General features: G+C 42.9%; 1 protein-coding gene and 1 pseudogene across 3 annotated transcripts in view; both read right to left on the reverse strand.

Annotated features, from left to right (window-relative positions):
* Positions 1-17280: 17280 nt before the first annotated feature.
* On the reverse strand, positions 17281-43757 carry LOC147336696 (protein NLRC3-like). 2 transcript variants are annotated; one of them, XM_086285544.1, is made up of 11 exons: positions 43698-43757; positions 41522-41651; positions 41165-41266; positions 40088-40166; positions 39740-39926; positions 37812-39612; positions 32636-32809; positions 27860-28036; positions 23334-23531; positions 19196-19369; positions 17281-18530 (listed from the first exon to the last, which is right to left on the reverse strand). In XM_086285544.1, the coding sequence occupies exons 2-11, from the start codon at positions 41638-41640 to the stop codon at positions 18521-18523; spliced, it is 3021 nt and encodes a 1006-aa protein (XP_086141670.1). In that variant the 5' UTR covers positions 41641-41651; positions 43698-43757; the 3' UTR covers positions 17281-18520. The 2 variants fall into 2 exon arrangements, with proteins under 2 accessions (XP_086141670.1, XP_086141671.1); XM_086285545.1 differs by lacking the exons at positions 17281-18530; positions 19196-19369; positions 23334-23531; positions 27860-28036; positions 32636-32809 and having other exon boundaries at positions 37808-39612.
* Positions 43758-66225: 22468 nt separating this feature from the next.
* The window catches only part of LOC147336697 (protein NLRC3-like), an 18932-nt pseudogene continuing 13068 nt past the window's right edge, over positions 66226-72089 (reverse strand). The window contains exons 6-7 of the transcript XR_015128368.1: positions 70890-71066; positions 66226-66403 (exon numbers count right to left, since the gene is read on the reverse strand). The product of XR_015128368.1 is annotated as a protein NLRC3-like (transcript). The remainder of the gene's footprint in view (positions 66404-70889; positions 71067-72089) is intronic.

The raw sequence follows: 72089 nt of genomic DNA on the forward strand, positions 1-72089 counted from the left end.
ACACAGCATACGGATCAATAAATGTGCTGGCGAATTGGGTGTGCTGCTCGCTTTTATAGTGAGATTTGCTGTGGAGGTCAGTGTAGCTTCATGACCTGAGCGACGTTGTGCAGTCATAGGTTGTGTAGTTATGTTTGCTAGAATGGTCGTGACCTGGTGATTGGTGTGTAGAATAGTGTCATGTGAGAGTGTGAGCTTCTCGCAGTCCCTTATCATGATAGAGCAAGCTGCTACTGCCCTCAGGCAGGCCGGCATCCCCTGAAAAACCACAGGCAGCACCTTTGAATAGAAGGCTACTGGACGGTAGCCACTGCCATGCTCTTGGCCCAGTACACCTGTACAGGTTGTGCCGTTCTCTGTGACGTACAGATGGAATGGTAAGTGGTAGTCAGGCAGACCTAAACAAGGGGCGGAAGTCAGCGCTCCCTTTAATGCATTGAAAGAGGCAGTCATTTCTGTGGACCACAGTATTTGAGGAGGCTTGCCTTTTTTACAACAGTCACGCAAAATGTGGTCATGAAAAGAACAGTCTGGTATCCACTGTCTGCAATAGTTCACCATGCCTAGGAAGGACAGCATTTCCTTCTGTGTAGTGGGCCGAGGGACGGAGGTCACAGCTTTGACCCTGTCTGCAGTCATGGAACGTTTTCCGTGAGACAGTGTGAATCCCAAATATTGAACAGAAGTCTGACAGTACTGCATTTTCTTTGCCGATGCTTTGTGGCCAGTCTGTTGGAGGTGCTGGAGAAGCATGTGTGTAGCAGTTTGACATAGTTCCTCACTCGGAGCACAGAGGAGGAGGTCATCCACGTACTGTATCAGGGTACAGCCCTCCGGAGGAGTGAAGCTGTCCAGGGTAGCACGGACCACCATTGAGAAAGCAGCAGGGCTATCTACCATGCCTTGGGGCAGACGAGTCCAAGTGTACTGCTTATTTCTATGTGTGAATGCAAATATCGGCTGTGTCTCTTCATGCACAGGCACTGAGAAAAAAAGCGGAACACAAGTCCACCACAGTAAAATGTGTAGCTGTGGATGGAATGGATGTCAATATGCTGGGAACATCTGGGACGAGAGGTGGCAGAGGCATAATGACTGCATTAATTTGCCTTAAGTCTTGTGTGAAACGCCATACGCCAGGTTTGTTAGGCTTTGGCACAGGATTGACAGGAGTGTTATATGGAGATACTGTGGGCTTTATTACTCCTGTAGTCAATAAATCTCCTATGATGACATCTAGAGCTGCGGCTTTTTCGGCGGAAATGGGATATTGCTTGACATATACTGGCTTGTTGTGTTTCAGCTGTGCGTGATAAGGTGTACAGTCAATAAATCCCACATCATTCTCACCTTTTGACCATAATGTCATATTCTGGTATCCAGCTGGCAACGTAACTGCAGAAATAGTACAGTGGATAGGGTAGGTTAGATCTATGTGTCGACATGGTGTAGTTATGTCATAACCTATGTCTGAGTTATGTGACAAAACCACTGTTTGACCTTCACTGGTGTGAGCAGTTATCATGTTGTTGAACAGTGTGAGAGAGACAAAAGTGTGGCTCCCAGGTGTGGGGTTACCTGGTAGTGGTGTCTGTACACGTTTTTGGCACAGTGTGTGACATGGAGTACCGGACAAAAAGATGTTGAGTTCATTCTCTGCTGAGGCGTCCAGCTGACACAGAGGCTGTTCCTTCTCCATGATGTCGGTGCATAGGGCAGAGAAAACATAGTTGTTATCAATGTCAGCAAACATTTCACCCTTTGTGTTAAATGAAATACACAAATTCATCTTTGCCATTAAATCTCTGCCTAATAGATTCACAGGCGAGTTTGGAATAATTACAAATGGATGATATGTGATTTCATCTGGTTTTGGGCCCCAGCGTGTCTTTAGAGAATGAGTTTTAGGGCATCGCACTACAGTTCCGTTAATTCCCATAGTGTTGATACACACAGAGGAAACAGGCCCATTATAGAATTTTCCAGACAGTGAACTTTTAGTGGCTCCACTATCCACTAAAAATGGGTATTTCTTACTATCTATTTCTACCTCTAGTATGGGCAAGTGCTCTGTGTTAGGGGACAGTTGCAAATGCAGCATCGTGTGTAGTGCTTCACACTGGTGTCCCTCATCCTCACCTGGGCCTCCCTATTGGCGGTCCAGCTGGGAATTATCAGATGATGGGAAGAGATCATGGTGGGAATTGTAACGCACCCTTTCCCATTCTGATTCATGCTCTGGGTGTCTGCGGCTGCTGGAAAACTGAGCTAAATTTGTACCTCTAGCTTGTCTACCTTGTAGGTTAAAATGCGGATTATAAGGCTGCTGCCTAGATGTGGGGCCATTATTGCGTGCTTCCTGTTGTTGCCAGTTACCTTGACTGGAAGAGCTCTGCTGACGCCTATTGGCAGGAGGCTGCAAATTTGCATTCCCTAAACCAATGTCCAATCTTTCCACAGCAAAAACACACATCTCTACTCTTATCTTTCCGCCCTCTGAAACCTCCCTGCTGTACTCCTGCATACATTAGTTTCTCACTTTCTTCTGGATCTGCAACATCAAAATTCAGCATCATTTTAACACTTTTAGCTTTCGTGGTAGTAGGGAAAAGTTCTGCACTGGCCTTCAGTTTTACAAGCTTTAAAAAAGCATCTTTACTCAGTTCATAGAGATTATTAGTAGCTGTCACTTTTAGCAACTGAGAGCATTCAGGGTGGATATTGTTCAAAAAGGTAGTAATGAAAATCTGATCATTTCCATCCTCAGGCATGCATGCCTCATTGGTCCAACAGTGCACAAAGCGTTTTATGAATACTAGGATAGATTCATCAGGCTTCTGTTTACACATAGTTACTGCATTTAAGTCAATTTTGTCTCTGGACATTGTTAGCAGGAATTTCTTTAGATTCCTAAAGAAATTGGTGATTTTGTCATCCTTTACCCACAAGAACTCTGCAGTTGTGGATGCTTTATCATACTTTGGATCTAATTCATCTATCTCTTCTATGAGTTGTGACTCGGTTACTCCAGGAATGCATTGACACAATATGTACCTGTAATCCGGACCACCCAAGTGGTGATATCTGGTACTTCTCTGTAATGCAAAGACAAAGGCTGTAGGATTTTTAAGAGGATCAGGAAGCTCTTTAATAGTTACCACTAATTCTGAGATTTTAGGGGGCTGAATACAACATTGATCTCCTATTATCATAAAGGGGTAAGTGTCATTGACGTCACTAGATTTTGATTCTGTTTGTTTACTACCGCGAGTGTTGGTGTAAGGACCTTCGTCATTCTGGCTTTGTTTTTCCTTTTTCCTTTTTAAATAAGTCTTTATTAGAGTTCTGGTAATAGGTATTTCTTTAGCTACCTCTAAACCTCTAGCCACGATATCGTGGCGTTTCATATGGGTGTCTATGGTGGACACCGCCTGATGCAAAAGTTTTTCTTCACAGTCGTCTAAATTGTTTTTCATAAGTTCCTCACATTCTTCTTTCAAAAGTTTTTCTCTTTTTCTATGTTCTGCTAATTCTTCCTCGTGGTGTATATATTGTTTTTCCTGATTTTGTTCAAAGAGGTGGCTAAGATCCGTTGCATATGATTCAGGTTTTTCGTCACTTTCTTTTAAGCTGGTTAGATCAGAATGCTGACGTTGTGTGCGTGCAGCTGCTACAGCGACTATTAATTCGGTCTCATCTTCGTAAGGGGGTGGGGCCGTAGGCTGAACGGCTGGGCATGCAAGACTAGCTTTTCCTGCGGTAGATTTATGTTCTATGCTAAAGCCTGCACTAGCTTTATTTAATGTTAAAGCATCTACACCTGGTTCCGGTCCCTTTTTCCATAGTGGTAACATTCGATGTATCACGTCACGGCATTCTATCATATATTTTCTACAGGATTTTTTAAGCAGACTACTTTTCTTATCGCAAATGGTATTCAACATTTCTACTGACCTGTTTTCTGGCGATAATCGTTCGGGATAGGGCTCCGGAAATAAATTAGAATGCATTGTACTTACAGTTCTTAAGTTGTAGAAAAAATCAGTCACGTAAGCACTTCCACATGTTCTGGATACGTAATCATGGAAGTCTTCACCAATTCGCGGACGTGGGTTACACGTAACCGGAAGTGGGAGTCGTACTGAGCCGTTATTTGTGACTTTATATTTTATTTTTTTTGGTTTTACAGTTAATTTCGATTTTTCATCGGACCTGTCTGAGGTCTTTGAATTATTCTGACCCATGTTCAGTGATTTCCAGAGGGGTTTACACTCTTGAAGGATTTATGTTAGTATTTTTGCTGTGGCACAGCTGAGGTTACTTTCAATCTATTGCTAGCGATTTTATCTTTTCTTCTTTTTTTTGGGTGAGCAACTTCTCACTTAACGAGCAACTTCTCGCTTTTTTAGCATGCGTTTTCAAAACAACAGGCAACTTCCTGTGTCTTTCTATTTTAATTTACTTAGTAAGTGGATCACTGAGAAAGGTATAACACAGTCTTATAAATAAAAAAAGACACGTATTTACCTTCGTCAGCGGATCCCACTTCTGACACCAAAGTTGAAAGAAACTCCGTCCCGGGTCTGGTCCGTGGACCGGGTTTCTCTGAGGCGTGGGCTTAGCTTTGTCTTTACCCTATAAGATTCAAAATTATTCTTAAATAACACTCAGCAATATATTCTCAAGTAACACTCAGATATGCCGTCAGCGGGTTACTACTACTGCACATTCACCCAGTGTATATACTATATATATATATATATATATATATATATATATAAATAATGTTCTTCCCCTACACCCCCCCCAAATTTTTGCACTTGTCGAGGAGCGTGTCAGGCCACATTTCACTGTGTGTTATACTTGTATAACTATGCATGTGACAAATAAAGAACCTTGAACCTTGAACCTAGTTACGACGTCGGGAGCAGTTAGGAGAACAAAATGATACAGAGACTGTTCAGATTGCTTTCCCAAGATCAACTCAAAGTTTTATTCTTTTGTGCAGCGGTATTTATAGGCAGAAAGGTTCGTGTGTCAACAAGTTTCAAGTCACAACCATATAAGGAAGTTCCCCCCCGCTCTGAAAGGGGCCTTCTACAATCGTATCTCAACATACCTTTGACAGGTCCGTTAAACACTAGACAGTTAGAATCCTTTGTTCTACAATTGCAGTAAGATGCACTCTCAAGGCCTATAAATCTTATACAGAGGTCTCCTACATCCGTGAGTTCTGACACAACCCAGATGGTCTTCACATAAACATCTTCTGCAAGGGAGTGATAAGTAAAAGAGTGATTTGTTGGTGTTTTCCTTCCAACCTTAATATCTACTTTCACACCATAAAATCTTGAGTTGACAAAGCAAGAGAAAATGACCGTTAACATAAAGAGCCTTGTTAAGTCACAAAATCTTCTGTCTAATATCATCAAAAAAGAAGTACCCAGTACATGCTCCCATAATACTAAAATATCTAACAGAGGAGATGGATGTTTCTCTGTTATTGTGCCACACAGAGGAATAATGATCAGAACAGAAAAGACTCCAGGACTGATCATTTCCACCAAACACACACTCATCACTCCTTCCTTTCCTTTTGATTCCTCTGTAACTCACTGATATCCAAGCCCTCCTCGTCCACTCGACCTCCCAGTAACAGCGACCAGTCAGACCATCTCTACACAGCAGCTGTTCACAAACATCAAATCTGTCTGGATGATCAGGATATGACTGAACCTCCTCCACATGTGTCACCTTCCTGTTGTTGTCAGACAGTTGGAGCTTTGTGTTCAGTGTTTGTGTCGATTGTGAGTTGACAGGAATCTGATGGAGAGAACAAACACAATCCAGCTGCAGTTATTGATCCATCATCTGTTCATTGATTGACCCTTTGATGATGACTCCTGACATCAGAATGATGAAGATGGTTGAATGTGTGCTGCTTTGTTTTCATGAATCCCGTTAAAAACACACTTACACTTCCTCAGACCTGGTCTCAACCACCGGACTCCAGCAGGCTCCACCCTGAAAGGAGGAGGGGGGTCAGAGCAGCACAGTCAGCATGCACACATGGACATTACATGGCTCTCACACACACACACTGTTACACACTGATAAAGGAACAGTCCAACATTTTGACACATAAATGTTTAAACTTCAAAAGAGCAAAACTCATAATCACATCACATTTAATCTCCTTTATTAAGCACGATGTCCAGGGAGCATTGACATGTGCCACAGTCAAGGTTCAACACACTGTGACATTCATGCTGTCAGGGAGTGGATGCATATTAAATGTAAAGACTGGGACTGGCCACAAAAACTGATTCAGTACAGGTAGAGTGCAGCAGCCAGTGCATCACATATTTGGAGCTAATGCAGCGGTCATCACACCACATACTGCTTTCTATGTAAAGGAGCCTTCATTCTCAGATTAGGGCTGTTTGTGACCATAAAGTCTGTCTCACAAGGGCAGCCACTGGTCCAGGCGAGGATACCTCCACAGTGGGATGTCTGAGGGTGCAGACATGGGTGAAGTTAGGACCAGGTGCCAGTGGACCTGTGGACCTCAGGAGATAGGAGTTATTGTTTCACTCCACCAAAAGCAGGAGAGAAAGATGTTTATTAATAATCCGTCTAATTAATAAATGCTCTGTAGAGCAAATTTGTTCGAGGTAAACAAACATAAATGATGGAAACAGCATCAACCAATCACAATGCTGCACTGCAGGAGGAGGTTGTGATTTGATGCATGTGATGAATATATTTATTTCTTGTTCTCGTAACAGGAAAATTATCTTTTATTTTTGCATATTTATACTAACATAAGTGCATTTAAAGGCTCGTCATCTTGATTTATTTATTCAGAAATGATATCAAACAATAATACAGGGAAACCTTGAATTAAATGACACAATTCTTGGTCATTGATGGTGTTACGTTTCGGTGTGTCAGTGTTTTGTTTTTGCATGACTTATGTATTTCCTGCTTTACTTTGAAAGTCTGTGTTATCTTAGTGTGTTCAGTTTACGTTTCCCTGTCTCGTCAGTTCTAATTTGCCCCAGCTGTGCTTCCCTCCTGTTGTCCATTTTCCTGATTGCTCCCTCTATGTATTTAAACCCTGTGTTTCAGTGTGTCATGGTCGCGATCTCCCCCGTGTTGTAAATAGTTTGGTGTTTTGTTGTAAATAAATAGTCTGTTGTAAATAGTTGTGACTGGGTTTGTTAATACTTTCGTCATGGGATATTTTCGTTTTGGGATTTTGGTGGAGAGCCTTCGTGGTTTTATTTTCCTTATCTTTGTTTTTCTACGTTGCACCCCGGTTGCCTAGGCCGGGGTGTAACAGATGGTTACAGCTAACAGTGTCTCTGGGACCACTTTTGACAGCATTTGACTGAAGTGCTGGTTGGCTGCAGGGCCACCATGAAGGCTCTTTCTGGAGCTCTCAGTGCTGCAACACATATCAGCCCTGCAGACTGCAGGGTAACAGCACCAGTGGTTGTTAATGCTACATCCACTTCACAGTCAAAAACACGCAACCAGTGACCCGGTTTCCTCCACCAGCTCCATCCCTTTGTTTATTAATCTCTTCTTTCTGTTGGAATGATTATTTCTTATTATAATTTGAATTTCAAGGTTCATCAACCAAAGTTAATTCACTTTGACTGCATTCTATTTTTCTGTTGTTTTCTACTAACTATTATCACAAAGTCCAGAAGATCAGTTTGATATTTTAGCACAAACAAGTTTCAGTAGTAAACGCTCAGAAGCAGCAAACTAGCAGTGCAAAATAGCCCATTTTAGTAGGCGGCCAGTTAAGTTGAGTGACCTAGTAATCCATTTACTTTTACTAATATTTGTTTTCTAAGCTGGGGAAACAACTTCCCCCTAATTCTAGTTTATGCTGGGCCAGGCTAAACATGTCCTGGACATGGTCTCTGCACACAGATAAAACTTAAAATAAATAAAGAGAGTGAAAATGTCAGTTCCTTTCCAGAGATCAGTTTGAACAGGGTGCACCGTTGTTGCTGACACAGATTTTGTCCTTTGAGACCCCATACAGACATCTACTGTTTAAGTTAGACCAGAATGGGAAAAATGTTCCTATATGTGTGATTGTTCAAATAACACTGGTTTCCAGCATTAAGTAATCAGACAGAGCCAGTTTCCTCATCTATCAGACACTGTTTGTGGCTGTAACGGCCATCTACATACCTCATAGTGTCCAGTCTTAGCTGCTCAAGCATCTTCACTCCTGCCTCTCCTGGGTTATTGTAGCTCAGGTCCAGCTCTTTCAGATGGGAAGAACTGGAGCTAAAAGCTGAGACCAGAGACTTGTAACCGTCCTCTGTGATCAGGCAGCCTGACAGCCTGCAGACATGACAAATACTCTTAGAGAAGAGAGAAATGGCTAAATGCAAACAGGAAATTGCAGCCAAAGATGAAACAGGAGTTAAAAATAGCCATTAGTCAATCTAAACCTTAGATTGTAAACCTCTAAACCTCATCTACTGAACATTTCAAGAACGCTGACCTGAGTGTTTCCAGTTCACAATATGGACTTTTCAGTCCAGAATAGGGATGGGTATTGATAAGATTTTAACGATTCCGATTCCATTTTCGATTCTGTTTAACGATTCGATTCTTTATCGATTCTCTTATCGATTCTTTTTTTTTTTTTTTTTTTAAAAGAGAACACTAAGGTCGATTAGCTTAGAACTTTGTTTTATATCTTCTCTTTGAACAAGATAGAAATTTAGGAGTAACATGGCCTTACAAACCCAACAGTGAGATCTTAAGAGATCCAGCCTACGGCTCTTCAATGGGGTGTCACAGGGTCCCCAGGAAAAAAAATTGTAAATGTAAAATAATAAAATAAATATTCTTCTGTAGCAATAACAAAGTATAACATAAATTGTTCTGTGGCAATTACACAAGAATATCCAGTAATGTCCCTGCCTACAATTAAACACATTCACTTACCAAAAATCGGGGGCATCTGCTGTGGCAAATGGGTGCAAGCCTTTGACCACAAACTTAGACACTGCTCGGTGACATTCGTCTATCCTGGCCTGAAAGGAGACGCTACCGGTAGACTGCAGCAAGAACTGCCTGCGAGTGCCAGCCAGACTCTGTCTGTCTCTCTCATCATGGTCACCTACATGTACAGTAATGGCAGGTCTTGTAATAAGGCAGATTGCGCTAACATAATATGCACTGTTAGTTGATTATTTACCTGCCGCATTAACGGGAGAGGACGTGCAAACGTTACCGCTGCTGCTGGGTTGAGAGTCACGAGTCCGGAGCGGAATTAAAAACACGTGTCATCGCGTGTTTTGTGAGCAAATGCTTTTGCATATTCGTAGTGTTTCCTCCCTTAAATGAAATATCTACTTTGCAAGTTGCCCTGTTGTCATCGGTTCTCATAAAGTATAATCAAACTTTTGAGCGTTTGAGCCGCTTAGGCGCCGTGTTTCCTGCCAGGTAAATGACGCTCCGCAACGTGGTGACGTCATTCGGGGCGACTGGAATCGATAAGGGAATCGTTTGCAAAAATGGCAAACGATTCCAAGGAATTGAAACAGTGGGAACCGGTTCTCAACAAGAACCGGTTTTCGATACCCATCCCTAGTCCAGAAGACAAAACTTTCACTCCAGAGTCATTCAGGTCTTTGTTACTCAGGTCAAGCTGTCTCAAACTAGAGGGCTGGGAGCTGAGTAGTGAAGACAGAGTTTCACAGCTTCCCTCTGAGAGATTACAGACACTCAATCTGAACAGACAATAATGAGAAAAATAATAATGTTAAACTTTGTGGTCTGAACGTTTGACAAAACATGATCTAGATAAAATATCATCTCTATAGAGGTTAAATCATGTGGAGGGTTAATTAATCATCAATAATCAATCAATTAGTCATCATTAAATAATTAATTAAATGTCATTAATGAATTAAGTTCAAAATACTTAATAAATTAAATATATACATAATTGATTTAATGCCATGTAATTTCCAATAAATTAATTAATTTTTTTAATGATGTTTAAATAAATGTAATTAATCAATTAATAACACATATAATAAATTATTTAAGAATCTATTTATTTAATTCATTTTCGCCCTTCTAGCCCTGCAGCTGTGCATGTGCTTACATATCCACTGGTATGTATCCTACAGGTATTCTAACAGCAGTGCTCTGAACATTAAATGACCAGATGATGTCAGTTCTTCATAATAAGAAGTTAAACGAGGCTTTGTGTGATCTGCCTTTGGGTGAAGCAACAAAGCTGGAAAAATTGGACACATTCACAGAGCTTTACCACACCATCACTAGACAACAATTGAATTGTTTTAACTAAAAACAAATAATCAGAAAGTCTTCTGCCTGGTCTCGTACCTCTGTGTTTCTGTAACATGAATAATGAGCTGAAATTCTCCTCACGACACCACCGATCAGCTCGAAGGGCCCTCGAGTTTACCTGCATGCGTCCTGTTCACCTGTCAGCTGTTTACCACCTGCTGCTTATTCAGGAAACACGCCCACATTACCTGGTGACAGTCACAGTTTAATGCGGGCCGCTGTTTGTCAATATAAAAGAATTTAGTTCCAATATTGTGCACACAATTTGCAAATGTACCGTATTTTACAGACCATAAGGCTCACTGGATTATAAGGCGCATTAACCGAAACAAAAATGTCGCATAAGCCAAACTTTACTCAGCTCATTCTTCTTGCTTCCTCCAGTTCCGTACCATTGATTCATTAATGTTTAATTCTCTCAAAGCTGCTTTATTTCCATGTTGGGAAGGGCGATGGACACTAAGATAACTACAGAATACTTTATAAGTGAACCTGATGCTTTAATAAGGATTTGGGCTATTTGCATTTAAATTAAATAGATTTATTGACAGACATCAATTAAATAAGTAAACTTGTACCTCAGTAATATAGTTCTGCCACTTATCTGCTCTAATGACTGGAAATCTTACAGTCACTTACTTCACTGTTTTTGCTCCTGAGCAAATCAGTTTGTTTTAGATTAAAGTTGTTTCATAACTGCATCATTTTACTGAAGTTCAATGTGTCAGCGGAGCACATGTGGAACTGAACCATTCGCTTGTCTTAATTATCTGATGTTTATATGTGTTACACTTTTTTAATCTTTAATTTTAAATTGAAACTAACATTTAAAAACATTTGGTACAATGTGGAAAGAGGAAGAGTATTTCCACCAGGAGCAGAAACGTCTGACTCAGCATGACGATGCTGTTGGTGGATACTGAAGAGCTCAGCCTGTCAAGACAGGATTAGGTTATCGTTTTTAAACATGTTTATTCAATTATATTCTGAGGCCAGTTATCTGGTATAATCTTTGGAAGTCTATTAAAATAAAAATAAAATCAGATGTGTGGACTTTTGGTTGTTTTTGTTTTGTTCAATAAGCAGATGTTGGTGTTTCAGCAATGCAGTAACTTAAGTTTAAAAGGCTTGTTAGAAACTATGAAACACATCATACAGACTTGTGGACATTAGAAGACATTATGTCTAACAGGCCTTGTACAATTAATTGAAACAGCAACATTATCTCTTTTATTAAAACATGCATATACACTAGTCACACTGCTTATTGAAAACCCCCCAACAAAGATCAGATCTTAATCAAACTTTATTTTAGAATACAGTTTAATAACATTTTTTTAAGGCAGTTTAATAATTTTTGGAGCAGGCTGATCAGCAGTCTTCACTATCTACAAACAGCATGAACATGCTGTGGTGAAAATTCTCTCTTTCCTCCTTAAACATCTTTTTAATGTTAGTTTTAATTTAATGCTTGTTTCAGGAGCATAGTCTTAACTTAAAGTAACCATGGTCGGACTTGAAGTAACTCAGGTCAGCCTTTCATGAACCGAAAACTCAGAGCTGCCAACTCTAGTTTATGGCAAAAACATAGCTGTACAGCTTGTGTCATCAATTTGATGGCCCCAGCCTTGATCTTTTGACCCTACCGGAAGTACTCCGGAAGTGTCTAATCGATTCCAGATGTGTGACATCCGGTGGGAAAAAAAATTTATGTTTTCTCCCTTAGAGGGAGGGGGTCTGTGGAGGGAGGAGAATAAAAACAGAGGGGCCGGCGCACACTTTTCTATGCACAGACAAGCTGGAGCCTTTCACTCTGCAGCCCTGCCAGGGAAGAGATCTGCTCTCCCGACGCCGGACGCATGGGAGGCAGTGGCGACTGGTCCTCATCGGTGATCAGCGACACCCCCGTCACTGTCTACAGAAACAGATGCGATGCAGCTGATGCTCCGCGGAGAGTAGAGAAAAATAAGAGCATCTTCATGTTCCGCAGCCAGATACCGGCACCGAGGAGCTTGCGGGGAGAATGGCCTCTACCTTTTGAGGGGTGTGGAAAGTGGGGCTATGTCTTCATATACGAGCTAATAAAGTACAATTGGATAAAGGATTTTGAAATGCACTTTAATAAATTGTTTTTTGAAATGCAGAATTTATTCTATAATTCATTATTTAAGCACAGAATTCCTTATTTCGATCCACGTGGCTCTTGTGGTCCTCCATACAGGAGTAGCAACGTGAATTAAATAAATACATCATTAAATAATTCATTAAATGTGTCAGTAAAATAATTAAAATAGAAAACAAACCAATAATTGATCAAATATGTAATTAACAGACTTGAATTGTTTATAAACAAATATTGAAACATCCATCCATTCGCTTCTCCTTTTCAGGGTCGTGGGGGGCGCTGGAGCCAATCCCAGCTGTCATAGGGCGAGAGGCGGGGTACACCCTGGACAGGTCGCCAGTCTGTCGCAGGGCTAACACATAGGGACAGACAACCATTCACACTCACATTCACTCGCACATTCACACCTAGTGGCAATTTGGATTATCCAATTAACCTATCCCCACAAGCTGCATGTCTTTGGACAGTGGGAGGAAGCCGGAGTACCCGGAGAGAACCCACGCAAACACGGGGAGAACATGCAAACTCCACACAGAAAGACCCCGGCCTGATGGTGGAATTGAACTCAGGACCTTCTTGCTGTGCGGCAACAGTGCTAACCACCGTGCCACCGTGCTACCCCGTATTGAAACATTCTAAATGAAATTAATGGATAATTCATTAATATATTTATTTAATTGATTATGTACTGTTGCGGCTCAACCAACCAATGGCCGCGGCAGGCTAAACATGAGGACAGACATGACGCACAACAATAAACGCATAAAATACACTTCTGTACCATTTGCTCCTTTTATTCCACATGCAACTGTCCAATATATAAATCAGCACATGGTATTAACTATTAAACAAATGTACAGACTGCACAAACAAATAACTGCAACTCTCCAATAACTGCACGAACTACTATGTCAAATTACAACCTGGTCTATGGCATCAATTAGTGCACAAATATACAAAAACCATTAAGTTCCAGTTAAAATACATCAAAATCGCTCAAGCTGCGGTCAACAGAAAGTTTTGCCTGATGCTCACCCTACCTTTCTGCTCATCAACATCAAGTGTTGTGAACAGGTGAGTGCAACCACATTTATCATCTACCACACCCATGAGACACGCCCCACACCCGTGCACCAATACTGTGAGTCCATTTAAACCAACCCACTTAGTCAGAAGGAACAACTCATATGGCTCCTACATGTACATTTTTAAATTAACTAATGAAATAATTAATTCATTAGTGATGTCTTTATTTAATACAACCATAAAATTATTGATAGTTTATGTAAAATAAATTTAAGACATCAATATTAAAGGTTAAATTATGATAATGAATACATGCAACTATAACTAATGACATAAAAATGAGGATTTCTTAAGCTGAAGCCAAAGTGCTGACTCATTTTTCATGTTACTCTCAAATGTTTTCCCTCATAACAATAACATAATTACACTTTAGCCACAAGAGGGCAGCAGCGTTAATATAAGTCACATGTATATAAAGGTACAGTGATTATATTACAGTGATTTTGACAAAAACAAAACAGAAGTTGATGGCAGTGTGTTTTTCCATGACAGAATAATTACGCACACCCCACTTTGCAGTTATTTATTTGTAAAAATTTTTTGGAATAATGTATGATTTTCGTTCCACTTCTCACGTGTTCACCACTTTGTGTTGGTCTTTCACGTGGAATTCCAATAACATTGAATCATGTTTGTGGCTGAAATGTGACAAAATGTGGGAAAGTTCAAGGGGCCGAATACTTTTGCAAGCCACTGTAAAGTTCACTATCAGTAACATCATAGCACCACCCAGCTGTATAGAAACTTCGTCATGCTAGCTAGTAGCAGTACGAGTTATTGTAACTGACTGAAAAAAGTCAGCACAAGGAAAATAAACTCCACCTAAACGTGGTTTATATCTGACCCAGATAGACTGCAGGGCCCAGTTTCAGGAAGCCGGTTTGGAAAACTCAGAGTGAAAAACGACACTCACGGTTGAGTAACCCCGAACTGTCCAACTCGGAATATTCGGTTTCAGAAAGGCTGATAACAATTAGTTCAGTCAACGCAGAGTTGCTTTAACCCCAAGTGAAGCGCGCGGACGAGGATACATAAAGCCCTGATAAGCGGAGCACAGATTAAGCGAGTCACCATGGAGACGGAGGGAAAGAAGGCGCGGTCAATGTATTTCACAGCGCTTGAGGCCGAAATTCTGATGGCAGTATATGCCGATAACATGCAAATTCCGCGGAAAAAAGTAACACAGCCTCAGCTGCAAAAGAAAGGGAGCATGCATGGCAAAACATAGCCGACAGAGTCAATGCGTGAGTGTTAATATAAACATTGATCGAGGGATTTCCACCCATTTAACACGTTATTTTATCATATGTTATTTTATTTGTTATTTTATACATTTTATTTTGTGATGTGATGTGAGCGCAGGTGCAACCCAACAGGCCCCAAACGTTCCTGGCAGCAAGTAAAAATGAAATATAAAAATATAGTCCAAACAGGTAAGGTGTAATTGTATTATGAGCCATAGTGCTTGGTCTGTTTGTCCCATGTAAATCAATTGCAGTTAGAGGCTACATTAATTTTCTTTCTGTAAGCACTTATTGAAATTATCTGAGCACATTACAAGTACATATTTGCTTACTCTGTATGCTCAAATGTGGCCCGTTATAGCCAACAGAAAAAAAGCGGAGGCCCGAAAAACAGGTGGGGGTCCTCCACCACCACCACTCACAGAGGCTGAGCAGTTGGCCCTCAGCCAAAACAGTGGGCGCCCTGTGGCTGAAGGCATCTCTGCGGGGACATCCTCTGAGTCAATAACCCCGCAAGACACAAGTGCCTACATAGGGGGTAAATTCAAAATAATACATGATGTGCATACATCCTTTCTTCACAGTCACCTTTGCAGTGCTACTCATTCATTTGATAAACTCTTTACCATAATGGATTATTTTGTAGTGAAGTTATTTTCCTACTGATTTTGCCTTCCCTCAGTCTTGGTTGTCTTTGAGAGCATAATGACAATGAAGTGTAAGGTGATTGGTATGTTTGTTAATTGCCATTTGGTCCCTTGTAAGTTATAAGTGACCTGTATAAACCTCATATTCTATCAGTTGATGGTGGTGGTGTACTGCATCTGGTGCAGCCTCCTGTTGAGCCAGACCAACATGCAGTTGTGAGTAATACTCCACAGATTATATGAGTTTACAGTAGAACAGCAATGTTGTTTATTTCTTTACTACAGGAAAATAATGAAGAAACATTGACAGCTGTTACAGAGGAGGAAGCAACAGAGACACTTTATGAGGTTTACATCTTTTAATACTTTGTGTACAGGAAATACAGGCGACCAATAAAGCCAGTTGAACAAAAAATCTGTTTATTCTTCTTTCAACATGTTGAGGTGATGGGTCAAAGGAAATGATTGTGACATATGGTGTCTCTGACTGCGCTTCCATCTTGTATGTCCGTGGGAGGGTCAGGATGTTCATGGTTTGGATCACTGCTGATGTTTGGTTCAGAAGGACAGTGTTCTCCTCTAATTGTGGCAATGTTGTGAAGAATCACACATGCCACAATAATGTCACATGCCCTTTCTGGGGTGACCCTGAGTCTTTGCAGGCACTGGAACCGGGCCTTAAGCATTCCGATAGTCATTTCAATTCTGGCTCTTGTCCTGCAATTAGCCAGATTATATCGCTGCTGTGGGCCCGGTTCAGGGTCAGGGTAAGGGGTAAGCAAATAGGGTAAACATGGATACCCCCTATCACCAAGCAAGTAGCCAGTGAACTCTCCTAAGACAGAAGGGTACACTTCAGTTCAAATGTCCCTGAAGCAATTGGTCTTTATATATTTTAAAGTATTCTCAACTCACCATGTCCAAATTTTGTGCTCAGTGTACATTCACGGAATATTTGTGAGTCATGGACAGAGCCTGGCCACTTGGCTTCCACATTTGTGATAATGTTGGCAGCATCACATATGATCTTCACAGTGCAGAGAACACAAATTAGCATCCATTACTATGATGAAATAATTTGTTAGTTTGAAATGCTACAGGGAACTATGTACCTGTACATTAATGCTGTGGAAAGACTTCCTGTTCACATAGTCTCCTTCATTTACTGAAGGAGCAATGATTGGAATGTGAGTGCCATCTGTACAGCCAATCACGCCTGGGAACCCTGAAAATAAATGTACAATTTAAGTAGTAGTCCAAGTATCACCACATCATACATTAAGTTTTGGTCATCCTGATACCTGCAATTTTGTGGCATCCCTCTTTGATAAATCTTGTGGGTCTATGACCGGGGAACACCACAGACGAGTACAGGAGACGTTTCAGTGCAACTGTAACATTCCTGACTGCCCGACAGACGGTAGCCTTGGAAACGTGCTCAGCGTCACCAATATTATACAGAAAGCTCCCGTTTGCAAGAAACCGAAGTGCAATACAAATAATATGCAATGAACTGAGAGCATGTCCGCGATGTGTCACATGCGTAATATATGGCCTGAGGATGTTATCCAAATAAATTATAGATTGTGCTGAAAAACGGTAACGTTCGCACAGACAATCATCAGGAAATGATAAAATGTCCAAACGCGCTCTGATCACTCTCTACCGGCGGAGAGCTCTGCGGAGAATTTGGGCTTCAACATCTACTGGCTCTTCAAGGAAGTGGCACGCCATGTCCGACACTTCCTACTGTCAGGTTTCCGACAAAGGGGCGGAGACAGTCAGGGTTAGTTGTAGTAAACCTGCTAGGGGGCAGGTTAGCTTCACGGAGTGTGTCGTCATAGTGACTCACTCAGGCTGCAGCTGAACTCGCTTTGTGAAACCGAAAACCCAGAGTTTTCGTTAACTCAGGGTATACTTACTCAGTTTTTCCACTAAACCGGCTTCCTGAAACAGGGCCCAGGTCATAACTTCTTACCTGAAGTTCAGTTCACCTGACACTCGGACCAGCGGCTGCCTCAGGTCTCTCCTCCTACAGGGTTGCCGACCCCTGCTCTAAAGCATCTGATTTGGATTCCTGAGATCAAATATATTTTCCTTTGGGTTTGTTTTCTTCCCATTTGTGGCTTTAATGTAGTGTTACATCCTGTTTGTTTGCTTCCATCTGTATACATGTCCAGATTCACTGTTATGTTTCTATTCTTACATTGCTGTGTGATCACTGTTCCCTCTGCTGACTGATGTGACCTTTTGTATCTCACACTGATACTTGTCATATTTGTATCTGCACCTAAAAGATAAAAATAAAAAAGTTTTCCATGCTAAAAACCAGCTCCACCTCCTGCAGTTCTCCCCCTGAACCACTAGGTGTCTCTGTTATTTAATGAAGACGTGCAGCACAGCAACCACAGCAGCGCTCAGATCACACGTGTCCTGTTATTATGTATAAAAGCATGAAACAGGTGAGACAGGTGGGATCAATATTAATGTTGTGGAAATATATGAAAAAGCAACAGAAGAGTGAAAACATTTCGTGTTTCTAGAAAGATCTTTCAGCTCACAGCTGCTCACAGACTGTATTTACAAGTGACAAACTGCAACTCCACAGTACATCTACAGTATATATCAAATATATTCTGTATTCAAATCTATTGAGTGATGTTTGAAAGTCTTTCCAGGTGAGTTTGATCCAGGAGGGTCTGAAGCCAGAGTCAGACAGAGACTGTGCAGAGACTGTAGAAGGACAGAGCAGAGCAGTCCAGATACACTGATGATCCTCTGTCAGATCCAGAGGGACACACAGGGATGATGCTGGACTCTACATTGTGTCTGACAATGGAGCTGTTCTCAGAGCAGTTCACTCTGCAGCACTGACAGTCATCTGCACTTCTTCTCATTCCTCTGTCAGTCACTGCTGGATGAAGCTCTCCTCTCCACCTCCCAGTAACATGGCCCAGTCAGAGCGTCTCTACACACAAGCTGCTGCTGCTTCAACCTCTCTGGATCATCAGGACACAGCTCCTCCTCTCTCAGCACACACACCGTCCTGTTTACCATCATCACCTCCACCTGCAGAGAGAAGAAGGAAGAGCAGAGGAGATAAACGAGTGTTTCCAGAGACTCTTCATCAGCTGTCAGTCAGTGATGCAGCACATCCAGTATAAAGAGCAGCAGGGACTTCAGTGCTGGGACTGTACTAGGACTCATTGTTGTTGCTTCACTTTTTCTATCTTTGGATTTTTATTGAAGTTGATTAAAATGTTTTTCCCTCCTAGTTTGAGTTTGGACTTTCATTCATTAGAAGAACCTTGGTGTGTCCACTCTGAGCTCTGTAGGAACCCCAACAACAAGCCCAACAATCCAGATGGACGGTTCCAGCTGTTAATTGGAGGAATTCCATCCAAACATCTGCTCTCACTAAATTCTTCCTCACCTACAGACTGTGTTCTTCACTGCTTTAAACTTGGAAATGAATGCAGTCATTGGTCTGCGTGCTGCTTTGTTCAGAGAGCTGATTGGCTGTTGACAGCGTTTTATCAGAGCGTATCAGCCGTTACTATGGTGACCATAAAGGTCAGAAACAGGAAGTGTTTGTATCCAATCCTGAAGCCTGTCACCATTCTCCTCTCACAGCTTCACTGAGAAGCTGCAGCTTTACAGGAAACACTGGATCTTTGTTTCATACTGACAATACTGCTGACAGCACCACCCACTCACTCCATCACTCTACTTACACCAGAGTCTTCAGTCTGTAGTCTGGACTCTGCTGAAGATCAGACAGCTGCTTCACATCTGGATCCTTCAGGTTGTTTCCCCACAGCTCCAGCTCTCTCAGATGGGAGGGGTTGGACTTCAGCGCTGCTGCCAGATAATCACAGCTGATCTTTGACAAATCACACCACCTCAATCTGTATAAACAATGAAAGATGTAAGTTTATTAGACAAAGTGTGAGCTTGAAATCATTCAGTGTTTCATCATCTGTTCAGAGCTGAAGAAGGTTCAGAATGTAGAAGTTTAGAAAATGGAAACTCCAAACAGCTGAAGCCAACAAGAAGCAGCTTCAAACAGGAAACTGTGCAGAGTTTCAGACTACAGTGGGGCAAAAAAGTATTTAGTCAGCCACCGATTGTGCAAGTTCCCCCACTTAAAATGATGACAGAGGTCAGTAATTTGCACCAGAGGTACACTTCAACTGTGAGAGACAGAATGTGAAAAAAAAATCCATGAATTCACATGGTAGGATTTGTAAAGAATTTATCCGTAAATCAGGGTGGCAAATAAGTATTTGGTCACCTTAAACATGGAAAATCTCTGGCTCTCACAGACCTGTAATGTCTTCTGTAAGACGCTTTTCTGTCCCCCACTCGTTACCTGTATGAATGGCACCTGTTTGAACTCATCATCTGTATAAAAGACACCTGTCCACAGCCTCAAACAGTCAGACTCCAAACTCCGCCATGGCCAAGACCAAAGAGCTTTCGAAGGACACCAGGAAAAGTATTGTAGACCTGCACCAGACTGGGAAGAGTGAATCTACAATAGGCAAGCAGCTTGGTGTGAAGAAATCAACTGTGGGAGCAATCATCAGAAAATGGAAGACATACAAGACCACTGATAATCTCCCTCGATCTGGGGCTCCACGCAAGATATCATCCCGTGGGGTCAAAATGATCATGAGAACGGTGAGCAAAGATCCCAGAACCACACGGGGGGACCTGGTGAATGACCTGCAGAGAGCTGGGACCAAAGTAACAAAGGTCACCATCAGTAACACACTAAAACGGCAGGGAATCAAATCCCGCAGTGCCAGACGTGTTCCGCTGCTGAAGCCAGTGCATGTCCAGGGCCGTCTGAAGTTTGCCAGAGAGCACATGGATGATACAGCAGAGGATTGGGAGAATGTCATGTGGTCAGATGAAACCAAAGTAGAACTTTTTGGTATAAACTCAACTCGTCGTGTTTTGGAGGACGAAGAATACTGAGTTGCATCCCAAGAACACCATACCTACTGTGAAGCATGGGGGTGGAAACATCATGCTATGGGGCTGTTTTTCTGCCAAGGGGACAGGACGACTGATCCGTGTTAAGGACAGAATGAATGGGGCCATGTATCGTGAGATTTTGAGCCAAAACCTCCTTCCATCAGTGAGAACTTTGAAGATGAGACGCGGCTGGGTCTTCCAACATGACAATGATCCAAAACACACCGCCCGGGCAACAAAGGAGTGGCTCCGTAAGAAGCATTTGAAAGTCCTGGAGTGGCCTAGCCAGTCTCCAGACCTCAACCCCATAGAAAATCTGTGGCGGGAGTTGAAAGTCCGTGTTGCTCGGCGACAGCCCCAAAACATCACTGCTCTCGAGAAGATCTGCATGGAGGAATGGGCCAAAATACCAGCTACTGTGTGTGCAAACCTGGTAAAGACCTATAGTAAACGTTTGACCTCTGTTATTGCCAACAAAGGTTATGTTACAAAGTATTGAGTTGTATTTTTGTTATTGACCAAATACTTATTTGCCACCCTGATTTACGAATAAATTCTTTACAAATCCTACCATGTGAATTCATGGATTTTTTTTTTCACATTCTGTCTCTCACAGTTGACGTGTACCTCTGGTGCAAATTACTGACCTCTGTCATCATTTTAGGTGGGGGAACTTGCACAATTGGTGGCTGACTAAATACTTTTTTGCCCCACTGTATATGTCCTGATGCAGCCAGTTGGATTTTGGAGATTTGAATCTCTGTTCTGTGACTAAGTCCTTGAATCATTTCTTCCAGCTGGTCCAACAAGACAGACTAAGTATTGGACATGTGTTGTGGCTCCATTAGGGGAGCTTCTAAATGTGATGTGATGGCCCCTCTGGGTCTGTCAGGTCACAGGACTGAAGAGAGCTCAAACTGGGCACACAGTTGTTCCAGTCTGGACCAAAGACTCTATACTGGGACTGAGGTACTGATTTGACTGCACCCACTGGGACTTTTTAAAGGCTCATGTTCTCACTTCGATCATCGATTTCTACTTACATTTCTTTCTGGGAAAAATGGGGATTACTTTGAAAACAGGAAGTATTTTCCCCAATAAGCAGCCCTGGATTAGTAAATCACTCCAACATGTTCTCAGGCAGAAGAAGCTGTCTTGTTATGAGGGAGAGAAGAAAAAGATTGAGGCACAGAAACTTGTTGAAAGAGAGATAAAGCAGCTAAAATCAGGTGTAAAAGTAAAGCAGAGGATGAGCTGAATAAAGGACACTCAAGGCTGGCTTGGAAAGGAATGAAGTCCATGGTGGGGATGCAGAACAAGGAGCAAAGATGAATGTGATGCTGAATCAGCAGAAGACTTGGACTCATTTGATTCCAGCTTTGATATCATTGATTTCAATGAAGAGCTTTATGATTGTAGCAAAGGGCTGGTAGCTCTGAGAGTCCCACTGATGAGGTGTTTGTGTGGAAATCTCTTAGTGGGACCAAAGAGAGAAAAAGCTCTGGTCCTGATGCTGTGGGAGGGAAATGATTGAAGTGTGCTGTGAGGAACTGACTGGGAGATTTTCACACATTTTCCAGTCCTCCTTGGAACAACAGGAAGTTCCCAGCATATGGAAACAAAGGTTAAGTGTCCTATGGCACTCAGTGATGATGGTGCTGTGGCCCCACCACCTCCACCTCTTTGTAAAGGAACTAACTGTCATCTGAAGCTTCAAATGGAACTAAGACTTCCTCCACTAGGTGGCAGTGTCTGATGAGAAAGTGTTAGTGGAGCTGGCCTGGAGTCAGAAACAGGAAGATGCAGGATTTGGGCTGAAATGGGGAAAAGTGGTTAGCACTAGTGCCTGAAAGCAAGAAGGTTGTTGGCCTTTCTGTGGAGGTTGGATGTTCTCCCACAGTCCAATGAAATGCTGCTTAGGTTCATTGGTGCTTCTAAATTGGCTGTAGGTGTGGATGTGAGAGAGTGCTTCTCTGTCTCTCTCTGTTGGCCCTGTGATGGACTGCTCACCTGTGCAGGTGGACCACGCCTCTTGCCCTATGACAGCTAGGGCACGGGCTCCAGCCCTGTGAGCCTAAGCTGAATAAACAGTTAGCAAAAATGATCCATAGATGGCCTGAAATTCCCCAGTTAGCAGTTTGGTAGATAGCTATGACATGCTAATCCCATCCAGCAGCTGTATTCTACCTGTAAGCTGATCCCTGCTGAGCCAAAGCACTTTTTCATATACAGATTACAACCTTTAATAGAAACCTATTGGTCAGCATCTTATTAGCCTGCTGTTAGCTTCATTCCACAGAAAACTGAGAGAAACTAACAGAGTTGATAAAGAATAAAGAGAAATGTGCTGATTTAAAGCCTTTGAAGTGCTTCAGATGATCTCTGTCCACTTCTGTCCACTCATTCATTCATGTAAGCTTTCTAATGCAGCTTTGATCTTCACAGTCTGCTTCATGAAACTCATTCTAACCCTGAATGTCAGAGTGTTCCTCCTTCTCTTTCCCATCATTCATGCTGGCAGTGGAGGAGATTTGGATGTTGGACTGTGTTTTGGATGATGTGTGTATGTTTGTGTTGGACTGCTGTCTGTAAAGCAAACGCACATTTTGCTTTGGATTTCAGTGTCAGACAGACTTTAAGGTGCAATGAAGAGTTTGAGAGTTCCACAGTGAATTATCCAGTGGAGGATTTTTCTTCTTCTTTGAAGGTTTGAAATGTGAACATTGTTCTGCTGCAGTCAATGGACTAAACCAGAGAAGAAGAAAACAGACTTTACCATGAAGATCCTCAGTGTGGATCAGTATAATATCAGCCTGATGTCTGCATTTTAGTGTCAGCACAACTTTCACATCATATTCATCTCAGCACAACTAAAACATGCTGACTGACCCCAGAGTTTCAAGTCCACATCCTGGACTCTCCAGGAAACCACACAGATGCTTCACTCCTGAATCCTGCAGCTTGTTCTTGTTAGTCGACCACCAGGAGTCATTACTCAGGTCCAGCTCTCTCAGATGGGAGGGGTTGGAATTCAGTGCTGCTGCCAGATAATCACAGCTGATCTCTGACAAACCACAGTCCTTCAATCTGTATGAAGAATGAAAGATGTAAGTTTATTAGACAAAGTGTGAGCTTGAAATCATTCAGTGTTTCATCATCTGTTCAGAGCTGAAGAATGTTCAGAATGTAGAAGTTCAGAAAATGGAAACTCCAAACAGCTGAAGCCAACAGGAAGCAGCTTCAAACAAACACAACAAGAGAAAAAACTCTGAACGTTTCACATTAAAGTCGTACATTTATCATAAAAACAGGACAAAGACTTGAAAAAGTCGTGTTTTTCCTTCCAGGAACCACAAGGCTTCACTTTTAAAGGTGAAGTGTGAAAGAAATGGACATATTTGAAGTCCAACACCTTTTTCCAGTCACATTATTAAAGCAGACAAACTACAAGCTCATTTTCATTCCAACAAGTCATCTTCTGACCTGGACTAACAACACTGGTCTCTATGTGCAGCTGGCTGTGAGACCAGTGCTCAGGGAGCGTCTACAAAGTGCAACACTGAAAGAACATCACACACTCATTTGCTTCCAGCACTTTCAAACAAACATCTACTGTAACTCCGAAATGACAACACAGGCACGGCTTCTTCAAGACGGGCGCTTCGCTGCATTTATTGAACGCCGTGAAAACTCGTGGCCGCCTGCCACTTCGGAGGTCCTAGAAGAACAGCTTTACAGTCTTGTGCATTCTTGTACAGCTGGTAGACTAACCCGGCCTTTGCAGATAGCTCGCTGAACTCCTTAGCGTGATTATTAAACGTGGGCTCCCAGCCTATACTATCACGCCCGAACCTCGCGATAATAGCGGTGTAACAAAACTTGTTCTTTGTGACAAGATAAACACACCTTTACAATATTGACCACAGAAATGTACAAGCAAGAACATTTTAACTGCTGGAACCATCTATGAAACTTGTTTATACATAAGCCATTTCTGTGACACTTACATCTACTGTCATTATTGTCACCAAACTCTGTGGATCCTTTATTGCAAATTCAAATGGGATCAAATGGTCAGACAAAAGAAGGTTATGAGGAAATATGATGAAATGTTGTGTATTAGCAGCAAGTTATTGAATCATTTTCCTCAGAAACCAAACAAAATGATTGACAAACATGTTTTACAAACTCAGTGTTGGACTTGGATCAGCAGGATAAGCTGATGTTTAAAGGCATTTGAGTCTCGCTGTATGAGAGTCCAGTTATTACTCAATATTTATGGATGATGTTCTTTCAGTGTTGCACTTTGTAGACGCTCCCTGAGCCTCACAGCCAGCTGCACATGGACCAGCTGACATTACCCAGCATTAGAGGCGGCTGTAAAAATATGGATTTTCCTATTTAAATGGTTTTAATTTGAATAAAGCGATGTTGATTCATTCAATCCTGAATCGATTTTTAATATAAATGTATTTTGCCAGAATCTCAGGTTAAAGCTCCCAAAAGTATTTCAACAACAAGCAAACAGATAAAACAGTAAATGAGAGCAGCTAAACACACAAAGATGGAAACACAGAGCGTGGATCGTTCACTCGACGGCACGTACACGGACACGCCATCGGGGCTGAAAGTGGACAGCTCACAGATCCTGAAGCTGCAGGTTTCATCTGTCTCCAACCAAAACTGACTGAACCAGCAGCAGAAGAAGATCCAAACTACGCTTTACGTTTGATGAACATCGTCATGAATTCTCTCTGACTTTGACGTTTACTTCCTGCACAGCTCTCTCTCTCTCTCAGTGTACTTCAAGAACAGTTTACCTTCAAAAATCTGTTTCCTGCATTATTCACTGCTTATTACGCACCAGTCTGCTGTTGTGTTCACTGCTGTCGGCCTCCGAAAACAAAGCCTCATTTCTGCTGTTCAATACTGAAGAAATTTAAACCTTTTAAAATGATGACAGATTACAAACTCTCAGCTGTGTCTGTAATCAAACCTCTGTAACTTTGCTTCACTTCAGCAGCATCAGCTCATGTTCACATGTTGATTCATGGTTTGCTTCAGTTTTTGATGGACTGCAGAATATTTTGAAGGTTATCTGCTATAAAAAGCCAGAACAGGAAAATCTGCTTCATGTGTTTCTGTTTGATCCTCAGTGACTTTGACACAAAGGCCTCTGCTGTGATGATCACACCTCTGATCAAGTCTCACAGTGTCAGCTTTGTTTTTATACATATGGATATGTGCTGATAAATGATCAGAATTATAATATTTCCCACTGTCTGCTGTGTGCCATGACCTTTGACCTGCTAAAAACAGTCAGCTGTGGATTATTCATTGTTGTGTCTGATACTTAGAACTGTGAGGAAGAACACTACACAGTTAATCAGGGTCCCCTCTCTCTGAATCAGGAAAGGTGGGCAGGCCGCGTGTGGGCCGCGGGCCATACGTTGAGTATCACTGTTTGAAAAGTGAATATTGTTCTGCTGCAGTCAATGGACTAAACCAGAGAAGAAGAAAACAGACTTTACTATGAAGATCCTCAGTGTGGATCAGTATAGAGACAATAGAGACACTTTGGACACTCATTCCCCCACCTCTCCCCCCTCCATAGAGCCATCACCACCTTCAATCACTTCACCTACAACACCCCCCTCCTCACCCCACACAAAAGAGGATTTAACACCACCTCCTCCCACCACAACTCTTCATATTCATGAAGCAGATGTGAGGAAGCAGTTCAAGAGTCTGAATGCTCGAAAAGCTCCCGGCCCAGACGGTGTGGCTCCTGCCACCCTCAGACACTGTGCAAACGAGCTGGCCCCAGTGTTTTCTGGCATTTTCAACTCCTCACTGCAGGCATGTCATGTGCCTGCCTGCTTCAAGTCCTCTACCATAATCCCTGTCCCCAAGAAACCTAGGATCACTGGACTAAATGACTACAGACCCGTGGCTCTGACATCTTTGGTCATGAAGTCATTTGAGCGCCTGGTTCTCTCCTACCTCAAGACCCTCACGGCCCCCCTCCTGGATCCCCTGCAGTTTGCATACAGAGCCAACAGGTCTGTAGATGATGCAATCAACATGGCCCTACACTTCATCCTGCAGCATCTGGACTCCCCAGGAACCTACGCCAGGATCCTGTTTGTGGACTTCAGCTCTGCCTTCAACACCATCCTTCCAGACAATCTCCAAGGCAAGCTTTCCCAGATGAATGTGCCTGATCCCATCTGCCGGTGGATCACTGACTTCCTGACGGACAGGAAGCAGCATGTGAGGCTGGGAAAGAATGTCTCGGACTCCCGGACCATCAGCACCGGCTCCCCTCAGGGCTGTGTTCTTTCTCCTCTGCTCTTCTCCCTGTACACCAACTGCTGCACCTCCACCCACCAGTCTGTCAAGCTAATCAAGTTTGCAGATGACACCACCGTTATTGGACTCATCTCGGACGGGGATGAGTCTGCCTACAGGAGGGAGGTTGAACGTCTGGTGTCCTGGTGCAGCCACAACAACCTGGTGCTGAATGTCCAGAAGACAGTGGAGATTATTGTGGACTTCAGGAAGCACACAGCTCCACTCCCCCCATCATCCTGTCTGACACCCCCATCACCTCTGTGGACTCATTCCGCTTCCTGGGTATCACCATCACCCAGGACCTGAAGTGGTCACCTCAGTCATTAAGAAAGCCCAGCAGAGGATGTACTTCCTGAGGCAGCTGAAGAAATTCAACCTGCCAACACGGACGATGATGCAATTCTACACTGCAATCATCGAGTCCATCCTCACCTCCTCCATCACCGTGTGGTACGCTGGAGCCACTATCAGGGACAAACAGAGACTGCAGCGTGTTGTGCGCTCTGCTGAGAAGGTGATTGGCTGCAGACTCCCATCTCTGCAGGACCTGTACACCTCCAGGACACTGGGGCGTGCAGCTCGGATCTCAGCTGACCCTTCTCACCCTGGACACAGTCTGTTTGACCTGCTCCCCTCAGGCAGGAGGCTCCGGTCCATTCGCACCAGAACCTCTCGCCATAAGAACAGTTTCTTCACCTCTGCTGTCGGACACATGAACAATAACCATATGACTGTTCCCACCAGTAACACATGACCCTACGCTGTGTTCACTGCATCATTCCATGTTTGTCACTGATCACCACCTGCACTCATGTATATATCATGTATATATCTATCCACTTAGCACTTTTAATTCTTATTCTTATTTTTATATTTTTATGACAGTATGTTTGCACTGAAGCACCGCAGCAATTTCCTAATGTTGTAAACCTGCTCAACATTTGGCAATAAAACCCTTTCTGATTCTGATTCTGATAATATCAGCCTGATGTCTGCAGTTTAGTGTCAGCACAACTTTCACATCATATTCATCTCAGCACAACTAAAACATGCTGACTGACCTCAGAGTTTCAAGTCCACATCCTGGACTCTCCAGGAAACCACACAGATGCTTCACTCCTGAATCCTGCAGGTTGTTGTTGAAGCTCAGGTCCAGCTCTCTCAGATGGGAGGGGTTGGACTTCAGTGCTGCTGCCAGATAATCACAGCTGATGTCTGACAAACCACAGCTCCACAATCTGTATGAAGAATGAAAGATGTAAGTTTATTAGACAAAGTGTGAGCTTGAAATCATTCAGTGTTTCATCATCTGTTCAGAGCTGAAGAAGGTTCAGAATGTAGAAGTTTAGAAAATGGAAACTCCAAACAGCTGAAGCCAACAGGAAGCAGCTTCAAACAAACACAACAAGAAAAAAAACTCTGAATGTTTCACATTAAAGTCGTACATTTATCATAAAAACAGGACAAAGACTTGAAAAAGTTGTGTTTTTACTTCCAGGAACCACAAGGCTTCACTTTTAAAGGTGAAGTGTGAAAGAAATTGACATATTTGAAGTCCAACACCTTTTTCCAGTCACATTATTAAAGCAGACAAACTACAAGCTCATTTTCATTCCAACAAGTCATCTTCTGACCTGGACTAACAACACTGGTCTCTATGTGTAGCTGGCTGTGAGACCAGTGCTCAGGGAGCGTCTACAAAGTGCAACACTGAAAGAACATCACACACTCATTTGCTTCCATCATCCAACCTGAAGAGGAAACAGAGACGCCTCCCCTTCAAAGTAAAAGCTGCTCCTTTTGGACACAGTATCAAAGAAAGTCTACAGTATAACATAGAAAAGACAGAACAAAGTTTTGGTTGTTTTTAAATTGTGCAGAAATGAAACTACACTAAGCTCAATTATGTGACAGACATTTCATCCCATGTCAGTTTGGCCTCATCCTGGGCCGGATTATCCAGCACACACTCTGACCACAGGCCCAGGGGCAACGCACAGCTGGGCTCCATCCAAGAGACAGGAAACAAACCAACACAATAATAAAAAGCACCATGTGATCTTCTTACATCTTCAAGACAAACATAGTTAAAACATGAGCATATTTGTTTCCTGATAAAATGATGTGACAGGTAGAACAGAGTAAAGTGGTGGTGTTACAGCCTTTCTCCCCTCTGCTGCCGAGGCTGTTAGTCTCTCCCAAACTCAGCTACAGGACTTCCAAATGAATGAAAGCAGCAGAAGTGGCTTTACAAATGAAAGAGGAAGAGGAGAAGAAGAGGAGAGGGAGGCCACCCTGACCATCACTCCAGCTGAAAACATCACACTTCCATTAAAGTTGGTGAGAAAATGTTGAGCAGGATGAGCTGCTGGCTAATCTGGAGGCTGTAGCAGCAGCTCACAGTCACAGTGGATTTCCACTCATGAAAAAGCTCTGGCTGCTTCATTTCTCATTTCGTATCAGAGACTTTAATGCTTCAGTGAAGCTGTACTGTGATGCTTCCTTTCCATATTCAGCCCAATGTGCTCTGTATTGTTTTATGTAGGTCATCTAAACAGGAATGAGCAGCTCATTTCAATATAAAAGGTTGGAACTGTAAAGAAAACAAACAGAGCTCAAACTGAAACTGATTTCAGTTTTTCAGCTGGAACATTTTAGTTGTTCCTTTTTCAATACATACATAATTATATTTACAGTAAGTCTTATCATTCCCCTTTTCCCTGCCAGTCACCGCCAATGTTCCCTCTAATGTTTCACGTGTCTGAGCGAACAAAAACTCCCTGAGCGATCACTTGGACCACTGTGAGCAACAGCAGACGTGTGCACTGTGGTCACACCAGCATCGAATCCATCCAAGTTACATGGTTTACTAAAATAATCAAATTACAGCATTTACATTTATGTTAGACTACTTTTAATTAACTGTTTTAGCCCACTTACAATGAAAATTAAAAAAAAATCTTGTTGATGACCTGTGTAGTATGTTAACACTATTGGAAGTAAAAATAAGACAACCAAGAAAACCAAACATTGCAGATATTTTTATCATAACTCTGGGTTTACGTGGCCTATCAACACAATTTAAAAACTGGTATGAAGTCCACACTTTGTCCGTCAATTGTTCCGTCTGTCCTGCTCACATCTCCAATTGTTGTACACGTTGTCATTAACGTGGCTTCACTCCACATCAGCCGCTTTGCTCGCTAAAACACTGGTGTCGGCACATAAGGACGCTGTCATAGCCTGTCAGCGACGTTGATTAGCTGCATATATACGAATGTGAATCGCATTATTGGCTGGATTATGGGATAAGGTGGCATCGTTCTAATCCCATATGGGAGCAGCCAGTCACTGACTGACACTGCAGAACAGAATTGTTAAAGTTTTCATCCATCCATCCATCCATCCATCCATCTTCATCCGCTCTATCCGAGGCCGGGTCGCTGGGGCAGCAGCCTAAGCAAAGAGGCCCAGACCTCCCTCTCCCCAGCCACCTCCTCCAGCTTATCCGGGGGAATACCAAGGCGTTCCCAGGCCAGCCGAGAGATATAATCTCTCCAGCGTGTCCTGGGTCTGCCCCGGGGCCTCCTCCCGGTGGGACATGCCTGGAACACCTCACCCAGGAGGCGCCCAGGGGTCATCCTTGTCAGATGCCCGAACCACCTCAGCTGGCTCCTTTCGATGTGGAGCAGCAGCTGCTCTACTCTGAGCCCCTCCCGGATGGCCGAACTTCTCACCCTATCTCTAAGGGAGAGGCCAGCCACCCTTCGGAGGAAGCTCATTTCTGCCGCTTGTATCCGCGATCTCGTTCTTTCGGTCACTACCCACAGCTCGTGGCCATAGGTGAGGGTAGGGACGTAGATCAACCGGTAAATTGAGAGCTTCGCTTTTACACTCAGCTCCCTCTTCACCACGACGGACCGGTGCAGCGTCCGCATTACTGCAGCTGCAGCCCCAATCCGTCTGTCGATCTCCGGCTCCCTTCTCCCATCACTCGCGAACAAGACCCCGAGATACTTGAACTCCTCCACTTGGGGCAGGAACTCATCCCCGACCCGGAGTGGGCACTCCACCCTTTTCCGGCTGAGAACCATGGCCTCAGATTTGGAGGTGCTCATTCCCGCTGCTTCACACTCGGCTGTGAACCGTTCCAGTGCGAGCTGGAGGCCCTCACCCGATGAAGCCAACAGAACCACATCATCCACAAAAATCAGAGATGAGATTCTGAGGCCACCAAAGCGAAAGCCCTCCGCCACTTGGCTGCGCCTAGAAATCCTGTCCATAAAAATTATGAACAGAACCGGAGACAAAGGGCAGCCCTGGCGGAGCCCATCACCCACCGGGAACGAGTCCGACTTATTGCCGGCAATGCGAACCAAGCTCTTGCAATGGTTGTATAGGGATCGAATGGCCCGTAGCAATGGGCCAGACACCCCATACTCCCGCAACACCTCCCACAGGACACCCCGAGGGACACGGTCGAATGCCTTCTCCAAGTCCACAAAACACATGTAGACTGGTTGGGCAAACTCCCATGCACCCTCAAGTATCCTCGAGAGGATAAAGAGCTGGTCCAGTGTTCCGCGACCAGGACGAAAACCGCATTGTTCCGCATTGTTAAAGTTTTCATTTTAATTTCAATTGAGATTTGATTTTTTTTTTGTGCGGAACACAGATTTTCTGTGTGCAGAGACCGTGCCAGCCGTGTGCACGCGCGCAGCTTAGAGGGAACATTGGGCACCACCACAGTTCACTTCAACAAAACTTTACTTCAGATTTGTTTTCATGTTTTGATCCAGTGATGAGAGCTGTTTCCCCCATGTCCAGTCCTTGTACTAAGCTAGGCTAAACATGTCCAGTGCCTGTCTCTGTGCAGCTTTTAATCTGATGTTAATAAGGTAGAAATGGAGGAAGAAGAAAATGACTTCATCAATCAACATGCAGCTACCAACCCAAATGGTGACGTGGTGGTTAGTTATTACTGTTGTTTATGATCCCCTACATTATCCTACATTCAAATATATTCTCCAGCTACAATAGTGTTTGTGTTCTTAAAAGGATTTCATGAATGTGTTATTGTTCATGTCACATCTGTATGAAACAAAGAGGAAGTGAGATTTATCCTTCATGATCACAAACTGTTCCAGCATGTAAACCTGAGATCTGTGTGGAGCAGCTGACCTGTACGATGTGCTCAACACAAACATTATTTACCATCAGTTACTGTGTGACTGAACCACGTGGGTGTACGAAACATCGCTTTTAGTTTTAATAGCACATGGCAACATTCAGACGTGAATCTATACAGTAACAATTTGATTTGTTACAGTGAGCAGACTGTTGAAGGGAACGATGAGGGGAAACTGTAACAGCAGCAACAGAAACCAGGAGACAAAGCTGAGGTCTGGGTTCCTCTATGCTACACACAGCCTCCTGCTCCTGTGCTTTAGTAAACACATAAATATCTCCAAGTATACTTACTTCAGAAACTCTATTAAACTCATTACAAGTTTACTTCAGCTTTAAATTACTCACAATATCAGCACACATGAGTAAACAAAGTAACTCACACAGCTACTGTTCAAGTTTAGTCATCTTTAATACAAATATACCTCATTATTATGAATCTCATAGCTACCTGCTCATTGAACTGAACAATAATTCTGTTTTACCATTAAAACAAAATATGTGACTGTAAAAAAATCTTCAGACAGTAATTAATAATCTCCTAAGCAATCCAAAGATAAAGAAAAGTTCACCTGCCAATTCTATAAAGCTTGGTTGTTTATACAATAATATCATTTAATGATCAGCAGTGGGGATGTTTGGATCCTGACCTGAGAGTTTCCAGTGTACAATGTGGACTCTGCAGTGCAGCAGACAGAAGCTTCACTCCTGAATCCCGCAGGTCATTGTTACTCAGGTCCAGCTCTTTCAGACTAGAGGACTGGGAGTTGAGAACTGAGGACAGAGCATCACAGCTTCTCTCTGAGAGGTTACAGCCACTCAGTCTGGAAGAAAACAAACAAACAAATTAATTAAATCAGTTAAATGAAACATTTTTTAATGCCAGCATGCAATACAATCATTGGTTAACTAAATAGCTTCATTAAAACACAACTCTTCTTCTATATGAGCACTCACTCCTTGTAAGCTCCACCTGCTCCACCTTCTGAGTCAGAAGACATGAAAACAAACTGTAAATCTAGTAGAAACATGATTGGAAATCTTCTCAGATCCATTTGTACATTTAGAGCCTGATCCTGAAATATAGCAGCACGGATATTCACAGCAGCAAAGGGTTCTTGCTGATCTGAGCTGGCTTGGCCCTGGTTTATTGAAGATTAAAGAAAGCAGAATCAGCTGTTCAAAACCCCACAAGGCTGCCCACTGTGACTGAAACGATGGCACGGGTCGTGACTTCTCAAAATGGGCTCATTGAACGCAGCACGGATAAGATCTTGAAGAAGCTCATGGCGGTCGTGAGTTCTCAGACTTTGCTCTTTGAGCGCAAAACTGATAACCTCTCGGAGAAGCTCGTGGCTCTCCAATGGGAGATTGCGAGACGAGTGACGGACTGTTAGATCAGCTGTGAAATTGACATGCAGTTGTTCGCACCAAAGAAAACCACCATCATTTCATGCGGCTAACATACCGGCGCCAGCTGTGGTCTCAAGGCTGGAGCTGAACATAACAAATCTCACCCTGATAACAGACGGTGTTTAGGCTGTTCCTTTCCATCCTAAGCATGCTTATCCCCTCCCGGTGCAGACGGTGGGTCGAGGGGACCAGCGCTAATGCTGCAGGCCCGGATGCGCTGTCTACACCGGCTGTCTCTCACCTTTTACCCATCCCTGTTGCTTGTCATGTGTTTCTATGGCGTATTAAGAGTTTTCATGTGCTCTGCGCTAAGGTCATTTTTTTTCTGTTCTCAAACTGATCTCCCTGTTGGAGCTCAGTCTGGGGGGAGTTCTTTTTTCTCCTCATCTTTCCTGATGTTGTGCATTTTCTGCTGTTCGGTTCCGGGTCGCTGCTCTAGCGGCTGACCGGCCAGCTACCTGGCCTGACGTGTCTTCCCAATGTGATGTTTGTGTATTGTATGTACAGTTGGCAAGGTCAGTATCCTAATTGCGCCTTGAAAATAAATACAGTGTTCTGAATCTGAATCTGAAAAGATTACAGAAGACGACTCTGTTCAGTAAATATTACGCTCATGCTGTCAAGAAATACCAAAGGTAGGTAAAACTCTGGTTGTTGCAGCCATCCAGTATGACATGCCTTGTACTGTCCTGCTGCAGTTTGTGACACCTGGTGGATGAGTTGTGAAGGATGATGAAACAAACACTTCACTCAATGTTTTTCTTCTAAACTGGATGTAATTTTGGCAGCCGAGAGAGCTGAGAGATCCTTATCATTCAAGATTGTGAAAAGATTCTCTACTCAGAGAATACTGGTGATTTTAGATGAGAGAGATGATTTGGAAGATGATGAAGGGGAAGAGTTTTCAGAACTTGAGGCCTTTTGTCTTCACTGTATAGGAAGACAAAACGCGTAGTGAGGGTGTGCTGGGAACGTCTAGCAGAGGCCCCAGTCCGCGAGATCTTCAACGCACACCTCCAGCAGAGCTTCAACAGCATTCCGAGGGAGACTGGGGACATTGAGTCCGAATGGACCATGTTCAGCGTCTCCATTGCCGAAGCTGCTGCATTGAGCTGCGGCCGCAAGGTGCTTGGTGCCTGCCGTGGTGGTATTCCCCGAACCAAATGGTGGACACCAGAGGTGAAGGGAGCCACCAGGCTGAAGAAGCAGTCCTATCGGGCTTGGTTAGCCTGTGGAACTCCGGAGGCAGCCGACAGGTATCGACAGGCCAAGCGGAATGCGGCTCGGGCAGTGGCTGAAGCAAAAACTCGGGTGTGGGAGGAGTTCGGAGAGGCCATGGAAAAAGACTTTCGGACTGCCTCGAAGAGATTCTGGCAAACCGTCAGGCGTCTCAGGAGGGGAAAGCGGTGCTCTACCTGCACTGTGTATAGTGCTGGCGGAGCGCTGCTGACGTCGACTGAGAAAATTGTCAGGCGGTGGAAGGAATACTTCGAGGACCTCCTTAATCCCACTGACACGTCTTCCGAGGAGGAAGCAGAGTCTGGGGATAAGGGGAATGACCCGCCAATTTCCGGGGGCGAGGTCACTGAGGCAGTTAAACAACTCCTTGGTGGCAGAGCCCCTGGTGTTGATGAGGTCCGCCCCGAGTTCCTGAAGGCTCTGGACGTTGTAGGGCTGTCCTGGTTGACACGCCTCTGCAATGTTGCGTGGAGATCAGGGGCAGTACCTGTGGACTGGCAGACCGGGGTGGTGGTCCCCATCTTTAAAAAGGGGGACCGGAGGGTGTGTTCCAACTACAGGGGGATCACACTCCTCAGCCTCCCTGGGAAAGTCTATGCCAGGGTGCTGGAAAGGAGAGTTCGTCCGCTAGTCAAACCTTGGATACAGGAGGAACAATGCGGTTTTCGTCCTGGTCGCGGAACACTGGACCAGCTCTTTATCCTCTCGAGGATACTTGAGGGTGCATGGGAGTTTGCCCAACCAGTCTACATGTGTTTTGTGGACTTGGAGAAGGCATTCGACCGTGTCCCTCGGGGTGTCCTGTGGGAGGTGTTGCGGGAGTATGGGGTGTCTGGCCCATTGCTACGGGCCATTCGAGCCCTATACAACCGTTGCAAGAGCTTGGTTCGCATTGCCGGCAATAAGTCGGACTCGTTTCAGGTGGGCGATGGGCTCCGCCAGGGCTGCCCTTTGTCTCCGGTTCTGTTCATAATTTTTATGGACAGGATTTCTAGGCGCAGCCAAGTGGCGGAGGGCTTTCGCTTTGGTGGCCTCAGAATCTCATCTCTGATTTTTGCGGATGATGTGGTTCTGTTGGCTTCATCGGGTGAGGGCCTCCAGCTCGCACTGGAATGGTTCGCAGCCGAGTGTGAAGCAGCGGGAATGAGGATCAGCACCTACAAATCTGAGGCCATTGTTCTCAGCCGGAAAAGGGTGGAGTGCCCACTCCGGGTCGGGGATGAGTTCCTGCCCCAAGTGGAGGAGTTCAAGTATCTCGGGGTCTTGTTCGCGAGTGAAGGGAGAAGGGAGCCGGAGATCGACAGACGGATTGGGGCTGCAGCTGCAGTAATGCGGACGCTGCACCGGTCCGTCGTGGTGAAGAGGGAGCTGAGTGTAAAAGTGAAGCTCTCAATTTACCGGTTGATCTACGTCCCTACCCTCACCTATGGCCACGAGCTGTGGGTAGTGACCGAAAGAACGAGATCGCGGATACAAGCGGCAGAAATGAGCTTCCTCCGAAGGGTGGCTGGCCTCTTCCTTGGAGATAGGGTGAGAAGTTCGGCCATCCGGGAGGGGCTCAGAGTAGAGCAGCTGCTGCTCCACATCGAAAGGAGCCAGCTGAGGTGGTTCGGGCATCTGACAGGGATGCCCCCTGGGCGCCTCCTGGGTGAGGTGTTCCAGGCATGTCCCACCGGGAGGAGGCCCCGGGGCAGACCCAGGACACGCTGGAGAGATCATATCTCTCGGCTCGCCTGGGAACGCCTTGGTGTTCCCCCGGATAAGCTGGAGGAGGTGGCTGGGGAGAGGGAGGTCTGGGCCTCTTTGCTTAGGCTGCTGCCCCAGCGACCCGGCCTCGGATAGAGCGGATGAAGATGGATGGATGGATGGATGGATGGGACAGAGAAGACAGGGAGGGAGGGAGAAGTGAGAAGAATAACACACAGGAAATGGTCTTGGGCACACTCAAACCAGGCCCTGGAGTCACGACTTTAACTTTCAGTGCATGGGTCACCTGCTCAGCCTGGTAAGCTACAGCAGTCAGCAGTGTATGAGTTAATTTGAAGACAATGATGACTATAAGTCAGGTAAAAAAAAAATACTTATCATCAACCAACAAGGGGAAAACAGTGAGCTTGAATGACCAAGCTTTGACCAAGGGTGGCTCACTCCTCGGTCTTCTTGCCCAAGGAGTGAACCACCCTGCATGGCTATCAATGTGGTGCAACCAAGGCCATCACACAGTACAGGCCATCCAAGCTGATTTTTAACTTTTCGTCCCAGATACCACCTTAAAAATCATCTAGATTAGGATATGTTGGCTGATCTGAATTGTGTTATAGATCCAATCACAACAAACAGAGAGCTGTTGTGTGTCCAAGGTGAACAAGAAAAATATATACATGCATAAAGTCAATAAAGTCAGAAGGTTTGCTTTAGACTGTGCTGCAGTTTATCATCAAAGACTGACAAACAGGCACCATGCTGCCAATAAATGGCTTCAAGTTTGACTTTAGTTTACTTTTTTTGTTCTTTTTTTTTAATCAAGATTAAATTTTATAGCAACCACAGCAGAGATGACCAGGGAAGGTGTGCTTGAGAGGATATAGCTAAAACAGCTGGTTTCAGACTGAAGATGAACTGAGGTGCTGCACCCAAGCCTGCAGGTTCAGGGAGGGACAAACATCTGCTGCAACCAGATTGGAGTGAGAGAGCAGGCCAACAACAACAACAAAGAAACCACAAAAACACTGTGGAAGACCAAAGCAGAGTTTAGTTTAAAGTGTAACTAAGGATGTTTCTGTGGCTGCCATGATTCACTGAGTAATTCAAATGCTTTCTTTAATGCGGGACCCACCATGCATGTAAAAGCAAGTGTTTCAACAATATTTGTGACTAAAAATAGACCTGCAGTAGAAATGTATCTAGGAGCATGCATGTGAATATAAAGTATCACAACATTAGGCACATGTAGTCTAAGTTTTTAAACAAAGACTGATGACATAACAGCAGCAGTGATGATCAGAGTTCATGGTGAATCCAGCGTCTCGAGTTCTGGAGGCATCAAAGAGGTTACAGTTGTATTGGAGAAATCCCAAAACTTTACAAATTCATAAAAAGACAGAAAGCCTGGTGAAATAAATTACTGACACAGTTGGATGTTAAAAGTAAAGACATGAGTACAAATGTACTCACAGAGCTTTTTTAGAGGCTTTGACCACTGGCAGCAGCCTCAGAAGAGCCTCATCTGAAGCAGAGTATTTCTTCAGGTCAAACACATCCAGATCTTTTTCTGATGACAGTAAGATGAAGACCAGAGCTGACCACTGAGCAGGAGACAGTTTATCTGTGGAGAGACGTCCTGATCTCAGGGACTGTTGGATCTCCTCCACTAGAGAACGATCATTCAGTTCATTCAGACAGTGAAACAGATTGATGCTTTTCTCTGCAGACAGATTCTCACTGAGCTTCTCCTTGATGTACTGGACTGTTTCCTGATTGGTCTGTGAGCTACTTCCTGTCGGTGTCAGCAGACCTCGTAGGAGAGTCTGATTGGTCTGCAGTAAAAGACCCAGGAGGAAGCGGAGGAACAAGTCCAGGTGTCCATTTGGACTCTCTAAGGCCTTGTCCACAGCACTCTGGTGGAGAGATTGTAGGTTTGGTTTGCTAATTAACTTAGACAACATTGAGATTCTCTGTTGTTCTTCCAGCAGATTAAGTCCAGAGTTGATGAAGGTCAGATGGACATGAAGAGCAGCCAGAAACTCCTGAACACTCAGATGGATGAAGCCGAACACCTTGTCCTGGTACAGTCCTCTCTCCTCTTTAAAGATCTGTGTGAACACTCCTGAGTACACTGAGGCTGCTCTGATATCGATGCCACACTCTGTCAGGTCTGGTTCATAGAAGATCAGGTTTCCTTTCTGCAGCTGATCAAAAGCCAGTTTTCCCAGAGACTCAATCATCTTTCTGCTCTCTGGACTCCAGTGTGGATCTGTCTCAGCTCCTCCATCATACTTGACCTTCTTCACTTTGGCCTGAACCACCAGGAAGTGGATGTACATCTCAGTCAGGGTGTTGGGCAGCTCTCCTCCCTCTCTGGTTTCCAGCACATCCTCCAGAACTGTAGCAGTGATCCAGCAGAAGACTGGGATGTGACACATGATGTGGAGGCTTCGAGCTTTCTTGATGTGGGAGATGATCCTGCTGGCCTGCTCCTCATCTCTGAATCTCTTCCTGAAGTACTCCTCCTTCTGTGGGTCAGTGAACCCTCTGACCTCTGTCACCATGCCAACACACTCAGGAGGGATCTGATTGGCTGCTGCAGGTCGTGTGGTTATCCAGAGGCGAGCAGAGGGAAGCAGTTTCCCCCTGATGAGGTTTATCAGCAGCACATCCACTGAGGTGGACTTTCTAGGGTCAGTTAGGATTGTAGTTTTGTGGAAGTCCAGAGGAAGTCGACACTCATCCAGACCATCAAGTATGAACACAACCTGGAAGTCTTCAAGCCTGCAGATTCCTGCTTCGTTAGTTTGATTAAAGAAGTGATGAACAAGTCCCACCAAGCTGAACTTTTCCTCTTTCAGCACATTCAGCTCTCTGAAAGTGAATGGAAATATGAACTGGATGTCCTGGTTGGCTTTGTCTTCAGCCCAGTCCAGGCTGTATTTCTGTGTTAAGACTGTCTTCCCAATGCCAGCCACTCCCTTTGTCAGCACTGTTCTGATTGCTTCATCTCTTCCAGGTGAGGCTTTAAAGATGTCTTCTTGTCTGATTGTTGTTTCTGGTCTGTCTGGTTTCCTAGATGCTGTTTCAATCTGTCTGACCTCATGTTCATCATTGACCTCTGCAGTCCCTCCCTCTGTGATGTAGAGCTCTGTGTAGATCTGATTCAGAAGGGTTGGGCTTCCTGCTTTAGCGATCCCCTCAAACACACACTGGAACTTCTTCTTCAGTGCAGATTTAAGGTTACGATGACAAACTGAAGCTTGAAGTTCTGATAGAGAAGAAAAATAAACACTCAATTCCAAAAATAACTAATCTTTAAAACATGTTGCTCCATCTTCCATCTCTGGAACATGTTCATTCATCCAGCAGCTTAAATCCTTTTTGAATCCTCTTACTGCTCTGCAGACGGTCAACCAGCTCCTCCTGCTTCATTCTCCTCAGGAAGTCCACTGTGATCTTCACAAATGCCTCTCTGCTGCTGCTTCTCTGACTCTCTAAGCATTCTGGGTAACCTGGACTCAGAACCTTCTGGATCTTCTTCAGCTCGTTCTTCACAAAAGTGATGATGTTGTCCTCCAGCAGCTGGAACAGAATATTTATGAATGAGTCAATCAGACTGAAATCATGGAGCCAAACATCAGATCCATGTTGGACACACTGACGATCCACTGGTCTACAAAGAGCAGCATGGAGATGACTGTGAACAGAACAGATGTAACAGTAGTTGTTGTACATGTACAGACCATAAATATGGAGTCCAGCTGTGTTTGATGCTGCTGGGCACACTGACCACTGGGAACCTCTGAGCTCTGCTGGTCCACTCTGTGGAGGACCCATGAAGGATTAGATCAACACAGGATAAAGATCCAGGAGTTTCTGCTCAAATAACTTCATCTGAATCAAGTCTGTCAAGTTTTAAACTCTCAGATTGTGAACATATCAGTAATTTTCAGTCTGTTTTCATGGACGTCCTTTCAGTGGTGATGTCAGGGATGATTTTGAAGAAGCTCATTAAACTGAACCATCAGCAGATCACTGCTCCAAAACCAGAACATGATCCGAGGTCTCCCTCAACCACCAGAACACCAGCTTTACTAACGTGGTAGATCAGTGTAGTACAGATCAATAACTGATGAGTCATTTGATCAAAATCACTGAGTGCTTCACGTTGACCCTCTGATGTTTCTGTAGACATTTTGCATATTTAATGAATGTCTGACAGTTTTACATTCATTCTATGAACACAGTGGAAATGTTGTGTTATAGTCTCCATGTTGTTTCCAGCATCATAAATTCTTAAGTTCAGAAAATTAGATTCTTTTTTCACAGCTGAAAAACAACAACATTTATTCTCTATTGAAATCTGCATCGTCCACTCCAAAGGTCACAATCTGAAGGTAACATCTGGTTTTGTTCCCTGTGATTAACTCTGAGCATCAGTATGGTGGGATTTATCCACTACATCCACACCACTGTGGTTCAGTGTTGTCCTGATGGAGTCTCATTAACAGCAGCCAGTATGATCCAGGCTTTAACTGCTGGGTCTCTTTGTGACCTCTCAGACTGTTTAACAGATCAGACACAAAGAGAATCAGAGCAGCTCTGTTCTTTAAAGACAAACATGAACCCACTCAGGTCACACTTTCCCCACAGATATGAGCATCACTGTCCTCAAACAGCAAATGACCAAGTCGAACATTTGGATCTTTTCTCTTTCATTGTTTTCTTTTTAATGAATCTTTGTAACAATCTGAGGATGTTTCAGGTCATATTTATCCAGGAAACACAAACATGTAAAGGAGTCATCACAGCTCTCTGACCTCGTTGGTCCAGGTTCACCACTGAAGAGTGGATTTAGATGTTTGGACCGGTCACTCCTCAGAGACAGACAGCTGGACCCTGCAGACTGTGACCTCTGACCTCTGCAGACACAAACATGATTGAAGCAGCTGTGATCACACAGACTGCAGATAATGCAGCTGTTTCCTGTCAGTAACATCCTCTTAGATTAGAGTTCAGCTTTTTACAGGAAAACTGGACAAAACTGATTTTTGTTACAAACTCGTTTTCATTTCCTCTCAGCTCACAAACACAGTCAGACAATCAACCAGAGTCAACACTGATTATAATGTCAGTGCAGAATTATTTCTGTTACTCAGTGAGTTCAGCTCTCTGACCTCGTTGCTCCAGGTTCACCACTGAAGGCTGGATTATGACCTTTGGACCGGTCACTCCTCACAGACGGACAGCTGGACCCTGCAGACTCTGCTCTGTCCTCCTCTTCCTCCATCATCATCTTCAGTCAGTCTGAGAGGTAAACCACAAACACTCAGTGAGTTCACATTAGCAGAAGTAACTGAGTTACAGTCGCTGACCTCTGACCTGTCATGTGACCTAGAAACCAGGTCAATATGTCTGTAGGTTCAGTCATCCAGGTCATGTGATCTAAGGAGCTTGGAAAGGAAAGAGACGTCTTTAAGTTTCTTGTAGACGTTTCATCCAAGAAGCTTCTTCAGCTCTACAACCAAACGGTGGAGAGTCCCAGATATTTAAACCTGAGAGGGAAAGAGACGCTCAACATTGATCATGTGATGAGTCACATGATCAATAGTGGGCCAACAATATAACAACAATATAAACACTTATTTCAAGGAGGAAACTGAGAGCCTTTCCACCAGGAGCACACACATCTGGGACACAAAAACCAGGACCACAGACATCTGGAGCACAGACATCTAGAGCACAGACACCTGGAGCTCAGACACCTGGAGCACACACATCTGGAGCACACACATCTGGGGCACACACATCTGGAGCACAAACATCTGGAGCACAAACATCTGGAGCACAGACACCTGGAGCACAAACATCTGGAGCACAAACATCTGGAGCACAGACACCTGGAGCACAGACATCTGGAGCACAGACATCTGGAGCAGCATGTCGACGCTGTTGGCTGAGATCCTGAAGACTGAAGTCCAGGCAGCTCCAGCAATGATCCACTGATGTGTTTTTATTCCATGTATGAATGTTTTTATTGACAGAGATGATGTTTGTGTGTCAGTGATGCAGTGACTGTTGTTGTTAACTGTACAGGCTGGTTAGACTCTATGAAACAGATCATACAGATCTCTGCATGTTAGAAGAGACTATTAAAGGTCATGAATGAGACAAAGGCAGGGAGGCGTCCTTTACAGCTAAACAGCAGAGTGAGAGAACAGCCAGCACCTCTACATTTATCACATTATACAGCACATGTATGATACTGACACGGATGATAAGAATTTAGCGATTCTGATTCCATCATTGATATTACTTATTGATTCTCAGTAGCTCTGCTTTGACACTCACCACCATCACTGAGCAGCATATCAAAGACATTTGTGCACATTAACTGCATGTTGTGGGTCAAATGTTTGTGCATGTTGGAGGCATTTCCTCTTTGTTGTGATCAGTGTTGGTCATTACTCAAAAAAGTTATTATTACACATATTACACAAAACACTTTAATCAAAAGTAATGGAGTACGTTACTTCATTACTCCTCATAACATTACTTTGATGTTACTGTGTAAAATGAACAAATGAGCATGTAACAACATAAAGCTGAGGTACAGCCCCACACACCAACACAGATCCTGATGAGGTCACGTGATGTTTCTCTGAGTGTTTATGAACACAAATCAAAGATGAAACAGCACAAAGACACTTCAAAGTGATTCTACTGTAGAAACATGAACAGGTAGAAACCTGCAGCCTGACTGCTCATCACTTTGTTACCTGTTCAAGTTCAGCAGCAGCAGCTCACTTTATCACGGTGCTGGTCTGGGGTCAGTGTTTACTCAGCTTTAACGTCACTCTGGCTTCTTGGCTAGCTTAGCGTTAGCTTAGTGTTAGCTTAGTGTTAGCTTAGCTTAGTGTTAGCATGCTGTGTGCTAGCTTAGCGTCAGAGCTCTGCAGGTGTCTCGTGTGTAAATATTAATCACAGTGACAGTAAAGGAGGTAAAGGGCTGTGACGTCATCACGTATGCTGCGTCCTCTGTGGGCTCTGAGTGAACTCACAAAGTACAAACTACAAGTACACAAACAGGAACGTAGCTCAGAGTGGCGGACACACTCGGCCTCGTTGGTCCAGCTGTGAGTCCGTTACCGTGAACTATGGAGCGGCAGATTTGTGCTGAACTAAGCTGCACACAGCTGATGTTAGCCAGGAAAACATTACACACTGACTTTAATGGAGAGACCGGAAATACAAACACACACAGTTTGTTGTGTGAAGAAATCAAACATGAGCTGAACAAACAGTAAAGTTCCTAAAGACAAACTGTTGAAGGAGGAAACAAAGCAAACTTACAGTTTCTTCACACACCAATAACAAGCTCCACTCCACACCTGGACACTAAACACACAGGTGAGCTGCTTCCTGGAAGGAGGCGGGACTCCACCTGAAACTCAGCACAGGTGGGAGGGGCTCAGCTCTGTGTGTGCTGATGTGTTAACTTTAAAAATATGCCGTCTGACTGCTCAGACTGAGTCAGAGTAAAGTTCACATGCTGACGTGTGGAGACATGAAACCTTGTTGTAGCTGCAGGTGTGAACACACTGATCCCAGATCAGCTCTGCTGTATTTGTAACATGAACATTTCTGCTGCAAAGCTTCAAATGTTCAGCATGTTTCTCTGTTTCCAGTCTATAGATCCAGTCACACTTTCTACCTTCACCTGTGCAGTAAAGACTGAGAGCAGAGCTGAAACCAAGCGTCCAATCAGTGAGCAGCATCAACACCTGAGCTTCATTCAGACTCTGTTATTGAAGATGTTGTTGGTACAAAGTTCATCTGCTGCTCACATGAATCCATGAAAGATTATGTTTCTTCAAAGCTCATTTCAACCTGTTGAAGTCATGAATGAAAGTGCAGACTGAGAGTGGATCACATGATGTTTGAGGTGTGTCATGTGACATGTTCAGTATTATCACACATGTCTAGATTGTCCCTGATATCATAACTGCTCAAACACTGATGATTATATTTGAAGAATTATTACTGATGGCAGCAAAGTTTGAATGGAGCTCTCTGTCTGTGCTGATTTGTCGCCCTCTGGAGGTCAAAGCACAAACTGCATGATGTCACTGTAACCACCACAGTGACAGGAAGTGTTTTTATGGCTGAAACACTGAAATGATGCTAACGGCTGTCGTTAGGCTCACAGACAGCAGTGCTGATGTGTTCATGTCAAACACTGGCTTAGGTCAGACTCCTTCATCCTTCTCCAGCGTGAGGCCGCCCTCAGACCCACAGGAGCTCTGACCTTTGACCTCCTGACCCTAACCATTTTAGTCTTGTTGCATCTTTAAATGCAAATCCATCCAAACTGTAGCCGAGCAAAAGAAGCTGGAAGTTGTTCCAGTGTTGTTGTAGTGGTGAGGTTGCTACCCAGTGTGGTTATGGGGTTTAAATAGAGTGGCTATTGGACGAATTTCACCAGTGTCACCAATTTTCTAAAGAAATATATTTCAGAAGGTGCTGTTGACATGAAAATCTCCCCAGATGTGGCAACAACCCATCAAATCCACACATGCAAAGTAATCAAACCACGTTTCCATAGATTATGTGTAATAAAGAGAAATAAGACAGGGAAAAAGTCTTGAACACACTTGCTGCAGTTTGTTTAATACTTTGTACAAAAGCCTTTGTGTATGATGACAGCATCAAGATGCCTCCTGTGTGGACAAATTAGTCGTACGCATGTATTCTGTGCGCTGTGGGTGTGGCTCTACACAACGTGACAGATAGTCTCCGAGGTAACCACCATGAGATGCTCAAATGCTCTTAACTTGCACATCACATGTGCTCAGATGTTTCTCCACATCAACAGGGCCCCTTCTATAAACTGTGAGGATTCAGGTCAATGGAAGAAGAAATGACATCAAAGTTTATATTAAATAAACTGAAAATAACAAACCGAAAGCAACAAATGAGTTTTGCATCAATCATTGGTTTTTAATTTGAGATCTTGGTAAGATCTTGATTAGCATTCAACTTGGTAAAGTTGAATGCTAATCACAAACTGCTAATGAACTTCTACCATGGAGCTCCTTCTGCTGCACACTGTGGTTCAGCTGCTGTGGAGGACAAGAGGAAACTGCAGCGGGTGGTGAGGGCAGCAGAGCGGCCCTGGGCCTGACACTAACCTCCCTCAGAGACATTTATATACTGGCAATGTCGTCCTCAAGGACCCCCTGGACACTCACTCCACCCCCACCCCTTCCCTCTGGTAGGTGCTACAGGTCGATCAGGTCAATGACAAACAGACTCAATAAAAGGTTTTACCCACATGAACTTACAATGCCCCACTGTGTGTGTGTAGAACAAAGATGTGAAGCAGCATAAGACTCACATGTGATGCTGTCCTACATGCATAGAACTAAGTGACAAAGTGATCATGAAATAAAGAAATGTCCCATCACAGATGTTTTGCCTGACAGCTGTGTTCAGCTCACAGAATAAAGAGTTTGAGTCCCTCACTGACTCAAACTCCTTCAGTGACACTTCCAGCCTTGCAGATTAGTTTGCTGATCCTGATGCATCTCTGGAGCTGATGCTGTCCCCCAGCAGACAACAACAACAACATAGATGCTCTCACTAGTCCACTTTACCCTCTAATCACATCTCTGACATCTGCAGGTTGCTCCAGTAGAGACTCTTGTGCAATGCCAGGTGTTTGTGTTTGTATTTGTCTGTAGGTACACATTAGATATGACCATAGACGCACACACACAAGTGAACACAGGAGCACAGATGGTTTCCATCTCCACCTGCTTCCATCTTTCTTCACACACTGTGAGGATGATGAAGAGGTTTCAGGACGAGGTGGTCAGCAAGCACAGGATAAAGCAGGGCCATGAAACTCTCTCGTGCAGCAGATGTTTAATAAGACTCAGCTTTAGGCTTCTTTTTCCACCTGGCAGCAAAGTAACAGCTTCACTAATGTGAACAGTCACAATGTTAAACGTTTCTATATTTTCATATATTTTTATACGCCATCTGTTGATGCTGCAGAATAAAGTCTGTTAACAGAGTCCAGGATGTGTAGAACAGGTCCAGCTCTCCCTTTACTGTGTCCACTTTCATCAGCCCCTGTGAAGTGACACAGAGTGCATGTGTGTCTGTCAGCTGTTGTTTATTGTGAAGAAGACAGATGGAACAAATGAACACACACTTTTAGAGAAATCTGAAAAAGCAACACTTGCTTGGGCTCCTTCTGTGCTCGTCTTTATTAATGCTGATCTTTCTTTCCTGTTTGTTCTTTGGCACAAGCTTCAGTCTTTTCTCCCAGGGCTCCTTCACACTTATAAATACACCTACATTCATTTATACACAAACATCATAAAACAAAGGGGCTGGCTTTGTAAAAGAGGACATAAGATCCTCTCTCAACAGCACATTAATATCAGTGATTTATGTAGGCATTGCTGTGTGACAGGTTGACTTTTCTTGCACACCCACTGTTGTGGATAGGCGTAGCTTTGGGTCACGTGGTGTCGGTAATAGTAATAGTGATTGCTGTTCACGTCCCGAGGGAATTTTTGTGAATGGGTGATGGGAGAAGTCGACTTTTGCTGACCGCTCAAGCTTAGAATGTTTATTTTGATCACTGTTTTTCTACGGATTTTAAGGATTTGATAACAAATAAAGAAGTTTTTAATCTGGAACTTTGACTTACGTTTTGAACAGCGGGTGCGTCAACATTATTCCCCTATTCAGCTGCTCGTTGACTCAAAGGCTTGACAGTCGCCAATACCCACCAAATGAGGGCGCACATGCTTCCACGGCCACTGGTGACTGCACACATCCTTTCAAGGAAGCATTTCATTCATCCCTAACAAATGGAACAAAACACTGTGCAGCGTGTTCAGGTTTGAACGTGGCCCTGGCCTCTCTCTGCATCCACCTGCATCGGCCTTCTTGTGTGTTGTACCTCCAACAACCCAACAGCACATCCACTCCCTGCTGAACTGCTTGGTAAAGTTTGAATAAATTCTACTTTCCTTGTAGGTACATTTCATCTGTGAACTCCTGAACTCCTTTACAGCAAAGGCTGCAACTCACTGGAGGTTATGTCACCATGAGAAGATTTTATTATTTTCCAGAATTTTTTAGGATCATTCAGATGTTTAGTAGTTTTTGAAGGACAGGATTCTGATTTGGCCTTTTTAATGAAGGAGGCTGAACGATTTCCGAGCTGTCACGAATCAGCCAATCTGTTCCAGATTTAGTTTCTCTGGCCTGAGCAGCATCCCTGTTTTTAAGGAGACTGCATAGCTAAAGAGAAAACCAAGGATTGTTTCTGCATTTCACTCTAAATCTTATGGAGGACCACAAGAGCCACGCGCATCGAAATAAAGAATTCTGTGCTTAAATAATGAATTGTAGAATAAATTCTGCATTTGTACATTCATTTTTGAATTCCAATTTAATAAACTGCATTTCAAAATCTTTTTTCCATTTGCACTTTAATAAACTGCATTTCAAAGTCCATTTCCCTTTCCTGTTCGCTCCGGGATTAGCTGCTGGATTAGCTGCTGGATTAAGTCTTCGATTAACAACTTCCTTGAGGCTATTCAAATTAGCCACACCGTGGGATGTAAGGAGCCCTCTGATTGGTTGGTCAGACAGAGGCTGTCTGCCAGCCTGGATTTTTCTAGCTCATAGCTTCGCCCTGCTAAGAAGCCTGTGTTCTTGTACAAAGGCCGTTCAGCCTCGGGATTTACACTCGGTTCGACACGGATATGTGAAGAATGAAGGGACCCTGCAGCGAAACGGAGAGCACAACTTCTGACTGAGTGCCTGTTTATGCAGTCTGACCACCTGTGAAGGTAACGTGCTAACGTGGCTAATGCTAGCATCACCGCACGTAGCCCCGTTATTTTAAGGTCATCTTACGGTGTGTTCACACCGAACGCGATGGACGCGAATAGAGCGTCAGGTTTACATGTAAAGTCAATGGAAAAGTGCGATGACACGCGATTGCGGGTCCCGCGAAAATTCGGAAGCAGATTTGCGTTGCGAAAACGCGTGAAACGCGCGTCAGTGTAGCGCGTCTGGCGCGCTTGACTCGCGAATAAAGTTTTTGTGTTGCATTTTGTGCATACGCGCGTTTCGCATCTACCGCTCGAGTTGGAAAAATCTGAACTCCAGCGTCAAATCGCGCCGCGACAACCAATCAGGAGCCTGGTGACGTGGCTGTGACCTAGGTCAAAGGGGCAGATCCAGCCAAAGCCCTTCATTCTTCAATGGCGGGAAGGCTAATCAATGCTGTAGCAAACAACCCGGAGCTGTATGACACCAGCTGCTTTCTGTACCGAGACAGGAATATAAAGGACCGAGCTTGGAGGAAGATATGTGAAGAGATCGGGCAACCTGGTAAGTTCATTCATTTCTCTTTTGAAAGTTTTCACTGACCCGGGGAAGCCGCACAAAAGCTAGCAAGCCACCGCTATTTTCCCACTGACGTACAAATACCGTTCTGGTTTTATGCATGTTGTCATATAGGAATATATTTTATTGTTTATTAATAAACAGCACACAGTGGTCCCGCTCATCTGTCACTGCTTCGCTTTTTTGCTGATTTTTTTATTGCACAGTATAGCATTGCATTCTGCAGCCTGATTGACAAATCTGCTCCGTGTCGTCTCTCCTGTGCTTGCCAAATTTATCTCGTTTGGTTTTGAAAACCATCACGTCCAATAGAAAAAACAGCACAAAAACACCCATAACTATGACCTTCATTCGGAAATAGACACCTGCACCAGGAGGGAAAAAGGCGCACGAAAGTGGCAGGCAGATGAAGACAAACTGCGGCATAATAATACTTTTACGTTTTGCAATCTGCAAAGGTTTGCACTTTGAGAATCAATTGTGAGAACTGTGACCAATGTTCATGTGTGTGGGGAAAAAGTGTATAAAGTGCGTGGCAAGGGGCTAGTTATTCTGAGAACCCCTGCTGCAATAAATGAGGGACCACTGTCTACTCTATGATTATTATATTCAACCTGTTAACATTTAATACTGTATTGATAGAACCAACTGATTCTGCAGCAGAGCATCCCCTGTTGCTTCTCCTGGCTCCCCAGTCCCTGAGCTCCTGCTGCTGCACCACAGGTATGTAATTGTAGCATCAGATGTACAGCAAGCACTGATAGCTTTTTACTCGGTGGGATTCCCTTGTGATCACCTTTACTAAATGTCTACAACCAATCTGATTATATCCTGTTTGTTTGTTTTTTGATGTTGAAATTAAAATCTAGTAGCAGTCTTCTCATTTCTTTGTGTTTTGTGCTGTTTTACAGGCCCACAGAGGAGGACGGCTCCGAGGCAGATGAGGGACGGTCCATCGGTGGTGGAGCTGGCCATCCTGGAGTCCCTGAAGAGGCCACACCAGTCTCCAATGGAGCATTTCCTCCTCAGCCTTGTTCCTGCTCTGGAGAGCAGCTGGGTCCTTTTTATTCCTGTCTCTCTGTAAATAGTTATATTTTATATATTTATGTTTAATGTATTTCTGTGTGAGAATTTTAATATTATTTCAAATAAATTTTTATAATGATTAATGTATCAGTTCTACTACATTGCAAACGTTGGCACACGACTTGACACATGTAGAATTTATTTCATACTGGGAGTGCAGCATTATTAGGCAAGTTGTGTTTTTGAGGAATAATTTTATTATTGAACAACAACCATGTTCTCAATGAACCCAAAAAACGCATTAATATCAAAGCTGAATGTTTTTGGAAGTAGTTTTTAGTTTTAGCTATTTTAGGGGGATATCTGTGTGTGCAGGTGACTATTACTGTGCATAATTATTAGGCAACTTAACAAAAAACAAATATACATTTCTGACATTCAAAAACAAAACAAAAACAAATCAGCGACCAATATAGCCACCTTTCTTTGCAAGGACACTCAAAAGCCTGCCATCCATGGATTCTGTCAGTGTTTTGATCTGTTCACAATCAACATTGCGTGCAGCAGCAACCACAGCCTCCCAGACACTGTTCAGAGAGGTGTACTGTTTTCCCTCCTTGTAAATCTCACATTTGATGATGGACCACAGGTTCTCAATGGGGTTCAGATCAGGTGAACAAGGTGGCCATGTCATTAGTTTTTCTTCTTTTATACCCTTTCTTGCCAGCCACGCTGTGGAGTACTTGGACGCGTGTGATGGAGCATTGTCCTGCATGAAAATCATGTTTTTCTTGAAAGATGCAGACTTCTTCCTGTACCACTGCTTGAAGAAGGGGTCTTCCAGAAACTGGCAGTAGGACTGGGAGTTGAGCTTGACTCCATCCTCAACCCGAAAAGGCCCCACAAGCTCATCTTTGATGATACCAGCCCAAACCAGTACTCCACCTCCACCTTGCTGGCGTCTGAGTCGGACTGGAGCTCTCTGCCCTTTACCAATCCAGCCATGGGCCCATCCATCTGGCCCATCAAGACTCACTCTCATTTCATCAGTCCATAAAACCTTAGAAAAATCAGTCTTGAGATATTTCTTGGCCCAGTCTTGACGTTTCAGCTTGTGTGTCTTGTTCAGTGGTGGTCGTCTTTCAGCCTTTCTTACCTTGGCCATGTCTCTGAGTATTGCACACCTTGTGCTTTTGGGCACTCCAGTGATGTTGCAGCTCTGAAATATGGCCAAACTGGTGGCAAGTGGCATCTTGGCAGCTGCACGCTTGACTTTTCTCAGTTCATGGGCAGTTATTTTGCGCCTTGGTTTTTCCACACGCTTCTTGCAACCCTGTTGACTATTTTGAATGAAATGCTTGATTGTTCGATGATCACACTTCAGAAGCTTTGCAATTTTGAGACTGCTGCATCCCTCTGCTGTCACGGCGAGTGAGATGAGCCGTGTGGAAAATAAAGGAGGATCCAAACGCAGGCACCTGTAAAGGTGTGATGGTGGTTTATTAAACACAAAATAAAAATGGACAAAAGGCGAACCGAACAAAGACTAAACTATACTGGGAACAAACTGAGTACAGAACACGAACCTGAACATGAACGAGAGCGAGCAGAAACAGATTGACAGCAGGGAAACACACAGATAAAGCAGGGTGGATATACAGATGGACCAGCAACTACAAACACAGAAGACACGACTTAAATACACTCAGAGAATCACAGGGAGATTACACACAGCTGGGAGACACAGCTGGGAGTCATTAACGAGACGAGAGGTAAATCTGAACACACTCACATGAGACGCAGACCTTCACAATAAAACAGGGACAAGAAACCATCACACTAAGACGCAGACTCGACATAGAGAGAGAGACAGAAAATGACACATGGAACTAGACATATACTAAGCAGACACAACCGAAGAACAAATCTTAAACACAAACAGAAACATGAAACTCTAATAATAAACATCATAATCAGCATCATTAACACAACAAGAGAACAAGAAAACAATCCCTGATGCAAAATTAAACCAAAACATAATAAACTCAAAATACTGGGTGGAAACTAGGGCTGAACGATTATGGAAAATAATCTAATTGCGATTTTTTGCCCCAATATTGCGATTGCGATGCGATATGCGATTATTTTTTAAGGTCTTTGTCTTCTGTATTATTAAACAAAGACAAGCAATACATCATATAGTATGGCCAATACTATATTACATTAATTTTAAACTGTTCTTTCCTGGAAGACAGACCTCTGTTATGATGACATGAGGTGATGCATGAATTGATGACTGTCATTTTTATTTAACTTCTTCAATCACAACAGTATATTTGAACATACACAATAGTTTATTTTTAGCTTACAAACATCTGAGCATAAAGTGCTGACAAGGAACCCTGGTGTAAACATTAAAATGAAAGTCAGTACAATGTGCAGATTGCAGAAATATACATTAAAAAAAATCAGTGGCTTTACCACACTCAGTTTTTCGACATCTGTGAACTACTAGACAGTCATTCAATTAAAAAATAATATTAAATAAATAAAACTAATAAATAAAAAATACACACATCTTACTGATCTCTGCAGTCAGTAACATTACACATAAAGTGCAAACATAATAGCAATTGTATAAACACACACACAAACACGCCTTTAAAGTTTAAAGGCGTGAAATTGGACGGTCTAGCCTTCTGATTAGCTAATCAGAAGGCTAGTTCTGATTAGCGTCACCGCTGTCTCGGTGGAGTTTAATAAACTCGGCCGTCTGCTTCTTGCTATCTAAAATATAACCAGACACTGGTGTAAATTCTCGACTGTCTCATACTTCTGTTTAATAAGTTTTCTGTTTGACGTTTAGTCAGCTGTGTGAAAACCAAGGAGGAACCCACCCGGGGGATTAATAAAGTTTTATTTTATCTAATCTAATAACTTTAATCTCAGCCAAACCGATTTACTCACGAACAAACAAAACACTGAAAAAAGCCCAACAATAACATTTTTAGGTTGTCTAAGTGACTTATATATTACGTTTAACCCGAGCAGCGAAACTCCGCGGTGATCTGAAAATGATGTGCCGGGAGTTGTGCCGTTCTCAGCCGCATCAGTAATCCTCGAGCTCCCGGCTAGCTGTCGAGCTGGTGGGTAGCAGACGCCTCTGAAAACGTCGAAGCACTTTTGCAAATATGGGATATCTTGATAAACCGAGCAGATATTTGATGTTTACACAACTACTTTCTCGCCTGAAAATATGTTAAAAGTTTATTTTGTGACCCAGAAAGATTAGTATGAGTAATTTTAAAACTTAGTAGCGGCCGCCATTGCTGGAAACTGGAGTTTGGCTGGGCCGCGCTATGAATTCTGGGATATGGTAGTAATTTGGACAGCCTTATAATCGCAGTATAATCGCAGCCTTTGCGGTTAGAAAATTGCACTTGATCATGTCGCGATATTATCGCAAATGCGATATATCGTTCAGCCCTAGTGGAAACTGACCCAGAACCGTGACATCTGCAAGACATCTCACTATTTTTGAATTTTCTGAGCCTGTCAAGTCCTTCTTTTGACCCATTTTGCCAAAGGAAAGGAAGTTGCCTAATAATTATTCACACCTGATATAGGGTGTTGATGTCATTAGACCACACCCCTTCTCATTACAGAGATGCACATCACCTAATATGCTTAATTGGTAGTAGGCTTTCGAGCCTATACAGCTTGGAGTAAGACAACATGCATGAAGAGGATGATGTGGACAAAATACTCATTTGCCTAATAATTCTGCACTCCTCATTATACTAATGACAAAATATACTAATACAGTGGGATGCAAAAGTTTGGGCAACATTGTTAATAGCCATCATTTTCCTGTATAAATCGTTGTTACAATAAAAATGTCAGTTAAATATATCATATAGGAGACACACACAGTGATATTTGAGAAGTGAAAAGAAGTTCACTGGATTTACAGAAAGTGTGCAATAATTGTTTAAACAAAATCAAGCAGGTGCATAAATTTGGGCAACACAAAAAAAGAAATGGAATAAATATTTAGTGTATATCAATGTGTGTGTCTCCTATATGATATATGGGGTTCCTTTGGGCGTGCTTCCCATCCAGAGCTGCACAGCACAGAGGGAAGTTCCAGCGCTCCTGGAATCCCTCTGCGATGGACCGCCAGTCTTCAGTTGAAGGCACAGCCATGAAATCGTCCACTAGACAGTCCCAGATGGCCATCGCTACCTAGGGGATGATCTGGCTTACCGTGGACACACCAACTCGAAAACTAAATGCGATGGTCCTGAAGGAGTCCCCAGTGGCAAGGAACCTGGACAAAATTGTTTAAAATTAGTATTATGTGTACTGCAGGTACAAAATACATTATTGAAATTCCAAAATTACAAATTACAAAACATAAATCTTACATAAAACATTTTGTAATTATAAGGATAATTACATGATATATATTAGATATAATCTAAAACAGTCTGCAGTGATTATATACAAATATTCGACTATCTCAGAATTAAACCAGGTCTAAATAAAAAGGAGTGAGTATCACTACAAAGGTTAACTCAGTGGTCCTAATGCTACAGTTTCATATCAGCAAACACCGAGCGCATACATTGATATGACACCACAGCCATGCTATCAATGCAAACACTGATAACAGCATAAATCGAATTAAATCAGGACTTGATGAGACTTCCTGAGTATCACTAGAAATATTATAAACAGTCGTCTCCGTACCACAGTTTGCTATCAGTAAACACCAACGGCATTCATTGATAGCATAGCACATCCATGTTAGCAGTGTATAAATGGATGGTTTAGCATATATTAGCACAGGTATCAATAAAGGACTACCGTATTAAATACTTTTACTAACCTCAGGCAGACGGACAGGCGCTCTGCAGGTGGGACTGAGCGCCTGTAGTTGGTGTCTAGGCGGGCGATTCTGGGACCGACGTGGGAAAGCAGGTCCTCAAACTGGCCGAGTGAAAGACGGTGATATCGCTGGAACCGGCCGTCATCCAGGCGCAGCTCCTGGAGCAAGTGGTGAAACTCACCAAACTGCTCACGCCTCTGGAGGACCTGATGGACCCAGGTACGGCGAGGACATCTTTTACGCCGCTGCTCTGCTCTCCACAGTACATAGAGAAGGGAGACTCTCTCTTCAAGCGCTAGCTCGACAGCTGCCATCTTGCAAAGATACCGTCTGGCACAACTTCCTCCCACATTCCTCCCACATTTCCGGTTCACGCGCGTCAAAATATGATATTTTGACACGCGATGGATTTTTCTTGGACACGCGTAGAGGTGCGAATGTGCACGCGTCAAATTAAGGGTGTTTGGGGCATTTTTGTTCACGTCCATCGCGTTCGGTGTGAACACACCGTAAGGTGATCTTCATTGCCTTGATGTGTTTTTATTATCAGGTTTAATTCTTTGCACTGAGCTGTGGATTCAAACTGTCTCACTTCTGATTCTCTCCAAAAAGAATTTCACATGTAACAGTTTGTATATGTGTGTTTTCTATTCATTCATGTAATTATTAGTTTATGTATTTCTCTCTCTCTCTCTCTTTTTTTTAAATTTACCTTTCTGTTATGATGCTCTGGACATTTCTAAACCTCCACCAGTTCAGCCTCCATTTTCAATCCAGCTCCCCACACGCTCTCACTCAAACTCGTCCGGCTTGAGCTCTCACTGGTCCTTGTCCCTCTTCTCACAGTTTCCTGTGTGGCCTTCAAATCTCCAGCAAACACAGGCCCAACTCAGCTGTTTCTTCTTCTCTGTTTCTTCTCTCTTCATCTTTTCTTGTCGGTTAACTCCCAGCATGGCAAATATCACGTCCAGTGCCTTCACACAGTCATGTCACTGGTTAAGTTCCCAGCTTGTAATTCAAAGCTCATGTTCCATCAGTGGTGTTCATACATGCTGCTGTTTGACCCTTCAGTGTTTTAGGTCAGTTGCACTGTCTTTTGCCTGCTGTTAACTCTTCAAGTCCACGGTGTTCTGTCTGTCTTCTGTCTTCATCAGGAGATTGACTGTCCTTTAAGCTTCTTCTCAGGATAAGGACAGAATGAGAGGTCAAGCTGTCAATTTTTAAGCCAAAGCCTGTTTGTCGTCCCAAATCTGTTAATCTATCATTTTGCCGCTGTACTTATGTATTGAGGTTGAGTAAGTCCATGGGCACCTGTATTAACACACTAAAACACTTGTTTAATATCATTTTCCCACACATCAGCCAGTTCCTTTTATGAGCATGCAAAGTTGTTCACTTCCTGCCAGACACAGACACACTCTCTTCTCTCAGACTTCCTCTTTTCACGCACTCTGCCCTGAACCCACGATCTTCACCCCAGTAGTGTTATTATTACTTATTTGTTATTTTGTACAAATCACACAGAATCACTCAGATGCAGTACCCACAACGTTCACACACTTAGAATCACACACTTGTGATAAACTATTTTCATCAAACATGCTGTTTAGAATCAGAAAGAGGAAGTAGACCGCACCCTGTTAAGTGCGTATACGACCTCAAACTGAAAGACAAACAATTAAAACCTCTAATCAATTCTCACATTACACACCAAAATCAAAAATAAATCACACCAGCATTTATTACTGAAATTCTTGCCTAGTTAAACTTGCTATTTAAACAGAGATATTTGTCTTCAATGCCTCTGTGTGTGACCTATAGCAGAACTATGTTTACGTATTTTGCCTGGCAATGCTTTTAGAACTAGGGTACGTGCTCATGTCTGCAGTTCTCCGTTTCCGGAAATGTAAAAATAAAGATCATTTTTTGAGCTTTGACCACTCTGAGTCGGAAGTCTTTCTCTGTCGCCAAAAGAATTCAAAAGAACGGAATTTAATAATTGGTGCCAGTGACCCAGAGTCTTTTGCGGCTGAGAGGACAAATTTGGCTTAAAGTGGAATCTGATATGAGGCGAACAGGAGACATTTTACAGCTTGACCTCTCATTCTGTCCTCATCCTCAGAAGAATATTAAAGGACAGTCAATCTCCTGATGAAGACAGAAGACAGACAGAACAACACCGTGGACTTGAAGATTAACAGCAGGCAAAAGACAGTGCAACTGACCTAAAACACTGAAGGGTCCAGCAGCATGTATGTTGATGGAAACATGCGCTCTGAATTACGATGTTCATATTTGCCATGCTGGGAGTTAAGCGCCAAGAAAAGACTGAAAAGAGGAAGAGAGAATGAAGAGAGAAGAAGAAACAGCTGATTTGGGCCTGCGTTTGATTTGGGAGGCCACACAGGAAGTTGAGAGAAGAGGGGACGAGGACCGGTGAGAGGCGAAGGCTGGACGTGTTAAAGTGACAGCATAGGAAAATTGGGTTGAACATTGAGGCTGAATTTATGGGGTTTAGAAACATCCAGAGCATCGCAACAGAAAGGTAAAGAAAAAAAAGAGAGAGATAAAGAAATAAATAAACTAATAATACATAAATTAATAGAAAAATAGAAAACACACATGTAGAAATTGTCACATGTGAAATTATTTTTGGAGAGAATCAGAAGTGAGACAGTTTGTATCCACAGCTCAGCGCAAAGATGAAGGAATTAAATCTGATTATAAAAACACATCGAGGCAACGAAGACCAGCTTACACTCAATATTAATATGAATACACAACATACACGCAATGAAGACATGCTTACACTCATGAATGTGAATACATGACATAAATGCTAAATGGTGTAGATTTAACACACTTAAAGGCTGAAGCTGAGGAATAACTCAGGAAGTTGCAGGACAATAGAGTGACTGTTGTGAAGAGGAAAAAGAGACTGGAAGGACCAACCAGTGATTAGAAGCTGTCTGTGTGTGACCTATAGCAGAACTATGTATACCCATTCTGGCTTCTAATGCTTTCAGACCTGAGCGTGTGTTAGTGGGTAGAGGTCTCCGTTTCCGGAAATGTACAATAAAGATCATTTTTTGAACTTGACCACTCTGAGTCGGAAGTCTTTCTCTGTCGCCAAAAGAATTCAAAAGAAGGGAATTTAATAGTCACATAGCATCGATTTGTCACATGGCATCGGTATGTTAGGTTTTGGGATAAGAACGTGTTGGATGGTTACCTGTCTTGGTCTGGTGGAGGTCTCTTCCCATAAGAAGACTGATGACTTTTTCATTAACACTGAAGTGTTTCTTTCTTCTCTCCCCTCAGATGACGTCACACTATAACCAAGGACACCTCATAGGGGATCATCTGATTGTGGCTTCTCTAATAATCTTTCTAATAGTAATATTGTTCACTGTCATGTTACAGAGTGAAGTGAGATTAGTGCTGTAAAACTTCCATAACACTGAACAGATGCCACCACAGATATGTTGAAATCTCAGTCAAAACTAGCAAAAACAACTGAAATCCATGAATCAGAAATGCTGATTGTTGAACAGATAATTCAGTCTGTACATGAGGAGGATCCACTTTAGACTAAACTACATACAGAAACACAGGAACCAGGGCACAGTGTAAATCCAGGAGCTCTGTGTGCAACAGCTGACCTGTATGAACACAAAACACTGATTGAAGTCCACGTTGATGCTTTCTGTCTGTTTAACTTTTACATTTGAAGCAACACATTTTACTTCAAACACACAGATCAGGTAGAAAACTGTGGATTAGAAAACAAATTCATCAAGAAGGTCCTGAAGCAAGAAGTTCATCATTGCATAGAGTAAGAAAAAGGACATGAATCATCCCACGGGTCTGTGCAGTCGTTATATTATCATCACCTAAATCATGTCTGCATACTGTGTGTGTGTGTGTGTGTGTGTGTGTGTGTGTTGCTTTTTTAAATCTTCTACTTAGAGTTCAAACTTGGATAGTGATAAAAACTTTGCACTGCTTCATTTAATATTTAATTGAACACATCTGTGGTTGAATTTGAATCTTAAATGTTTTGATTTCAAAGATGTGGTTCTGATATGAAGGAACAGAAAGTCAATTGTTGCCATGGATACAGTGAGACAGACGCCTCAGACCCTTATTTTTTTATTTCTTTGACTTTTTATTTTATTGATTCATTTCTTTATTTTTACATTTTAAAAAGTGTATTTGTCTGAATGAACTAATCCCCATTTCCCATGCTTTGTATCACTGGTCATACTGGGAACAGCCATAGAAAATGTTTGTAAAGAAGAAATCTTAAACATGAGCAGATTCTCAGGCGATTTCTGTTTCCTAACCATTGTTTCAGTGCACACGTCCCATCACTACATGTGTGTTAAAGATTTCTTTGGGATCAAAATAATCCACTGACAGTTATCAGTACAAACAGAATGCAAAATCAAAAGTTCAGACTTCAGAGTTACTAAAACAGAGATCTGAGGAAAACTGGTTCTTCACACAACTTTTCATGTGTGAACAGAAGAGGTGGTTTCATTTTCACATGTAGGTGTTGCAGTGAGGATTGCAGGGAGACATTTGCTGAATAGCTGCAGCTCTGCTCCTGTAGACTGCCTCTGAATGTGTGTGTGGTAATAAAGTCAATTTAATTAAATGTCACCTGTGAGGGAAAACTTTGTGTTGACTGAAGAAAGTTCACTTCTCTTTCATTGCAGCTCCACTCTTATTTTTGATGCACTCATTTGTTTAATAAATGATTTCAATGATTTTGTCACACCTCTGCATTGTCAGGTCGGAGCATGTGTGCTTTTGATGAAATGCTGATATGATGACGCTTGATTGGGGAAAGATTTCCACAGGTGGTGTTGTTGGTCTCCTTCTTCCAGTTTTCTTGTTGCTGCCTCTCTCCTCGCCTCAGTTGCTGCAGCTGTATCATGTATGTTGTTATGTTACATACAAAGAGGAATTTGTGACATTAAAGAGTAAAGATTCTTATTCTTAAATGAAGATGAATAAAGGTTTTGTGAAATAACTACTGAGTTCTGGTGACGTCTCTGGATGCCTCGACGAATAAAAGAACCGGGGTAAAACTGATTTCGTAACAATTTATACCTATATTTCTGTATTTCTCTATTTATCTGAATATTTATCTATCATAACTGTTTCTACACTCACTTTATATGAGTGCTTGTTGTTTCTTGTATATTTGCTGCTATGACAACTCAGTTTCCCTCCTGGATTAATAAAGTTTCTCTGATTCTGAAATACAGTGAGCCATTATATTTGTAGTTTCTAACAAACAATATAAAGGCTCAGAAACCGATAGAGCCACAGCACGTCCCACTGGCACCTGAAGGAACTTTTAAACAAAGGACTTTGTAATTGAAGCTTTATTTATACAGGTCGGCTCATTGAGACTCAATGTCTCATTTACAAGAGAGACCTGTTCCAGACAAACATATTAAAATTACAACAATAAAAGAAAAGTTTGTGTAATGTACTCAGTCACATTAAAAACGAGAACAAGTTCCCAGAGATGGTTTCACAAAAACATGTGTACGTCTTTTGAAGTCTGCAAGTGAAATCAACGGAGAGCCTTAAATCCTTCGGTTATGTTTTCCATGAAGACGGAGCAGAAAAGGAGAACGCCTTCTTCCCAAGCTCTGCATGAACTGATGGAACAGTGAATGTAATGATGTCCTGAGACTGCAGGCTGTGACTAAACTGTTTGCCTAACATGTACTCTGATGAATAGGAGGCAGTAACCCAGAAACAGATTGATAGATAAAATGATACTAATGGACCATCCTGTGTAAGACCAATGAGGACCAGTTAACCAGAGAACACAGAGTACAGTGGTGTGTTAAAGGTTTACAGACAGTTATAAATCTTAATGCCCCATGATGGACAAAATCCAACAGATGAAGAGAGCAAGCAGAGTCATTCATATAAATCATGTCACTGTAATCCAGGGCAGGTAAAAAAAAGGTGGCAGCAACAAGCTTTTTCCTGTGAAACATGATCTGTTCCTGGAAGAGAAGCCCAACTTCAGCCTCAGTGTCTTTATTAGATGTTCAATGTGTGGCTTATAGGAACGACTGTCATCAACCACAATACCGAGGTATGTGTACGAGGCCACAGTTTCAATAGAAATACTTTGAGCAGATACAGGAGAAGGAAATAAAGCCGGACCCTCTTTCTGTTTGTGAACAACATGACTTTGGTTTTTTCTACATTTAAAGCCAGTCTGAGCCAGCTGAGACTGAATACTATCAACAGCTGCTGTAATGGTTTGAAAACTATGTTGATGGTATAAAATGAACAGATGCATCTAGATTTTGTGCCACACCGTTGACATAAGTAGCCCAGGACAGAACCCTGTGCACTCGTTTAGTGACATTTAAAAAGCTGGAAGAGAGACCATTGAGCTGAACGCACTGCTGATGTCCAAAAGAACATTAGAGAAGCAGCCAGCTGCTCGGTCTGAAAGGCCTATTTCCAGTAATCTCTGACATAAAATGCTGTGGTCAGCAGCTCAGCTCATAAACCAAGGGACTGGGAGCAGCTGCTGCTGAGTGTTGCTGGAGTTCCTGTGCTGTTAGATCCTCATCCTCTCCACGCAGCTTGGAAGTAGGTGAAGTTGTGCCAGAAGAGTTTTTGTTGTGGTCAACAGTGTCAAAGACTTTGATAGATCAATAAAAAGAGCTGCACAGTAGTTCTTTGCATCCAGCGCTTCATAGACGTCTTTGAGAACTTTTACCGAAGCAGTTCCAGTACTGTGCAGTTTCCTAAAACCAGACTGGAAGGGAGATAAAATCCTATTTTCATCCAGATAACTTTGAAGTTGATTATTTACCAGCCTTTGAAGAACCTTAGATAAGACACAGAGTTTGGAAATTGGCCTGTAATTACTAACTGTTGAAGAATCACCAGCTTTCAGTGGGGGAGTACAGAGGCACACTTCCACATCTGTGGTAAAGCCTTCTGTTGTAGAGAAAGATTAAAAATATAAGACACTGGCTCAGCTATGATATTTGCAGCCAAGTGCAAGAAGGAAGGAGAACGATTGTGAGGACGAGTTTCTGGTGTTGGGGCTATTCAAAGCCTTACAAACCTCTTCTACTGTGACAGGTGTGAAGGAAAAGCTATCAGTAAGCAGGAACTACGAGCAGAGTTGTGTGCAAGAGGTTTACCATCAGATACTGTGTTGAACAAAGAACAAGAAGCAACAAAGTGTTTGTTAAAGCAACATTTCAGTTTTGTGTGACACAGGAGTGGAGTCGATATTTAAGTGAGGAGGAAGCTCTGAGGAGTCACAGCTGGCAGAGACACTTTATAGTTTGCCAAAACCTCCTACGGTCGTTTGGACTGTCAGTCGTTAAAGTAAAAATAGTTACATTGGATCTTGATGATGGAGACAGTAATCCGATTACACAGCTAATGAAAACGTAGCCAATCAGCATCAGAGCCAGACTTCCTGCCCAGGCCTGGTTTCTCTCATGTAGGAGATCGGCCGGTACTGAACCAAACCAGGCCTGTCCCGACCTTTCACCCTGACCTGGCAAAAAGGGGCGTGTCTGTCCACAAAGTAGACACAACTCTCCTGTAAATGTTCCCAAACTGACATTGTCAGCCTGTTTAATACGACCCCAGTTCAAACTGATGCGGGCTCGGAGCGTGAGATTTTAGTGTTTCTCACAGCACCAACTATGCAGTGATCACTCAGGTCGTTGGCAAAAACTGCAGACGTGGAAAACTTACGCAGCATATTAGTTAAAAAAAGGTCAATAAGAGCAGATTTATCTGGGTGTTTAGGATCAAGGCGTGTGAGGCTTTAAATAATTTGAGTCAGTTTTAAAAACAAGCAGCGTGCCTTAAAATCATCAGACACAGAAGAAAGCCAGTCCCAATGAAAATCATCCATCTGAAAGACGTCATTAAAATGCAGCTCAGATAAAAGTTGAACCAGAGACGGTGATGTGCTGGGGGAAGCAGGTGGAGGCTGATAGCAGCCAACAACAGTCTGATTTCCAAACAGATCAATAGTTAAGGCCAAGATTTCAAATGGCTGAGGTGCAGATGGAGAGAACAAGACTTGAGCAGCAAGACAGACCTTCACATAAACTTCCAGACCTCCGCCTTTTCTGGGACAGTCTGAGTGCTAAATGTTAAATCCATCAGTTGCTACGTTTTTATCCAGTAAAGATTTGGAAAGTCTCAGAGACAACAATGATACCAGCACCGCTTGAACAGGCCTAGATTCCAATCATATCCATGTTAGGAAGCACACGACGTGATGCACGTGTAACCCAGACAGTTTTTAACATCTGCTGGTGTTTCACATTCAGCCAGAGGCCCAGGGTTAGGTTGGATACCAGACAATAATAAAAGCATCGTTATTAGACTCTAGAGCTCGTTTATAGCTGACACCACATGTAGAGTTTAAGTTCACACAGAGACGATGACATTTTTCTAAAACCAGCAAACAATAAACAAGAAATGTAACAAGAGTTTCAGAAGAAGCTGTTTTACAGAGAAATGATTCCCTGAAGACAAAATTATTATTATCATCTTTATTTCTCCAGGTGAAACTTTAATTGAGATTAAAAATGTTGTTTTCAAGAGAGACCTGGCATCATGGCAGAAAGAGTCAGAAATACATCATAATTCAAACAAATACAAAATAGGAAAAACATCCTACATAAAGTTTCATTAACAGACTTTGAACAATGGACTTCAAACTTCCCCCCAAAACAACAGAAACACATTTGAAGATAATGAATGACATTTATCCCTCTAAAGAAGGACTTAGACTACAATTTAATATGAATGAGAACATGTTCATAAATGGATGCAACCAAAGATTTCATCAATCCCTGATTTAGAAACAACAGAACATTTGGTTTGATTTCACAAGATAAGAATGACGACTGAGTTGGAAGATTGTTTTATGTTTAGTAAAATCTTTCATACATAAAGTCGGATTACAAAATCATCCCCTAAGTTTGTTGTTTTATTCAAGGAACTGAAATTATAGAGAAAATCTGTGAAATGACTTAAAGAAAACAAACCACAAAAACTCTATGATATTCTAAACCCCCTGGTTTAGGTCGGCAAAACTTTCCTAGATCCGCCCCTGCACAGTTACCAGCTGTCAGCTACTTAGAAAAGGATCCTGGTGTTATTTGTCTCTCAGAAACAGTTCATAACTTCCCATCAACTCATTCATGTCACCTGAAAGGTAAACCGGTTTCTCCATCACCTGTTCAGCTCTGATGATCCAGTAAGGACATCTCCTGGTTTCATCTTCATGTTTCCCTCTCACCACATATACAAACCGACATCATGACCAGCAGCTTTACAGCTGTGGCTCCAGCAAACATCAGCTGATACTAGAAATTAATGTTAAATAAATTCTAACAACAGCTGATCAAGCTTAAACGTGCTGCTGTTTAGCGCGACATCCGCTGGTTTCCTCTTTCTGGCGCAAAGTGGGCGATAAACAAACAAGAGAGAAAAGCCGATCAGCTGATCATTGATCAGTTTCATGATTGAAGTAGCAACAGGAGAGAGAGGGGAGAGAATGACAGTGTAAAGACACAGAATAAATCCAGCTTTGTTCAAGTTCACTATCAGTAAAATCATAGCACCACCCAGCTGCATAGAAACTCCGTCATGCTAGCTAGTAGCAGTACGAGTTATTGTAACTGACTGTAAAAAGTCAGCACAAGGAAAATAAACTCCACCAAACTTGGTTTATATCTGACCCAGATAGACTGCAGGTCATAACTGGCCGCCTCGGGTCTCTGCTCCTCCTGGGTTGCCGACCCCTGCTCTAAAGCATCTGATTTGGATTCCTGAGATCAAATATATTTTCCTTTGGCTTTGTTTTCTTCCCATTTGTGGCTTTAATGTAGTGTTACATCCTGTTTGTTTGCTTCCATCTGTATACATATCCAGATTCACTGTTATGTTTCTATTCTTACATTGCTGTGTGATCACTGTTCCCTCTGCTGACTGATGTGACCTTTTGTATCTTACACTGATACTTGTCATATTTGTATCTGCGCCTAAAAGATAAAAAGTTTTCCATGCTAAAACACAGCTCCACCTCCTGCAGTTCTCCCTCTGAACCACTAGATGTCTCTGTTATCTAAATGAAGACGTGCAGCACAGCAACCACAGCAGCGCTCAGATCACACGTGTCCTGTTATTATGTATAAAAGCATGAAACAGGTGAGACAGGTGGGATCAATATTAATGTTGTGGAAATATATGAAAAAGCAACAGAAGAGTGAAAACATTTCCTGTTTCTAGAAAGATCTTTCAGCTCACAGCTGCTCACAGACTGTATTTACAAGTGACAAACTGCAACTCTACAGTACATCTACAGTATATATCAAATATATTCTGTATTCAAATCTATTGAGTGATGTTTGAAAGTCTTTCCAGGTGAGTTTGATCCAGGAGGGTCTGAAGCCAGAGTCAGACAGAGACTGTGCAGAGACTGTAGAAGGACAGAGCAGCAGCAGAGCAGTCCAGATACACTGATGATCCTCTGTCAGATCCAGAGGGACACACAGGGATGATGCTGGACTCTACATTGTGTCTGACAGTGGAGCTGTTCTCAGAGCAGTTCACTCTGCAGCACTGACAGTCATCTGCACTTCTTCTCATTCCTCTGTCAGTCACTGCTGGATGAAGCTCTCCTCTCCACCTCCCAGTAACATGGCCCAGTCAGAGCGTCTCTACACACAAGCTGCTGCTGCTTCAACCTCTCTGGATCATCAGGACACAGCTCCTCCTCTCTCAGCACACACACCGTCCTGTTTACCATCATCAGCTCCACCTGCAGAGAGAAGAAGGAAGAGCAGAGGAGATAAACGAGTGTTTCCAGAGACTCTTCATCAGCTGTCAGTCAGTGATGCAGCACATCCAGTATAAAGAGCAGCAGGGGCTTCAGTGCTGGGACTGTACTAGGACTCATTGTTGCTTCACTTTTTCTAATCTTTGGATTTTTATTGAAGTTGATGAAAATGTTTTTCCCTCCTAGTTTGAGTTTGGACTTTCATTCATTAGAAGAACCTTGGTGTGTCCACTCTGAGCTCTGTAGGAACCCCAACAACAAGCCCAACAATCCAGATGGACGGTTCCAGCTGTTAACTGGAGGAATTCCATCCAAACATCTGCTCTCACTAAATTCTTCCTCACCTACAGACTGTGTTCTTCACTGCTTTAAACTTGGAAATGAATGCAGTCATTGGTCTGCGTGCTGCTTTGTTCAGAGAGCTGATTGGCTGTTGACAGTGTTTGATCAGAGCGTGTCAGCTGTTACTATGGTGACCATAAAGGTCAGAAACAGGAAGTGTTTGTGTCCAATCCTGAAGCCTGTCACCATTCTCCTCTCACAGCTTCACTGAGAAGTTGCAGCTTTACAGGAAACACTGGATCTTTGTTTCATACTGACTGTGTTTAGTACAATACTGCTGACAGCACCACCCACTCACTCCATCACTCTACTTACACCAGAGTCTCCAGTCTGTAGTCTGGACTCTGCTGAAGATCAGACAGTTGCTACACATCTGGATCCTTCAGGTTGTTTCCCCACAGCTCCAGCTCTATCAGATGGGAGGGGTTGGACTTCAGTGCTGCTGCCAGATAATCACAGCTGATCTCTGACAAACCACAGCTCATCAATCTGTATAAAGAATGAAAGATGTAAGTTTATTAGACAAAGTGTGAGCTTGAAATCATTCAGTGTTTCATCATCTGTTCAGAGCTGAAGAAGGTTCAGAATGTAGAAGTTTAGAAAATGGAAACTCCAAACAGCTGAAGCCAACAGGAAGCAGCTTCAAACAAACACAACAAGAGAAAAAACTCTGAATGTTTCAAATTAAAGACTCTATACTGGGACTGAGGGACTGCTTTGACTGCACCCACTGGGACTTTTTAAAGGCTCATGTTCTCACTTAGATCATCGATTTCTACTTACATTTCTTTCTGGGAAAAATGGGGATTACTTTTGAAACAGGAAGTATTTTCCCCAATAAGCAGCCCTGGATTAGTAAATCACTCCAACATGTTCTCAGGCAGAAGAAGCTGTCTTGTTATGAGGGAGAGAAGAAAAAGATTGAGGCACAGAAACTTGTTGAAAGAGAGATAAAGCAGCTAAAATCAGGTGTAAAAGTAAAGCAGAGGATGAGCTGAATAAAGGACACTCAAGGCTGGCTTGGAAAGGAATGAAGTCCATGGTGGGGATGCAGAACAAGGAGCAAAGATGAATGTGATGCTGAATCAGCAGAAGACTTGGACTCATTTGATTCCAGCTTTGATATCATTGATTTCAATGAAGAGCTTTGTGATTGTAGCAAAGGGCTGGTAGCTCTGAGAGTCCCACTGATGAGGTGTTTGTGTGGAAATCTCTTAGTGGGACCAAAGAGAGAAAAAGCCCTGGTCCTGATGCTGTGGGAGGGAAATGATTGAAGTGTGCTGTGAGGAACTGACTGGGAGATTTTCACACATTTTCCAGTCCTCCTTGGAACAACAGGAAGTTCCCAGCATATGGAAACAAAGGTTAAGTGTCCTATGGCACTCAGTGATGATGGTGCTGTGGCCCCACCACCTCCACCTCTTTGTAAAGGAACTAACTGTAATCTGAAGCTTCAAATGGAACTAAGACTTCCTCCACTAGGTGGCAGTGGCTGATGAGAAAGTGTTAGTGGAGCTGGCCTGGAGTCAGAAACAGGAAGATGCAGGATTTGGGCTGAAATGGGGAAAAGTGGTTAGCACTAGTGCCTTAAAGCAAGAAGGTTGTAGGTTGAAGCTTGTTGGCCTTTCTGTGGAGGTTGGATGTTCTCCCACAGTCCAATGAAATGCTGCTTAGGTTCATTGGTGCTTCTAAATTGGCTGTAGGTGTGGATGTGAGAGAGTGCTTCTCTGTCTCTCTCTGCTGGCCCTGTGATGGACTGCTCACCTGTGCAGGTGGACCACGCCTCTTGCCCTATGACAGCTAGAGCACAGGCTCCAGCCCTGTGAGCCTAAGCTGAATAAACAGTTAGCAAAAATGATCCATAGATGGCCTGAAATTCCCCAGTTAGCAGTTTGGTAGATAGCTATGACATGCTAATCCCATCCAGCAGCTGTATTCTACCTGTAAGCTGATCCCTGCTGAGCCAAAGCACTTTTTCATATACAAATTACAACCTTTAATAGAAACCTATTGGTCAGCATCTTATTAGCCTGCTGTTAGCTTCATTCCACAGAAAACTGAGAGAAACTAACAGAGTTGATAAAGAATAAAGAGAAATGTGCTGATTTAAAGCCTTTGAAGTGCTTCAGATGATCTCTGTCCACTTCTGTCCACTCATTCATTCATGTAAGCTTTCTAATGCAGCTTTGATCTTCACAGTCTGCTTCATGAAACTCATTCTAACCCTGAATGTCAGAGTGTTCCTCCTTCTCTTTCCCATCATTCATGCTGGCAGTGGAGGAGATTTGGATGTTGGACTGTGTTTTGGATGATGTGTGTATGTTTGTGTTGGACTGCTGTCTGTAAAGCAAACGCACATTTTGCTTTGGATTTCAGTGTCAGACAGACTTTAAGGTGGAATGAAGAGTTTGAGAGTTTCATAGTGAATTATCCAGTGGAGGATTTTTCTTCTTCTTTGAAGGTTTGAAATGTGAACATTGTTCTGCTGCAGTCAATGGACTAAACCAGAGAAGAAGAAAACAGACTTTACCATGAAGATCCTCAGTGTGGATCAGTATAATATCAGCCTGATGTCTGCAGTTTAGTGTCAGCACAACTTTCACATCATATTCATCTCAGCACAACTAAAACATGCTGACTGAACTCAGAGTTTCAAGTCCACATCCTGGACTCTCCAGGAAACCACACAGATGCTTCACTCCTGAATCCTGCAGCTTGTCGTTGATGCCCAGGTCCAGCTCTCTCAGATGGGAGGGGTTGGACTTCAGTGCTGCTGCCAGATAATCACAGCTGATCTCTGACAAACCACAGCCCCACAATCTGTATAAAGAATGAAAGATGTAAGTTTATTAGACAAAGTGTGAGCTTGAAATCATTCAGTGTTTCATCATCTGTTCAGAGCTGAAGAAGGTTCAGAATGTAGAAGTTTAGAAAATGGAAACTCCAAACAGCTGAAGCCAACAGGAAGCAGCTTCAAACAAACACAACAAGAGAAAAAACTCTGAATGTTTCAAATTAAAGTCGTACATTTCTCATAAAAAGAGGACAAAGACTTGAAAAAGTCGTGTTTTTCCTTCCAGGAACCACAAGGCTTCACTTTTAAAGGTGAAGTGTGAAAGAAATGGACATATTTGAAGTCCAACACCTTTTTCCAGTCACGTTATTAAAGCAGACAAACTACAAGCTCATTTTCATTCCAACAAGTCATCTTCTGACCTGGACTAACAACACTGGTCTCTATGTGCAGCTGGCTGTGAGACCAGTGCTCAGGGAGCGTCTACAAAGTGCAACACTGAAAGAACATCACACACTAATTTGCTTCCAGCACTTTCACACAAACATCTACTGTCATTATTGTCACCAAACTCTGTGGATCCTTTATTGCAAATTCAAATGGGATCAAATGGTCAGACAAAAGAGGGTTATGAGGAAATATGATGAAATGTTGTGTATTAGCAGCAAGTTATTGAATCATTTTCCTCAGAAACCAAACAAAATGATTGACAAACATGTTTTTACAAACTTAGTGTTGGACTTGGATCAGCAGGATAAGCTGATGTTTAAAGGCATTTGAGTCTCGCTGTATGAGAGTCCAGTTATTACTCAGTATTTATGGATGATGTTCTTTCAGTGTTGCACTTTGTAGACGCTCCCTGAGCCTCACAGCCAGCTGCACATGGACCAGCTGACATTACCCAGCATTAGAGGCGGCTGTAAAAAAATGGATTTTCCTATTTAAATGGTTTTAATTTGAATAAAGCGATGTTGATTCATTCAATCCTGAATCGATTTTTAATATAAATGTATTTTGCCAGAATCTCAGGTTAAAGCTCCCAAAAGTATTTCAACAACAAGCAAACAGATAAAACAGTAAATGAGAGCAGCTAAACACACAAAGATGGAAACACAGAGCGTGGATCGTTCACTCGACGGCACGTACACGGACACGCCGTCGGGGCTGAAAGTGGACAGCTCACAGATCCTGAAGCTGCAGGTTTCATCTGTCTCCAACCAAAACTGAGTGAACCAGCAGCAGAAGAAGATCCAAACTACGCTTTACGTTTGATGAACATCGTCATGAATTCTCTCTGACTTTGACGTTTACTTCCTGCACAGCTCCCTCTCTCTCAGTGTACTTCAAGAACAGTTTACCTTCAAAAATCTGTTTCCTGCATTATTCACTGCTTATTACGCACCAGTCTGCTGTTGTGTTCACTGCTGTCGGCCTCCGAAAACAAAGCCTCATTTCTGCTGTTCAATACTGAAGAAATTTAAACCTTTTAAAATGATGACAGATTACAAACTCTCAGCTGTGTCTGTAATCAAACCTCTGTAACTTTGCTTCACTTCAGCAGCATCAGCTCATGTTCACATGTTGATTCATGGTTTGCTTCAGTTTTTGATGGACTGCAGAATATTTTGAAGGTTATCTGCTATAAAAAGCCAGAACAGGAAAATCTGCTTCATGTGTTTCTGTTTGATCCTCAGTGACTTTGACACAAAGGCCTCTGCTGTGATGATCACACCTCTGATCAAGTCTCACAGTGTCAGCTTGTTTTTATACATATGGATATGTGCTGATAAATGATCAGAATTATAATATTTCCCACTGTCTGCTGTGTGCCGTGACCTTTGACCTGCTAAAGACAGTCAGCTGTGGATTATTCATTGTTGTGTCTGATACTTAGGACTGTGAGGAAGAACACTACACAGTTAATCAGGGTCCCCTCTCTCTGAATCAGGAAAGGTGGGCAGGCCGCGTGTGGGCCGCGGGCCATAGGCTGAGTCTCACTGTTTGAAATGTGAACATTGTTCTGCTGCAGTCAATGGACTAAACCAGAGAAGAAGAAAACAGACTTTACCATGAAGATCCTCAGTGTGGATCAGTATAATATCAGCCTGATGTCTGCAGTTTAGTGTCAGCACAACTTTCACATCATATTCATCTCAGCACAACTAAAACATGCTGACTGACCTCAGAGTTTCAAGTCCACATCCTGGACTCTCCAGGAAACCACACAGATGCTTCACTCCTGAATCCTGCAGCTTGTTGTTGTAGCTCAGGTCCAGCTCTCTCAGATGGGAGGGGTTGGACTTCAGTGCTGCTGCCAGATAATCACAGCTGATCTCTGACAAACCACAGCCCCTCAATCTGTATAAAGAATGAAAGATGTAAGTTTATTAGACAAAGTGTGAGCTTGAAATCATTCAGTGTTTCATCATCTGTTCAGAGCTGAAGAAGGTTCAGAATGTAGAAGTTTAGAAAATGGAAACTCCAAACAGCTGAAGCCAACAGGAAGCAGCTTCAAACAAACACAACAAGAGAAAAAACTGAATGTTTCACATTAAAGTCGTACATTTATCATAAAAACAGGACAAAGACTTGAAAAAGTCGTGTTTTTCCTTCCAGGAACCACAAGGCTTCACTTTTAAAGGTGAAGTGTGTGTGTGTTTCTCAACAGGTGATCCAGGTGATCGATATATGCATTTTTTATTTTTTTTTTATATTATTTTTTTTTTTTCCTGCCCATTCTGTTGGTTTTTGTTTTTTGCCCTTCTCCCCCGTCCCTCTTCTCAGCTGTTTCTCTTTCCCTCTTTCTTTCTCTACTTCTTTCTCCAGTCAAGTCTGTCCCGTATACAGCAAGTGAAAATAAAATAAACAATAAATGGTGAATCAAATGGACCATTATGGCAAGGCTGGGATGGTCAATTTGGTGAAGTAAATCCGTTGGGCATCTTTCTTTGCCTTTAGACAATAATTCTGATGGCAAAAGAGCCAAACGGGACAGGCAAAAAAAAAAAAAAAAGGTGAAGTGTGAAAGAAATGGACATATTTGAAGTCCAACACCTTTTTCCAGTCACATTATTAAAGCAGACAAACTACAAGCTCATTTTCATTCCAACAAGTCATCTTCTGACCTGGACTAACAACACTGGTCTCTATGTGCAGCTGGCTGTGAGACCAGTGCTCAGGGAGCGTCTACAAAGTGCAACACTGAAAGAACATCACAAACTCATTTGCTTCCATCATCCAACCTAAAGAGGAAACAGAGACGCCTCCCCTTCAAAGTAAAAGCTGCTCCTTTTGGACACAGTATCAAAGAAAGTCTACAGTATAACATAGAAAAGACAGAACAAAGTTTTGGTTGTTTTTAAATTGTGCAGAAATGAAACT

Source organism: Aulonocara sp. 'chitande type north' Nkhata Bay, linkage group LG3 (assembly GCF_057382095.1).
Source record: "Aulonocara sp. 'chitande type north' Nkhata Bay isolate Kocher_YH1m ecotype deep benthic linkage group LG3, A_spYH_male_GT1.1, whole genome shotgun sequence".
NCBI classification, from domain to species: domain Eukaryota; kingdom Metazoa; phylum Chordata; class Actinopteri; order Cichliformes; family Cichlidae; genus Aulonocara; species Aulonocara sp. 'chitande type north' Nkhata Bay.

Coding starts and splice junctions, on each gene's coding strand:
- LOC147336696 (XM_086285544.1), bottom strand. CDS start 41,640: ATGATGATGGAGGAAGAGGAGGACAGAGCAGAGTCTGCAGGGTCCAGC. Junction 39,927..40,087: donor AGCTGGACTCCATATTTATG/GTCTGTACATGT, acceptor ATTCTGTTCCAG/CTGCTGGAGGACAACATCAT. Junction 28,037..32,635: donor TGTACACTGGAAACTCTCAG/GTCAGGATCCAA, acceptor TTCTTCATACAG/ATTGTGGAGCTGTGGTTTGT.